The sequence below is a fragment of the Arachis hypogaea genome, chromosome 17 (assembly GCF_003086295.3).
Source record: "Arachis hypogaea cultivar Tifrunner chromosome 17, arahy.Tifrunner.gnm2.J5K5, whole genome shotgun sequence".
NCBI lineage: Eukaryota > Viridiplantae > Streptophyta > Magnoliopsida > Fabales > Fabaceae > Arachis > Arachis hypogaea.
In genome coordinates this window covers 118993782-119065870 of record NC_092052.1, presented here as the reverse complement: position 1 = coordinate 119065870, position 72089 = coordinate 118993782, and the positions used below count along the sequence as shown (strand labels likewise).

Sequence of the window (72089 nt, the reverse complement as noted above, 5' to 3'; positions counted from 1 at the left end):
ATCAGATTTACTATCGAATTTAATCAAATAAATTCGTTGTTAAATAGATTACCATCGAATTTACTATCGTTCTTGAGTTGACGGTATAAATATCGCCGAAAATTGTTTATCGACAAATTTATTTTATCCGATGTTAATTATCGGCAGATTTTCTATCGATCTTTTCAATGAATTTGGCGAGATTTGTTGATAGTATTCGGCGCTGTTTCACGTGTTTAGGCATCCATTTACCAATTTTAATTTTATTTTTTAAAGTTTTTTGCACCGTTAAGTCATAATTAGTAGATTCTTGTTAACAAAATTGTTAATAGAAAATTAACGTTGCCAAAAATCAAAAAATTATTTTCTTAAAAAATAAATGGTCTGAATGAAATAAAATTTCACAAATATAGAATACAATGAAGTAGACAAACAAAAATGTGTAAAACCCTATACAGATCCTAGAAATCTTCAATGTTGTTGGCGGCGGCGGCAGCGGCGTCGTAGTCCTCCTGCAGAGGTGGCGGGGGAGGTGCTGTCGTCGGTGCCCTACTAGCAGTGTCGCTGCTTCTGGCGTGTATCTGCTGGCTATACTCCTCCATCTGCTATCACAACCGATCGAGCTGCTTCAGTTTTTTCATTAGGTCTGAACTGACGGTAATGTGTGCAAGAATCTCTCAATATCTCTGCTCATACTGCTCCGCCTGCTGGTGAAGCTCCTGTGTTAGCTTCTGCACCTCCTCCCTCATGTCGACAACTTTCTGGGGATCAACAGGGTTGGTGCAGAGGCAGAGGAAGCCGCCAACGCAGAGGAGCGGAGGCCATTGGCGAAGAATGACCCTAATCCGAAGCGGCGATTCTTGTAGGATTCAGAGGCGATCTCGCGCCAAATCTTATCAGGATCACCACCGAGGTCTCGGAGCCGGCTTCGTCGGCCCCACTAAGTGGCTGATATTGCTGGGTCGCAGCCTCCAACCTCTACATGTACTCCTCTTGCGTCACACACATTAGTTGTGATTAGGTTAATAGTTAGATAATTGACTTTAAACCAAATAAAGTTGAAACTTAGGATTAATTTAAACTCACATAATGGGCCGCAGACCGATCGTAAGCAAATCTCTCCTTGTTTGCCTTCAAAGTATGGGTATACTTGAAGGTCTCCTCCAGTATCACCTTACAATCTAACGACTTAGACTACAAATTAATATATCAACAAAATAATAAAACAAACAAACAAATTAAACAATGACAGAAAAATATAAGTATGAACCAAAATACAGAAAATCTTAATTCTAATTTCGAAAACATAATTTTAATTTTTCGATTTTACTAAAAATCTTCTGAAAATTTCGATAAAGTCTCCCCTAAAATTCGGATTTAGCCACTCTTGAAGGGTTCCATCCAACATTTTTCAGTAATCTCAGAGCCTAATCTAACCTATTCTAACCTATCCTAACCATCTAAATCCACTAAAACAAAATTAAACTAACACTTGCTCTACTAACTAATTAATTAACTTAATAATCAAAAAGGAAAGTAAAAAACTAATTCAAGTAACTACTAAAATATTAAACAAAGCCAAAATTCTTACCAGTCTGGTCTTCGTCTTCATGAAGGTCGTCGATCCACCCGTATATAAGCGAAGCCCTGTTAGCGACGTTTATCAGACGGCGACGCTTGAACCCGTCGTTCTCTCTAAAATAGGCCTCCAATTCATGCTTGATGTTTGGACGGATCCACAATGTCAGGTGGTTTTTTCTCTGAAGAACGTCGCTCATCATCTGCTGAAGTCATTTGGCTTCCCGGTGGTCATAGATCTTCCTTATCATGACATTATGTTTTGCATCTCATATGAATTTCGACTACACATAGTGATTCACCAAGATTAGTTGGTCACAATAAAATAAGTTCATAACAGTTAAGTAATTCAAACAAAATTGGGTTTTTACACCCCACTTCTGAAATCAACGCTCTCTCACATCAGTCGAAATCTGCGTGTAGGTCGGCCACGGATGGTCGTATATGGACTTAATGACCTCGGATATCTCCTATGTGCAAGCATTAGGGTTTGGTGCAAACCTGTAAGAGAAAAATCTCACATTAACAAACACATAAGATAAACAAACTTAAGATAAACAAACTTAAATATAAACAAACTTAAGATTAACAAATTTAATATTAAAAAATTAAACTCACGACTGCATGTCATTGAGCCAAATCCTCTGCCGGATGACAGGTGGTGGTGGAGGGACATCTTGCTTAGGGGCATTAGAAGAATCACCCACCGCGGACTCTGTTGACATTGTCGTTGCATCTGCAGGGGGGCATAGCAGAAGGAGGCACCCAATTCGAGTTTGGGACCATGGTGAATTGCTGGTTCGATGGATCCGCCCGTGACGTCATAGGGGTCGACGGGATAGTTGGGGTATAGGGCGATGACTGGGCAGCCTTGGGGAATTCGTTGAAAATTTGTCCTCTACCACGATCACGTGACCCATTCGACCTACCTCTACTACCTGTCGTCATGTCTGTACAGCGAATATATTAGTAACATATTAATAACATAACAAATACCAATATATAATTACATAAGAAGAAACTCAAAAAATAACAAATAATTCTAAAAGTTTTTTAGTTTAGTAAATAAAAAAAAAAGAAATTACATAGTGTTTTAGTTTCAAAATAATTAAATTAGAATGAATAAGTATTTTGGTTAGTTTAGCAAACTAGCAAATGCCTATAGAGTATTAACACACTAATTTCAAAGGAGAAAATTTTCTTTCATAAAAACCAAAATGAATATATACATATATAGTTCTCTTGTAAATGCCATAAATATTTATCATAACACCAACTTTAACAAAATTAAAAACATATACTAAGATTACAATAATTATTCAAATTAACAATTCCATAAAAATACAGGAATCCAACAATTAATTATAACAATTTCGAAAACATAATTTTAACTTTTTTTATTTCACTAAAAATCTTATATAAATTTCGACAGAATCTCTTCTAACATTCGAATTTCTCCCCCCTTCAAAGGTTCCATTCAAACCAAATATCCATCAACTCTTCTTAACCTGTTAATTTTTTCAATCATTATTAAGGTAACATATAAATAGCTCAATCATTATTAATATAGTCAAGCATTTTTCTAACAATTTCAGTAGCAGGACTCAACAAACAACTCAATAATCCAACATTTTTCAACAATCTCAGAGTCTAATCTAACTTGTTCTAACCTATCCTAACCACCTAAATCCATTAAAATAAAAAAATAAACTAACTAATCTTTACTAGCTAATTAATTAACTTGGTATTACATAATTTGAAATAACCAGAGTTAAAAAAAAGAACCTTAAAGAGGGGTGGAGGTGTAGTGGTGGCAGAAGCAAAAAATGCAGGGGCATTGCAGCAGCGATGGCAAGGACGTTCAATAGCAGCGGCGACGATGGAGGCAGTTGCGGCGGCAAAAAAGGTTGACGGGAAGAGATGAGAAGGTTAGAGAGAGAGAGAGAGAAGTTAGAGAGAGAGAGAGACTGAATTCGAAGGGGGGGTTCGCAGTTCCAATTTAGGACACAGTTACCGTCGGATTTACTGGCGGATATTTCTGATAATAACACAGTGTGGATCACCAAAATGTACCATTCTATTAAATATCTCTTCCGTCGGAAGCGACTATCCGCCGGTAAACATTTGACATAACGAATTCCTCATCAAATCTGTCGTTAAATTCGACGCTAAATTCGATTGTAATTGTTGCCGCTAAATCAAACGGTTCTCAACGTTTTTCTTATAGTGTTAAGATGTATTATGTATGATATTAAGATAGAAGCATCATCAATATAATATGAAAAAAAAAAATCAATCAATCTATTAAGTTTCCCCTAAAACTAACACATCATGCTGCAACGTTGTCATCATTCCATTTTTATAAAGACATTGTAAGCACTGTTTCTTTGACTTTCTAAATTTATTATTAGACTTCTATCTTCACACGAGAGTCTGAACACCGCAGAGGAAACATAGGTGGCGACGATTGCTCTTGTTCTACTTATATTAAGGGATTCAATCAGGGTAAAAAACAGTATACTTTTAACGATAAGGTGCTACTTATCTATTCTATTATCTTGGCCAGAAAAATTTTTCAGTGTCTGTGAGACTGTAGGCACACACTCATGCCGACGACCGTAAAGCAAGACAAATTCTTTTGTAACAAAAAAGAAAGGCAATTTATTTATGTTCTTAATACTTTTTAAATTGACTTTGTATGCATTAATTATTACAGGTTTATAAAGAGTTACTAAAATATGGCATGGATTCTAATTTTGAATGATCAAAGGATAAGCTGAGAAATTACGAATCATCATATCATCCTTGCTAAAAAGAACTTCACATAATTTACAATTGTTGATCTTATAAATGAAGTTTATCCAAACTAAATTCAGTTTTAATTCCTATTAAGTTCGAGTAGCAGATTTTTTTTTTGTGAAATTTTAAATTTCACAGATTAATAATTAATTTATCGTAAATTGATTTATTTATTTAAAATTTATTGTTAATTAATAAATTGTTATATGTATAACAAAAAAAATTTAAAACTCCAACCTTTAGTTAAACAGAAAAATAAAATAACTGTTTGACCAAATATTATATAAAAAACTATTAGGTATACTAAAAATATCAGTATTTCAGTAATTTTAATCGTTGATTTTAATTAATATATATTATATATTTTTTTTATAATTCAGATCAACTAACAATTAAAACAACTGAAACACCGATATTTCTGAAACTCTTCCAACAATACTATATTGTGCGTCAAGTTAGGTGTTGAGTGAGGGCACTGAGTGGTGGAAGCTAAGCACCAAATATGTTGCAACACCTCAAAAAGGATAATAAGGAGAGTCCACAGGCACAACAGGTGTCGCAAGCACAAGGCAGACGCAGGCACTGTCAAAAGGCATCGAAACTTAGAAATTACAACAAACAGTGGTAGCACGTAGATGCTGGGGCAAACAATCTGGGAGGAACACACACGTGTCACGAGTGAGCATTGCACAGCGCATCCACCCCGCTGATTGATCCCCAAAAGTGCGCGCCACGTGCTCTCACCACAAGAACCCTATCCGTACCAACAAAATTTTGTTGGCCTTCGGCGTCATCGCATCACCATTTCAGTATAACGACCATTGTGCAGCTGCCACTTAAACTTTGGTAATTATGAATTTTGGGACAAAGGTTGTCTTTCAAAGATACTAACAACTTCTGTTTAGGGTCCAAGGGGGCAGCAGAACATAACATGAGTGAGCGTGCCATGCACATCAATTGTGAGATGATTGACACTTTTTCTATAAATTATTTAGTGCAACAACTGATGATTAAAAAAAAACATAATAAAGAAGACCAGAATTAAAATGGAATAAAAAATAAATTGTAATTAAAAAAAATTTAAAATTAAATACAAAAAAAATATTTTATTTTATATCTAATTTCTTGATGCAATAAAAAAAGTTTTTAATCTAACTTGTCAACATCATAATTTAAAAATTGAATCAAAAAAACTCTTCAATCTTCTACTAAATTTTTTATACAATAAAAGAAACTCACTCAATTTCGTTTGTCAACACCATAATTTCATCACGAAACAAAAAAAAAGTTATTTTAGCACCTCTGATCACTCAATACTACAACTACAATAATTTGAGGTATTTATAACCTCTTATTAGATTAAAATAAAAAAAATCTCAAATACAAAACCCAATCTAATAACTAAATAAATAAAATTAAAATACATCAAATTAATTAAGCATTCTAAAAATATAATCTAATAACTTTTAAATAATATTTGAATTCTTCATATCACGAACATTTGAAACACGAAACACGTGTCAATAGACCTACAATTTTTATAAATAAAAATTTAATTAATTTAATTTTAATATTATCTGATTTTACTATTTGAATTAAAAAGATATATAAAAATAATTTAAAATTTTTAATTATTATAAAACTAATATATTTATCATCATATCATCCTCCCTTAATCAATTATCGAATGTTCAATCTGATATGAAAAAAAAAAAAAACAAAACTAAATTTTCGGATTAATTATCTCACCCTTTGAAGTGTTTATAAACCAATGAGAAATTAATCATTGTAGTCAACAATAGATGCCCCGTTCATTAAACAAAAAACAAAAAAAAACAGATTGAATTAACAAACTCATTTCACCAAATTTCATAGATGCGGCCAACCACAGGTCTAGTTCTCCGCCAAGTGCACTGGTGGAGGGTCAGTGGCGAAACTTGAAACAAAATTTTGGAGGGTCAGATAGAAAATAATTGTCAAAATATTTTTGATATAGATCCCATTTAAGATAAGCTCGTCTAATCTCATTTTTCTGGTTTCGGTGATATTGCCAAATTTAAAGTCGTTTTTCAAGATTTCGTTCCAAAATGTTAAGGTTAAAGTCATCAGATGTAACTTTTTGAACTTTTGAAGGTTGTATCTCACTTTCTTTGTGATTTATTAAAGTAGAAGAACTATCTACATGTGTTGATATTGTAAAAGTTATATGTTCTCCTTCTGAAATATTAGCCTTTCTCTTAAAAAATGTATCAATTCTTTGATTTTTCATTATTATTTTATATAAAAAATTGAATATATATTCTGTAAAATATGTAAAGAAGAAGTTAGAAGGACAAATATTAAAATTTATAATATTTATTGAATTTTTTTTATCAATTTATACAAATACAATAATATTAATACTTATTGAATATTCTATTATCTTTTATTATCTAAAAAATTAAATTAAATAAATAATAAAATATAAAATAATATTAAATTAAATAAATAAAAAATATCTAATTTTTTATATTTGAACTTAAAGATAGAAAGAGTATTGTTTATTGAATTTATTAGATACTTTAAATCATAGTAAAGTATTTAAGTTAATTGAACTATTTTTTATCTTTTGAAAAAATACTACTAAGTTTTTTATAAAAAGTTTGGAGAAGCCATGACCCCCTTGTCTGAATTAAGCTCCGCCACTCTGAAGGGCTATTATGTTAGTTGTATATTTTACCTTTCCTTTTAGCGTTTGGTTGAACTCTGACATGTTCGAAGTACATACCAACTCTCAGCAACAAATTTTAATATCCCTCCCGGGCCTCTTTTCCTTTCTTTTCCTTTTCCTTTTTCCTTCCAATTGATCCTTTTCCTTTTTCCAGCCGGTTGATACCAGTTTTCTTTTATTTTTTGGTCATCAAAAGTAACCAATAGTTAATCCAGCTTTGGTATGTAGAAATTAAACTTCCTGATTATAAGTTAATAAAGCTGTTTAAGTAAACTAATTTGAATTGCCTAATGGTAAGTTCACTAATCCACTTAAGCAAATATCAAGAATTCAGATCTCATTTTGTGCATGCAAATATCAAGAATTCAGATCTCATTTTGTGCATGCAACAATTTATTGACCAACGGCAAACTTCAAATAGAATTCAAATAGACAGCAAATTAGTCAAGTCCTAGAATAGTGAGAAACCAAAACAAAACCAAAAAAAAACAAAAGCTATGTTTAAGTAGTTAAGGTTTGATGACAAGTTTGTTACATTTTTAATGTCAAACACCGGGGGTTTGAATTCCAACTCTAGCTGGTTTATGGTATAATAAACCCGCTAAGGTGTGTGCGTGGTGTAATGTACTAATGTAAGACCCAGAAAAACTCACCGAAATTTATTCATTTTGATTTTAATCGAAGATAGTGCCTCCCTCCCTCCCCTTGAACTGTTTGTTTACCAGATAAAAGAAGCATGATCTAGTTTGAAACCAATTACAACACTGCCAATAACAAAATATTCCAGAGATGAATTCTTCTCTCTGCTTTAGCAAGGTCTATATACATAATCTACAATGATACATTTGTGTTTGTAAATCACTACGACCATTGACACCAATAGAATGGTGTCATTGTTCCAGAAATTATGGGAATATCTTGTGGAGCTAATAAATGCTAATCGGTCTTCTGAACTCCAGAATTCTTGTACTTGTTTTCTTCCCAGCAGATCATTGAAATGGCATGCTACCAGCAATGAGGGAACAAGAAAAACCATAGGGACTTCAGGAGGAACAAGAAAGCAAGTTATGATATAAAATTGTACAACAAACAGAAGACAGTGCTAACTTCGCAACTGATGGCTGCTGCGCTTCCTGAAATGTCTGAGAATGAAACTGTCTGCATATAATGGATAATTTTTTCTGATCAAACCCTTTATGCACTTCCAATATGAAAAGTCAACCAGCTCTCCATCTTTCCGTGCTATGAACAAACACCTAGATCGCTCAAAATTGGGATGATATCCAATCTGTCACAGGAAAAGGAATGATAAAATTTTACCAATGCATAAAGATAAGAAACGAAGTGTTAAGACTGGATAGGATTTAAGAGACAGTGATCTCAGTAATTTCTTATATCATTAAAAAGCCTATCATTGGAATGTAATGTACGACGATTAGAGATCAGAAGCCAATATTTATACTCTTCTTTCTTTAACGGGAAAATGGGGGTCTGGTCAGGTCATATCTTTCAGCAGCTAATCAAGTAACACAAAAAAAGTAACATCATGGCCAAAATCTGTATTTGCTAGTCGCAAAAGATTTTGGTACCATATAAATGCATTTATTATGCAGATTAATGCTATAAAGATCTCTTAACAAATTAGTTTGATTTGGACCAACAAATTACTAGAATGAGCAAAATAAAGACTGCTTCGTCATGAAAATACTGAGAAGCTATTTTTACCAAAGGGCAGAGAATCAATGAGTTGCAAAACTGGGCAGCATGCCATACTGATTTAGTTATTAGAAATCATGCAGCGTAAGAAATACCTAATAAGGTAACTCTTAGCAGGGATTAGGGACCTCTAAAATGCAAGGTGCATTCTGCTAAGTGTGGGGATGGAGTGGATCACCATTGATGAACAAATCAGAGGCTTAGATATTCATATAATAAAAGCAGCCAGAAGACACTCCATGAACTAACAAAAACTAACTCTCTTGATTTCCCCATCATTAGCAACGAGTTGCACTTTAATCAGAGCACACCCTGCACTTCAAAGGAGACAATCCTATCATTAGCAGGTCAGATCATCCTCCAGAGCCAATTAACTCTTAAGACTGACAAAGGGAAAATCTTTGCAGTAGGCAACAACTGATGTCATGGTCATATAGATTTCTGAACATAAAATATTTTAACTGTTTGATTCGGCAATAGATAATTCTAGGAAACAGTCTTTTTGTCAACAAAAGTTATGCACAAGCAGTGTGTGTGTTTGTGAGGTGACGAGGGGGAGGGAGGAGCTACCGTGATATAATCAACTCCAACTCCAATCTTTTTCTCATATTCTGGATGAAAGGGAAGCAGCTTCTCAAGAATGGTTTTCTCATGCTCTGGACTCAGTCTATCTCCACTTTCATATCTACGGCATGAAAGGCATAATTAGATTTTCTAGATAAATGAAAGGGAATATGTAAATCAATGATTATAACTACCAATTGATTTTCATCACAAATATCAAATGCGTTTTGAGAAACTGATTATTAGCCATTATACAATTGTAGTATCTAGTAAGGAGACAGGTACAGATACGGCAAACCAAACAACTATAACAATAATTTGAGATTCACAGAACATTCATGACTTAGGCTGTTAGGCTTAAGTAAAGGAAGTCTTATGTAGCCCTAACCACATTTACAGCAAAGCAAATATCTACAAGAATTCGAAAATCGAGGTGAAGTTTATACTAGTGTCTCACTCAGAAATCTTTTACCTTGTTACAGCAAATTGCTAGTAACGGAGAACTAAAGATGCATTAGCTAGAAAGAATAGTCTCAGACTGCAAGCCAACACCGACACAAGTTACAGAGCTAGAACAGTTTGGGGCTATAATGAACATAACCAAAGAGAGGACATTTCAACCATGCATGCATGTCTCATCACTCCCATGAGACAAGTAACAACTCCGAACATGTCTCCTATATTAATTATTTGTCAATACATGGTTCTAAAATCATATTTCAGGGAGAAGATAAGAGATAATAACTATTAGGAACTAATTTAAAGGGCATAATTAGAAAATGTTAAAAGAAGAATGAAAAGAGGAACATACTGTCCAGAATGGAGAAGCATCCTGACAAAGCCAACCAAAGGAACGGTGTCCTCCAGAATCTGGTCTTCCCAGTCAACGCATTTATCCTCCTCCTCCTCCTCCTCTTCTTCATCATCATCATCATCGCCGCGGTCGTAACCATAGCTGGTGTTGGGTTGGGGAACGAGGGGCTTCCTGAGGAAGTGGTCGCCGTCGGAAGTTGCAGCTGCTCTGAGGGGGGAGAGGCGAGGGTAGAATGGGAAAGAGAGAAAGAGGGAAGGGGAATGGAAGTGGTAGAAGGAGGAGGAGATAGGGTTTGTGAGGTGGGGAACATGCGGTGCCGTTTTGGATAATGACAGTGATGAATAAGCCATTTATTTTTAGTAAAGGAATGGAGTGGATAACTCGTGTTCAAACTTCACACTGTGATTCAGTTGGTGAAGCTAAACATGGTGTTGGTGTTAGTTCTTAGTTGTATACTCGTAGTTCTCTCTGCCACCACACCCAGTGAGAGGAGCAACAACTACACGACCAATCTACCAGGATAAACTAACAACTCTCCCTCATCCTGCTCTCCATTTTTTTTATTGGTATGTACTGGATCACTTGTTTATACGAAAGACCGGGATATGACCCAGTAATACGTGGGCTCACAACTTTGGCAGCCCACTGTACATATAATTTCTTCCCGATTCTAAAGTTTGGAGTTAGAATTATTCTAGTGGGAGTTAGAAATTAAAATAAGATGAACTCAATTTGTGTAGATACACAGAGATCGGACCTGTGGATCGCAACTTATTGACACGTGCCCCTGGTATTTGGCATGAGAGAGCAGGAGCTGCTGTTGTACGATTTTCCTCAATTTAATCGAGCCGTGTCGTCCCAACGCCAACGGAGGGTGGAGGTGCCTTGGCCCATTGATGTGGTTGGGCTAGTATTGGGCTGGGCTATTTCTTTTTGTAATTCCGATAGTGTATTCTTTTAGAAAGCGGACATTTTTGAAGAAGACTGGGCCATGCGGATTTCTTAAAAAGAAAAAAAGAGAGGCTCCTAGCGTTGACCCAGCCCTTTCTCTCTCTCTCTCACTTTATTTCTTGAAAATTTGAACATCAAAATTTTTGTCCTGGAGAAAGCAAACCCTACCCACCATTCGATACCACTAAACCATAATTATATTTCAATTGCATAGTGATAACGTAAATTACGTTACCCAAGTATAGGATCTTTTCAGTACTAATTGATTATGCCACTATTTGCTATTATTATTATTATTATTATTGTAGCTAGTAATATCATTTAGGAGAGATTCTGTCTGCAAAACCTGTATAAAAAAGTTAGTAGAATAAATGTCTGATTTTATCAAATTATTTTTTTTTTTTGAAAAGAAATAAGTTCAACACACAAGTGGAGCTAGAAACGTAGAGACTACAAGAACAAAGATAACAATTATAAATACACCTAGTAAAAGACACACCAATAGTTATCCCTATGTCATCTTCGACATTGCCATCAACAACAAAAAGGATCGTCGCACCCCCACTTCTTGTAGTGAATCATGGACCTGTTGAAAATTTCTTCAGCACATTTTCCTATGTTCTGAAACAACCTCCTATTCCTTTCTAGCCAGATGTTCCAAACAACCGCAAAGTAACTTATAAACCACCTGTTACACTCCGCTTTCCTGCTTGTAAAACCTGTCCAGCTTTGGAAATGTTCCTTCAAATTACCTGGACATGACCATAAACTGCCAAACTCAGATAACCAAGCACACCACACCTGCCAAGTAAATTCACAGCCAAGAAACAGGTGGTGAACATATTCAACTTCCTTATTACATAATACACACAAATTATCACCCTAATTAACAATGCCTAGCCGGCATAGCCTTTCCTTGGTATTCACCCTGCCTATCAAGACAAATCAGGTAAACAGCTCTACTCTTGGAGGGACTAGCCCCTTCCAAAGAGTCTTCGTAAAGCTATAGCATACGTCCTCCGGGGTTGTTTCCGCTTGTAGCACCTACACAAAAGAGTTAGTAGAAAAAACACCTTTCCTGTCAAACTTTCAGACCACTCGATCCTCTCTATCAAAAACTAAATTAACCGGGCTCAATGTATTATGTAATTGAGTAACTAGTTCCAACTCCCATTGGAAGAGCTCACGCCTCCATTGGAAGTTCCATATCCACTCTAGCCTATCCTAAAACCCACAATCTCCTATTCTGAGTTGAAACCGAGAAGAGCCTTGGAAACCTATCCTTTAGAGGACCACAACTTAGCCAAACATCTTTCCAGAAATGAGTTCGTCTCCCATCACCAACCTCCATGGACAAGCCTGTGATGATTTTATCTCTTATATGCTGCTCCTTAATCTGTAATTGGCAATGTCCTTCCATGGACCTCCTCGATTAGGCAAGGTCTGTGTGGACAACAGCTCATGGGGGGACAGATTGTTACAACAGCATACTACCTTCTTCCAAAGCGGGCACTCCTCTTTTGAGAATCTCCACCACCACTTAAACAAGAGTGCGGTATTACGAATCTCCGACCCCTAGCCCCCCTAGCTTCTTCGGAGCTTGGACCACTTCCCATCTCACCAAGGCCATCCCCTCCCGACCATCCTCTTTACTCCACAAGAACCTTCTCTGTAACGAAATTAGCTTCTCTGCCACAGCCCTCAGCATCTTGTATAAGCTTAAATAGTAAACCGGCAGGCTATTTAAGACTGCTTTGATGAGCACCAACTTCCCCGCTTTGTTCAGAATCTTCGATTTTCACAAGCTGAGCTTCTCCTCCACTTTGTCTATAACTGGCTTCCAAGTCTTGACCAACCTCGGGTTAGCTCCTAGCTGAATTCCAAGGTATCTTACCGGCAAAGAGGCTTCCTTGCACCCCAATAAGCTACACATACTTTGCACCCACTGATGTTCACAGTTGATTGGGATCAAGCTACACTTATCAAAGTTGATGCTTAATCTCGACATCAACTCAAAACATCGTAGTAGCCGCTTGTAGTTCTTAATCGTTTCCTCCTCTGGTGGGCAGAACAAGACCGTGTCATCGACAAACTGAAAATGAGACAATTCTATATTATCTCTCCCAACAAATAAAGGGAAAATTCGACCATTCCGAACTGTCTCTCCAATCATTCTATGTAGTACATCCACCACAAGTACAAACAGGAATGGAGATAGTGGATCACCTTGTCTCAGACCTCTTTTCATCTTGAACGGTTTTGTTAGTGAACCATTTATCAATACTGACATAGAAGTCGTGCTTACGCACTCCATGACCCACTCTCTCCACTTTCGCCCGAAACCCATTTTCTGCAAAACAATGTCTACGAAGCTCCACTTGACCCTATCATATGCCTTTTGAAAGTCCAGTTTGATTATTGCTGCTCTCCTTTTCCTCGTTTTAAGCCAATGTACAGTTTCACAAGCAATAAGAGCCCTGTCGTGTATCTTCCGACCTTTGACAAAGGCGCTCTGAGTCTCTCCAACTAGACCTGACATAACGGATCTCATCCTTCTAACCAACACCTTAGAAATCACCTTGTACACACAGCCAACCATGCTAATTGGGCAAAGATCCTTGATTTCTTTGGCGCCAGCGAACTTTGGTGCTAGTGCAACCCATGTGATATTAGAGTCTATCAGTAACCTATATGTCTGGAAGAATCCCAGAACAGCAGCTGTGAACTCAACTCCAATCATATCCCAGCATCTCTTAATAAAATTCATATTGTATCCGTCACAACCAGGAGCTCTAGAGGATTCACAGTCCCACACTGCATCCCTGATCTCTTCAGCCGACGGCATCACCTCCAAACTAGCAGCATCCTCTGTAGGTATCGTCTCAACCAATCCATCCCTAAAGCCAATCAAAGGAGACTCCTCCTGATGATATAGATGCTTGTAAAACTCTCTGATAGCTACTTTTATTCTCGCTTGATTTCTTACTAATCTACCATTAATTACCAATGTATCAATCCTGTTATTCCTTCTTCTAGTTGAAGCTATGTTGTGGAAGTACCTGGTATTTTTGTCCATATCCTTAGCTAGTCGAGACCGCGACATCTGCTTCCAATGCACTTATTTTCTCGCATACCACTTCTGACAACAAGTCACTAGCGCCTTCCTCCTTGCCTCTATCGTTCCGTCATACACCCCATTGCTAACCATGTCATCTACCTTCTTGATCTCTTCTTCAAACTTCATAATTTTTTTATCCATGTCACCAAAGTTGTCCCTGTGCCACCTCCCCGGCGGAATAGTCAAGGCCTTTAATTTTTCTGTGAACTGTCTCTCCCCTAACCCTCTCCATTCCTCTTTAATCAATCTGAGAAAACCTTCATGTGTGAATCATGAGTCAAGGCTTCGAAACGGTCTCGGTCCGTATCTCAACCTAGTATCTTCCACTATCAGCGGGCAATGATCTGACAACCCCCTTGGTCCTCCTCTTAGGCGAATCTCTGGGAACTCCTCCACCCACTCCAGACTGAGCAGAACTCTGTCAATTCGACTATAAGAACGGCCTCTAAACCAGGTAAACTTACGGTCGTTAAGTAGCAAGTCCACTAATTGCATATCTTGAATCCAATTCTTGAAATCTTTCGCAGATGTTGTTAAAGTAGTAGTACATTTCCTTTCTTCTACTTGGACAATCTCATTAAAGTCTCCTATGAAGCAACATGGAACCTGGCATAAACCTGCGATATAGCTCAACTCCTCCCATACAACAAATTTTTCGTCTCTAGTATGAGCACCATAAATCAAGAAAAAAGCACAGTTGAAATTATTCTGCAAAATAGCCCCTTCCACACACAACCACCTTTCCCCTTTGTAACAATTACTCATTTTAAAAACAGTTTCATCCCACACTATTCACAATCTACCCGATGCACCGTCAGATTCAACATACTCCCACCATGCACTATCACACCCCCAAATTCTAGCTACATCAAATTTTGTCACTACAGGTTTTTTAGTCTCAATCAAACCCAGCATGTTCAGCTTTAATTTTTGCTTTAAGTCCTTAACCATTCTCAACTTACCATCCCCCCTCAACCCCCTAACATTCCATGAGCTAAAGATCATTTTAAAATATTGTTACACACCTTACTTTTATGTTTAGGTCTGTACCGTCTGGTCTTCGCCTTTTGTTTTGCTAGTCTTCTTTTCAAGGCAATCTCTTCATTCTGGGCTTGGAGGATAGTCATGATATCATCATCTTCATTATACAATACTGCACCGGACTCAGCTGCTACTAGTTCCCACATCTTCTTATTTTCCAACATTTGATCTTCCAAAGTTTCACTGTGGTTGTCGCCAATATCTTCATGATTTTCATCTCTGTCTTCACATCTTTTGGTTTCTCGAGCCCCCTCCCCTTCTTGCACCATCATCCTCTGACATTCCTCCAATCCCCCATTTCCTTTACCAACATTAGAGACCTTAGTTTCCTTATTTTCCCTGACCAGATCTTCAACTTCGCTGACAAAGTTATTCTCCAGGTTCGAGTCATTATCCCCGTCAACATCCCCAAAATTGCCTTCATCACTAATATTCCCACTGCCATAGTTTTTGCCACCGACAGCACCGTTATCTTCGTATCATCTTTCCTTCCCCAGATCCACGTTCACAGTCCCGTCATACCCAAAGAAGATTCATGTCTCTCCATCTGCCCGGTTCACCACCGCTTCCCCGTTCCGGTCCGTTTCTGCGTCCCCACCCGCTACACTCCTCATCGGTTCTGACGCAAGCTTGCCAACAGCCACTACTGCGCGGTCATGAAAGGCATGGCTCTCACAGTGTGTTCGTCCCCAATATTCTCCAGCTGGCCCTGTTCAAGCACCCTGGGAGCATTCGGCCCCTCCACCCCCTGCCTTGCTTCCTCTCATGGCTCCGCGTTGGACAGGACGGCTCAGCGTTAGGGAGCACTCTCCAAGACCCAATCCCACTTGACCTGAATCAGAGCCCAGACCGCCCGCCCCAGCTCGAGAATTACTTGGTCCTGATTGTTGAGGTGGGCTCTCTTGCCATGTGCGGCCCATATAACACTTAGTAGCATATGTTGGCCCAGTTCTCCCCATCATAATGCAAGTGAGTTTTTTTATTTTCCCTTATAACTTCCCTATGGAGCCCACAATTCAATTTTTCAAAAGTGCATGACACAGTTTCCTCAGAGTCTTCTCTATCTCTCATAACAGCATTCCCCACCAAATCAGCGCCCTGATCATTAGCACCATTATTTAATTTGTAGGTTACCGAATTAAGAGGATTCCGTTTTAAATTTTCATTAACCCATTCATTCAAAATATTTTCTGAAATTACCATTCTGTCCTCATCTTCTTCGCCACCCCGCCTCACTGTATCCATCAGTTCTGCCGCTTGGTCAACGCATTCTGATTGCTTTGTTCGCCCCCCCCCCCCCCCCCCCCGCGATCTGAAAGCCCCCTCTGAACCCATTTTTCTAGTACTAGTCTTTTGCTGCTCACAACTTGTGTCCCCGTCAGCATAATTATCCAACTTACATTCTCTTCCGTATGTTTCACGTCCCACTTCTTTCACCAAAACATCAAACCCACTAATACCTATTATGATATGAATTCATTCGTTGATCATATCCATGACACAGGTATCAATTTGCACCCGCCCAACACTGAAGTAATTGCACAATTCCGTCATGGTATCACACCCAACTACTTCTCCCCATTGGCTTCCTATGATTTTAAACGTGTCAGCGGACTAGGCATGCAACGGCACTCCAAAGCACTCTATCCACAATCTTCTAGTTTCACTTCGTTCTGACTCCTCCCATCTCCACACACTATGAAAGAGTTGTAGTAGACTATTCATTTTAAACATGTATGTCTCTTCAGCGCTCAACACACTGTCGAATGTCAGTAAGGCTTTGTATGCGCCCAGTTCACGAACTTGGGTAACTTGTGGCAGATTTTTCGCAATCTGATCTTTCAACGAGTTAAAGTTAATAGCAGTTGTTGTCCCTCCCACGAGACTTCTTTGCAACCATTCTAAGTTTTCCTTTGCCACAGCAACTTCTACCCTTTTTATCCATCCATTTCCATGTGAATCCCGGTCTTTCGTCTCATTACTTGGTTTAGTTGTATTCCTCCGAACTTCTCCCTCGACCTCCTTGTGTTGTGGTTGGCCAACATTAGTATTTTTATCGCCAGACTTTTTCTGGTTTGTCTTCAACTCATTCGTTCCAGACTTTCTCCTGTACTTCGCTTCCCCTACGAAAATCACACTACCTCTTAGCCTCAACCGATTCATATCTCTTATAGCCTTTAAGGCTCCTCCTCTCGTTGTGTATCGTACGAACGCAAAAATATATATTTTATCACTCTTTAGTTTTCGTGATAAATATATACAAGTCTGTCCTCTTTTTCATTAGTTAATTTGACTACTTGAAAAATTTCATAAAGTTGATTAACTAGTTCTAATTTTCATTAGAATAATTTTTTTCTCCATTGAAAAATTCATATCCATTATAATCGTTCCTAAAACTCACAGTTTTCTATAACAGATCTGATTAACTTGAAAAAGTATCTTTCAACACACTACCTCTGCTAACCAATTGTCCTCCCAAAATCGAATACGTCTACCATCTCCTACCTCCAAAAGTAATTCTCGGGTCATTTTATCTCTCCCCCTGTAACTGACATATATCTTTCCATGGCTCTCTTTTGTAGGTAAAGTCTACTGAGAAAGTAAAACACTAGGATTTAAGCTATTGAGAAAAGTATAGTTTTTGTCCTCAACGTTTGGGGTAAGTCTCAAAGTTGTCTCTAACGTTTCAATCGTCATATTTAAGTTCCTAACGTTTTAAAATTGGCTCAATGCTGTCCTGCCGTTAGGGATCCATTATCAGAATTGACGGTGGGACAAAATTGAGACGATTTTGAAACGTTAGGGACTTAAATAGAACGAAAACGTTGGGGACAAAAATGATACAGAGAAATAAATTTTAATTTTATCCTTTAATAATATCAATTTTTTACTGTATATAATATTTAATTATTTTTTAATCACATCTAAGTAAATTACACTTAATCACACAATTTTCATTCTAAATAAATTTTTTTACATTTTTATATTAACTTATAACTTTAATTATATAATTATAAAAAAATAAATTTATTTAGAATGAAAATAATGTGATTAAGTGTAATTTACTTAAATCTGATTAAAAAATAATTGAATACTATGTACAGTAAAAAATTGATATTATTAAATGATAAAACTAAAATTTATTTCTATGTATCGTTTTTGTCCCAACGTTTACGTCCTATTGAAGTCCCTAAAGTTTTAAAATCGTCTCAATTTTGTCCCGCCATCAATTCTGTTAACGGATCCCTAACTGCAAGATAATATTGAGTCAATTTTGAAATGTTAGGAACTTAAATAGGACGATTGAAACGTTAGAGCATCTCCAATGGTGAGTTCCTCTTTGACTTTTTTCTAACATATAGGAACTCTAACCATTGGAGGAGAAAAGGAGTGAGTTCCTGCACAAGGATCAAAGTAAGGGAGTCCCTCTAAGCAGGGACTCAAATTAACCAATAATAATTTGTCATTTGGCAAATTATTATAAAAAAATAATAATATAAAATATGAAATAATTAAATAATTAAATAATAATTAAATTAGTAATAATTATAATAAAAATTATATTAAATAATTATATTTTTATTAAATTAAATAATTAAGTTTTTATTTAATTAATAATTTATATTAATTATTTATATTATAATTAATATTGAATATTATTTATATTATTATATTAAATTATAATTAATTAAATTTACTTATATTAAAAAATAAATTTAATTTTTATATTTTATAAAATAATTTTTAGTTGAGTTGGTTATTTTTATTTTTAAAATTTAAAATGCTAATGATATTATTAAAATTAGCCGTTGTAAACACAAAACTATAAATTAGTATAATCTCGAATTATATATTGTGTATTATTATTATATATGAATTTATTTAATATTAATATCTTTTAATAATGAATTATTTTTAAATTTTTAAATTTAAATAATATTATTAAAAAAATTAATTATATTAATTTTAAGTATTTTAATTAATTAATTAAGTGGGACCACAACAGGGACTAAAGTTAGTTCCTCCTAATGGAGAAGAGAGAGATACTTTGAGTTCCTATTTATTGTTTATAATGCAAAAGCTGATGTGGAGTTACTTTTTATGACAGGTGGGCCATAAACAGGAACTGGGATGAGTTCCCTACTGGAGATGGTCTTAGGGACAACTTTGAGACTTACCCCAAACGTTAGGATAAAAACGATATTTTACTCTAAGCTATTACAAAAACACACAATTTTTTTTATAATAGACAATCTTTTTTTAAAAACCATCATCACCATTTGAATAAAAAAGCAGTATTTCGAAACACTCCTCCACTCCCAACTCTCTTAACTTTTTTGAAGCTTACCCTATATCCTATTTCACTAAAGGTAATCTATGTTGCCATCTTCGTTACTCTACGTGAATTATTTTTTTTTACAAAGAGATTAACTTTTCTGTCACTATTCTTGATATTTTGTACAAACTTAGATAATATACTAACAAGCTATTAAGTACTGACTTAATAAGAATAAATTTACCTATTTTATTGAGAGTTTTAACTTTTCATAAACTAAATTTTTCTTTTATTTTGTCTATTATTATTATTATTATTATTATTATTATTATTATTATTATTATTATTATTAGTAGTAGTAATAATAGTAGTAGTAATAGTCTGTCTCAAAATAGTTACATGCGTTTATTAAAGATTATATTATATACCATAATAAGATTATATTATATACCATAATTAGTTTGAAAAAATCAAAGAATAAAAAAAATTAAATTTGAATTTATTTTGAAAATATTAAATTACTCTTTTCATTGCTTTTTAAACACTAAAATAATATTTTAGGATTAATTCTAAGAAAAAAATAAAATATTAGTTTAGGATTAAGCTAGTTTAAATATATTAGACCTTAAATAATTTAATTTTTTCTTAAGAAATAACAACACCTTTTAAAGCTTTTAAAAGTGCGTAAATATTGATTTTTGTCTCCGAAATTTTTGAAAAATTTAAAATAAAATTAAACATTTAATTTGATTTATTTTTTTAATATTTGAAATCAACTATCAATTTTATCTCTATAATTATATCCCTTATCTCAAACTTAAATTATTAACACTTCTCTCTCTTCTATAATTTAGTGTCCCCATTTAAATAAATATTTAGACAGTGTAAAAATAATTATATATATTCCTGTGTGAGTAACTGCTTCTAAGGTATAGCTCGTTCTGTTGGTGTCTTAACTTGCTTATGATGATCTCTAAAGAGAATATGAAGCAATAGAGCATACCTCTGACTTAGTAAGTCACTCATATATATTGGGTTACTTTGAGACGGTTATTCGTATCTTTTTACTTGTTTTTTGGAGTCTTTCAGCTGATTTAGTGGTTTAGTTGGAGATATTTTCGAGGAGGTTATTTCGTCTAATGATTTTCGATTCCGAATTTGTTGCTTTAAACCGATTTTGAGGTCACGGATCAATACCAAAATTTAATTTCTAAAAAGAGAGGCGAATCTTTTTTTTTAATTCAAATAAATCAAAGTTATCTAGGATTCCTGAAAACAGTCTCTGAGCTCGGCTAGATTCTGGCTGGACTCTGACTGTAGCAAAAAAAAATAATAATAATAAACCACAAAAAATAGAATGATAATAAAAAAAAGAAATATAATAAACAAAAAAATATTATTCTAATATAAACATCAACAATAAATTTTTTTTAAAAAATTCATTTGACAAAATATTATTATTATTATTATTATTATTATTGTCTTCAATTTACCAGTCTTCAATTTTCATCATAAATTCATCTTTTTTTAATCTTTACCAAAACTATTACTATTACTATTATTAGGTCATTGTTCATGCCTTGACCCAATACTATGATCCAAGTCCAAGTAAGCTAAAAAGGCCCAATCCAAAGGTTGGCCTTTACCACCTACCCAACCTCCTCAAAGAGGTCGGTTCCGATATAAGCTCCTCCCCAAAGAGGTCGGATTCAACTGGCAGATAACGCTTATTCAAATAAGTAACTACCCCCTAAAATCTCTCTTCCACTTCTAGAAGAGATATCTCAACAACCCTAAGATAAAGGGACGGTTATCCACCTTCAGAAGTGGAACTACTCCAACAGTAGTTATTGGATCATCACCTATAAATACACTGACACACTCAGGTAAACCTAAGTTCCAATACTCTCAAAACCTGCTTACCCCCTTGCTAACTTAGGTATCGGAGTATCTTTACAGGTACTATCCCCCTCCCCCTCCCCCCATTCTTTCACATACACAACTCGGGCGGCGGCTCTCAGATGCAAACCAAGTCGGAGACCATCCTCTTTTAGCATTTGGGCCTCTCCTTCAAGCCCAACCGTCCTATTCCAGGTTACCCACGTAACATTGGCGTCATTGCCGGGGACCTGGGATATCAACTCATAATGGCGGATGACCAAAACGAGGACAGACATACTGCATCGGAGTCTGAGCAAGAGCATCAAGATGCAATCAACAACGACAGAGCCATAATATCTCTGCAAAGAGCGGATAGACAACATAGAGAAGGCCCCTCAGGCGGTCAAGATTCAAGAAGAATCCCCTTTGAAGTACACGAACCAGAGAAGGAGGGACAACCTCACACTGGCGATCTCATGGGACTGCTCCACAGCCACCAAAGACGACTGGAACAGCTGGAACAAGAACTGGAACGACAGTGAGAAGTGGAAAAAAACTTGAGGAGAGAAGTTGAGCGACGAAAAGAGCTTGAAGAAAAGCTCTTAAGACTAGAATACAACCTCCGAAATAGGAATTCTCACGCTGACCAAGAAGACACCCCATTGGGGGGAGAAGACCCATTCAGTGAAGACATCATGAGGGCAAAAGTTTCCAGGAACTTCAAAAGCCCTGAGATAGATCTGTACGACGGGACTACCGACCCAAAATATCACTTGAGCAACTTCAAAAGTTGGATGTATCTAGCTAACGCCTCTGATGCTACCCGCTGCAAAGTCTTTCCAACGACTTTGACAAAGGCGGCGATGAAGTGGTTCGATAGCCTTCTCCCAAGGTCGGTCACCAGCTTCGATGACCTCTCGCATAAGTTCCTTATGCGATTTTCAATCCAAAAGGACAAAGTGAAGCACGCGCCTAGTCTCTTAGGAACAAAACAGGAGATCGGAGAACCCCTAAGAGACTACATGGAAAGGTTCAACAAGGCGTGCCTAGAAATTCAAGACCTGCCTACAGAAGCAGTGATCATGGGCCTAGTAAATGGACTCCGGGAAGACCCCTTCTCTCAATCCATCTCGAAAAGGCATCCGACTTCTTTGAGCGATGTACAAGAGAGAGCAGAAAAGTACATCAATATGGAAGAAAATACCAGACTACGGGAACTAAGCTGGCGATCCGGGCACCCTGACTTGTCAAAGGAAAAGGAAAGGGAGCCCAAGAAGAAAGAAGAGGTAAGATCTGAAAGGCCCAGAAGATATCATTCTTACACTCCCCTACGAATTTTCCTAGTTGATATTTATAGGAAAATTTGCCACACTAAAAAGCTACCTCCCCATCGGCCTATCAAGAACAAGAAGGGGGGAGTCGTAGCGAATACTGTGAATATCACAAGTTATATGGGTACTCTACCAATGATTATTACGACTTAAAAAATGTGATCGAAAAGCTGGCCAGGGAAGATCGGCTCGTCAGATATCTCATGGAAAGGTCGGACAATCATGGAAAAAGAAAACGATATGAGGAAGATCGGAGAGATCCGCCACCACGAACCCCAGAACGACATATACATATGATCTCGGGAGGGTTTGCTGGAGGAGGACTCACAAAGTCATCTCGTAAAAGATATCTGAAGGAAGTTTACCAGGTCGGGAGTGAACTATCCGACCTCTCAACCATCTGTTTCACCAAAGAAGACGGGCAGGGTATTGTTCCCGGACATGCCGATCCGGTGGTAATTACCATGATTCTCGCCAACACTCATCTACACAGAACCCTGGTGGATCACAGGAGCTCGGCAGACATCCTGTTCAAACCAGCATTTGACAAGTTGGGATTGGACGAAAAGGAGTTAAGGACATACTCTGACACCATCTTCGGATTGGGGGATACACCAATAAAACCACTGGGATTCATGCCCCTACACACCATTGTTGGAAAGGGAATGAAATCCAAAACTCTAAGCATCGACTTCATTGTCGTCGATGTGGGCTCGGTCTATAATTTCTTGATAGGTAGAACGACCCTAAATCGGCTTGGAGCAACGGTATCTACCCCCCATCTTTGCATGAAATTACCAACACTAGAGGGAATAGCAACCATCAGGGGAGATCAGAAGCTGGCAAGAAAGTGCTACAATGAAAGCCTAAACTTGAGGGGTAAAGGCAAGAAGGTGAACACTATTGAGCTCGGAGGCATCCGAGTTAAAGAAGAGTTGCGACCACATCTCGAAGGGAAGACTGAAGAAGTTTAGATCGGGCAAGAGGACGGAAAAAATACTAACATATGAGCCAATTTAAAAGGAGATTTGAAGCAGAAGCTGATAAGGCTCCTACAAGAAAATTCCGACCTCTTCGCTTGGAAAGCCTTCGACATGCCCGAGATAGATCCCGAGCTCATGGTGTATAAGTTGTCAGTATACCCAGGATCTTGACATGTTCAACAGAGAAGACGGAAGCTCAGTCCCGAACGAGCTCAAGTGGTCGAAGAACAAATACAAGCCCTTCTAGAGGCCGGATTTCTCAGAGAAGTTAAGTACCTGGCCTAGCTGGCGAATGTGGTGCTAGTCAAGAAGCAAAATGGCAAGTGGAGTATGTACTTTGATTACACCGACTTGAATAAGGCATGTCCAAAGGACCCCATATCCTCTTCCAAATATTGATACCCTAGTAGATTCCAGCTCAATATATCAATACTTATTGTTCATGAATGCATACTCGGGATATAATCAAATCCCGATGTATAGACCAGATCAGGAGAAGACATCCTTCATCATGCCTAGAGCAAATTACTATTATGTGGTCATGCCCTTCGAGTTAAAAAATGGAGGAGCCACATACCAGAGGCTGATGAACAAGGTGTTTGCACCTCACCTTGGGAATTTAATGGAGGTATACGTGGACGACATGTTAATAAAAACCAAGGATGAGGCCAACGACCTGACTGACCTCTCCCAAGTCTTCAGCATCATAAGGGCGCACGGGATGAGATTAAATCCCACAAAATGTACCTTTGCAATAGAGGATGGAAAATTTCTAGGGTTTATGCTAACACAAAGTGGGATTGAAGCTAACCCCAATAAGTGTAGAATAGTCCTGGAAATGAAGATTCCGACATGTTTAAGGGAGGTCCAACAGCTGAATGGCCGACTTGCAGCTCTCTCCAGATTTTTAGCAGGATTAGCATTGAGATCCCTACAACTTTTTTCCCTACTAAGAAAAGGATGTCAATTCGAATGGACTCCGGAATGCGAAGAAGCTTTCCAGGAGTTCAAAAGGTTTTTAAGCCAACCTCCCGTTCTGACTCGACCTAAAATCGGGGATGAACTCATCATGTATTTGTCTGTAGCCAAAAAGGCTGTGGCGTCAGCACTGATACGGGAGGATGAGGTCGGGAAGCATCCTGTATACTTCACCAGCAAAGTTCTGCAAGGCCCCGAGTTAAGATACCAAAAACTCAAGAAGTTTGTGTATGCCTTAATAGTGGCGTCTCGAAGGCTACGGCCTTATTTTCAAGCTCATACAATAAAAGTTCGAACGAACCAGCCCATAAGCAAATTCTTCTAAAACCAGATATTGAGGGCAGAATGGTTCAATGGGCTATATAACTATCCGAGTTCGACCTAAAGTATGAAACTCGGGCAGCGATTAAAGCCCAGTGACTGACCGACTTCATGGCGGAATACGCGGGAGATCAAGAGGAGGCCTCCACAACTTGGGAGTTGTACGTGAACGGCTCTTCCAATAAAATCGAAAGCAATGCAGGCATAATACTAGTCAACCAAGAGGGGACCCAAATAGAATTCTCCCTGAAATTTAAATTCCCAGCCTCCAACAATCAGGCAGAATATGAAGCCTTGATTGCCAGGTTGAAGTTAGCAGAAGAAGTCGGTGCAACCAAAATAGTGGTCTTCAGTGACTTTCAAGTGGTGACTTCTCAAATCAATGGAGAGTATCAGGCTAAAGACCCAAATATGAAAAGGTATTTGGACAAAACTTTGGAGTACCTTAGGCGATTCTCAGAGACCAAAGTCAAACACATAACTCGGGATCTTAACAGCAGAGCAGACGCCCTCTCCAAGTTAGCAAGTACCAAGCCAGGAGGAAATAACAGAAGCTTGATCCAGGAAACTCTCCAAGAGCCCTCTGTCACAAAGACAGAAGCTAAACAAGATGTCCTAGAGGTATCCGGCTTAGACCTCGGGTGGATGACCCCATTAACCGAATACATAAAATTTGACATCCTACCCAAGGAGGAAAAAGAAGCCAAGAAAATCCGAAGGGAGGCACAAAATTACACCTTGGTGAAAAATATCCTCTATAGAAAAGGAGTATCCACACCATTGCTGAAGCGCATCCCTACCTCGAAGACAACAGAAGTTTTGGAAGAGGTGCACAATGGCATCTGCGGAAATCATCTCGGAGCAAGGTCTCTAGCCAGAAAAATTATCCGAGCCTTGTTTTACTGGCCGACCTTGTAGAAGGATGCTACCAACTTTGTGAAGAAATGCCAGCCATGCCAAATGCATGCTAACTTTCATGTCGCTCCCCCCGAAGAGCTTATCAGCATAACTTCTCCATGGCCTTTCGTAAAATGGGTGCTGGACCTACTCGGACCTTTTTCCCAAGCGCCTGGACAAGTAAAATACTTCATAGTGGGAGTAGATTACTTCACGAAGTGGATCGAAGCAGAGCCCTTGGCCACCATCACGGCTCAGAGAAGTCGGAAGTTCCTCTTCAAGAATATCATTACCAGGTATGAAATTTCCCATTCCATCACCACGGATAATGGTACCCAGTTCACCGACTCTACATTCAGAAACTTGGTAGCTAGTATGAGGATCAAGCACCAGTTCACCTCGATTGAACACTCACAAGAAAATGGACAAGCAGAAGCAACCAATAAAGTCATACTGGCCAGATTAAAGAAAAGGCTTCAAGACGCAAAGGGGGCATGGGCCGAAGAGCTCCCTCAAGTGTTATGGGCCTATCGAACTACACCTCAATCAGCTATTGGAGAAACACCCTTCCGACTTGCTTATGGCATAGAAGCCATGATACCGGTTGAAGTCAACGAGCAAAGTCCAAGGGTAAGGTTCTATGATGAAGTCGGCAATATTCAGGCACATAAAGAAGAGCTCGAACTACTCCCTGAAGTCCGAGAACAGGCACAGATAAAGGAAGCAGCACTAAAGCAAAAGATGACGAACAGGTATAATAAGAAAGTCATTCGTAGAAGCTTCACCTCAGACGACTTGGTCTTGATTAGGAATGACATCGGCGTAAACAAGTCAGGTGAAGGAAAGCTCGCTGCCAATTGGAAAGAGCCATATAAGGTAAGTGAAGTCCTTGGAAAGGGATATTACAAAGTATCCGACTTGAGCGGTGCCGATCTCCCCAGATTGTGGCATGCCTCCAACATGAGGAGGTATTATAGCTAGAAGCGAACTCCGCTCCCTGATGTACTCTTTTTTCTGACTTCATGGTTTTTTCCCAAAAAAGGGTTTTCCTGAAGGGGGTTTTAACAAGGCATCAAAGTGGGGACTAAGGGTAAAAGTTTTAAATCCCTTAGTAGCTAACAACAACTTTTATAAAAGTTATCTCCATCAATCAATAAGCATTTATTTTTTCTCTTCATAATTCCATTAGTAATATTATTCTATGAAATGCACCGATTTAATCTCAAAAAAGCGTGAAAATCCTTTGACCGACCTGAGTGGTCGGCGAGATAAAACGACGAGGTACAAATCGGTGTAAAGAGGTTATAAAAGACAATCATAATAACTCAGAAATAATATTGCCAACGACTCACAAAGTCGGAAAGCCAGAGAAAAAATAAAATGCATCGCAAAAATGACCTAAGTTATAAAACAATTCGATAAGCAAAATTGAATATGTAAAGTCAAAATAATGGAACACAAAAAAAATATGAAAACCCCTCAAAGATAGAAGCGAAGGTTCTCTCGAAATAACTTGGTAAAAAGTTTTGACGATAGTGAAATTGTCTAACAATCCATATGATGAAAAGATTTCTTTACAAACTTGGAAAATTAGAAAAGGTTTTTCACAAAAAGCTTTAAGAAAAGCATCAAAGACACCAGCAAAGCATATATAATAAAAAAATATTTTGTTAAGGCCCTTATCCAAAAAAGGACCAGCAAAATGAATAGTTGTTGTTAATGACCCTATTAAGGGTCAAAAGTCAGGAACCACCACATGAAACAAACATATAAAAATAAATTGTTCAAAAAGGACCCACAAGTCGGGCCCTAGTAGCTGAAAATCATTGGAAACCAAGAAGAGAATTGGAATCATCGGCAGGAGTGGAAATCGGGTCTGCTGCAGGAGTCGGAAGGGTCTGAGGGGTCTCTTCAGCGGCAGAAGTCGGAGCTTCAGAAGAGCTCGGCAGGAATCCTTCCTGTTGCTCCTCACGAGGAGGAGACTCAACAATATGCTGCCCACGAGTCTTCAGCTCGGAATCGGTTTCAGGACGAGGAGGAGAGACAATCGCCCCATCGATGACCACTTTGTCAGGATGGAGGGGTAAAAGGTCCAAGTCGGGAGCGATAACTCCGACTTGTTCCTTGAACACCCTGAAAGCCTCTTCTGAGCTCTCGACGATAGAATCCTCTAGGTCCTGATAAGCCTCCCGGTTCGACTCCAGCTGCTTCTGTAGATCAATATTCTCAGAAAAAAGCCTAACAAAATTTTGCTCCACCTTCTCCTTCAACCCCTCGGCCGTGGCACATTGGTCCATCAATTTTTTCTCCCTTTCCTGGAGTTGGGCAAGCTCCTCCTTCAACCAGGCATTCTCCCCCTGTAGCCTTTTCTCCTCCTCCTGATACAAGACAATCCTTCCTTGAAGGTCCTCTAGGGATTTTTTAAAAGAACTCAAGGGAGTTTTGTCAAGTATATCAAGAAGGTCAGTACAGACCCTAGCTGTCCGAATTCCCCCCTCCCCCGTGCAAGAATTTGAAGATGGTTTCGTAAGGAAGCATCATCCATGGAGATTTGGCTAAAAGGAAGGATATGATTCCTTCCGAACTTCGGACCATCGAAGTTGGCCTCCCCAGCAGTGGAAGAACCAGACTCCGAGGTCTTTCGCTTCTTCTTTTCAGGCTCAGCGGAGGGCTAAACGGGTGGGGCTGGAGCAGGAGGAGGTAGGGAAGAAGTATGAATAGGGTTTACCAGAATAGGACGAGAGGAGGAGGTCCTCAAACCTGAATCTCGGAGAGGAGGAGTGCCAGAAGCTTCGACCTTTGCAGCATCAGCTCGAGCATGGGCCTTTCTCTTGGCCTCCTGGACTTTTTGATAAGTAGCGCTTGACCCACTCTTCATCATTTCTGAAAGAAAGAATAAAAATTGATCAGCCCACAAAGGAACACATTGCAAGTCGGAATTCATCAAAAGCAGCCACAAAGAAAACGAAAATCACCTAACTCAGTTTGGACGAAACTCGGAGCGCCAATGAGGAATTTTTTAGTATCCAGATTTGGAGCTCTCTCCCAGACCTCTCGAAAAAACTCAACAACGGCCTCCTCTACCTCATCCAAGTCATCTGGGCCATATTTATCTACGGGGGAAGCCTCCGACCAGTACAAAGGAAATCGGGATTCGTTATTCTCATTCAGAAAAAGGAATGATGTCCGTCTACAGCTTGGACCTTGAAGAAAAAGTGAAAGGGTTCGTCAAAAATAGAAAATACCTTCCGACCTTGGATAGCTCGAAAAGATACTCATTGCTGTGTGTTCTGCTTACTAAAAGGTCGGATAAGATGAAAGATATAGAAAAAGATTTTTAAAGAAGTAGGAAAGTCAAGCTCTTGGCTGACAAGCTGGTAAATCTTCAGAAAACCCCAGGAATTGGGGTAGAGTTGGGTAGGAGCAACTCGGCAGTGGGACAAAACTTCTATTTTGAAATCAGAAAAAGGAAGGGAAACCCCCAAACGGGTGAAAAGACAGTCGTACATGAAAAAAATGAGAATCAGAATCAGCAATCCTCCTACAGCAAACCTGGTCCTCAGGATCCGGGGCCACTAATTCATACTTGGGCTCGTCAGCCTCAAGACTACAAATCCTGTAATGTGTACAAAGCTCGGTTATGAAGTCAGTATCCACTAAAGGTTTCTCAATAAGTACGGAATCATCTACCCATCTCAAGAGGGTCTCAGGGATACGGGAAGACATTTTTTCAGCAATGAGGGAGTATATATAAAAGCAATAAAACCTACAAAGAAAAATAAATCATCAAAAAATAGGGACCCAAAAATAAGACAGTTTCTTCCAAGGCAAACAAGGAAACAATCACTAAGCGGCAAAAGAAGCGATTTTTGTAAAATAAACATGCAAAAATTCTAAAACTTTGTAGAGGAACGACAAAGGCATAAAACTTCCCTCAAACATGCAAGTGCACCAAGTAGAAATAAAGAAAGCACTACACAAATGACAAGGGAAGATAAAGAAGAACCAACTTTTTTTGTAGAAATCGAAGAGAAGCAGTCACGACGAAAGAAAGCGATGAAACACCCGAGAACAAGAAGACCAAAGGGAGTTTTTGAGTGAAAAAGCAAAAGAGCAGGAAAAGAAACTTCAAAGAGAAGACGAAAGAAAACAAAGAAAGAAGAGAGAAAAGTATTTATAACAGACCAGGGACACAATAGTAAAACAATGCAATCATTAAAGAAACGCGCCGTTACCAATGTAACTGCCCCTACGTGTAAATGCAAAATCCCAAACGGACGCGACGTTTGATTAGACGCGACGCTTGAGAAATTCAAAATCACGTCGGTTTTAAATTAAAATCACGTCGTTTTCTGACTTGAATGGACCCGAGTTTAATTAATACTCAAATCCAACTCATAGCCAAGAGATCGGACTCAAGTAGAGGCACTGTTCATGTCGTGCCCCAATACTATGGTCCATGCCCAAGTAAGACAAAAAAGCCCAATCCAAAGGTTGGCCTTTACCACCTACCCAACCTCCTCAAAGAGCTCGGTTCTGATATAAGCTCCTCCCCAAAGAAGTCGAATTCAGCTGGCAGATAAAGCTTATTTAAATAAGTAACTGCCCCCTAAAATCTCTCCTCCACTTCTAGAAGAGATATCTCAATAACCATAAGATAAAGGGACGGTTATCTACCTTCAGAAGTGGAACTACTCCAATGGTGGTTATTGGATCATCACCTATAAATACACTGACACACTCAGATAAACCTAAGTACATAATATTAATTTAAACAATATATTTATACATAAGTACATAATAATTAATTTGACGATTGATATTTTATATATACATAATATTTTTTACAAATATTTAAAATGATAAGATTTTTTTTTTTTTGTCTTTAGAATGATGAGATTTAGGCTTGGTTTAGTAAAGTTTTTATTTTTCAAGTAGCTTATAAAAGCTAACTTTTAAAAGATAATTTTTTAAAAGTTATAGCATCTATGTTTAGTAAATTAAATTAAAAATAATTTTTAATAAACATAAACAACAAGTATGCTTGATAAAATAGGTTTTAAAATTTAGAAATACTATAATAGACATTAATTTAAGAATTAAATTTGAGTATTAATTAATGTACGATGTTATATTAGACTTTTTAATTTTGGTAAGTACAAGCCAACTTTAAAAAGCTCATTCTTAGATACTTTCAAAAGTATTCTTATCTTTTAAAAATTGCAAGTAACACATTAGCTTTTTAATTTACCAAATATAAAACGAGGTGCTTATGCTTTTCAAGTGTTTGTGCTAAAGCACAAGCACATCTTCAGAAAGTTTTGCCAAACTAAGTCTTAAAGCCCAGTTTAGGTAAACAACTTAATTAAGTTTCTTTTGACAAAATAGTTTAAACAATAAATACTTATATTAAAAGTAACTTATAAATAAGTTTTTTTGTTTTAAAAATGTTTATTTTAAAAAAAATATGATAAAAAGTTTTTTATTTTGAGAGAAGTCATTTTTTTTAATTTATCCATAAGCACTTAAATAGCTTATTAGAAAGTTACAATTTAATTTTAAAAATTGCACTAGATATTAATTTTTCTACTTTCATAAGTCAAAAGTTCAAAAAAATAGTTTTTGAAACTTCCCAAATAAACCCACGAATAGTTATTTTTTTTATGAGAGAAAGAGGATCAGGGACCCCAAAACACAAAAAACAAAATACGGCTACGCAGAGTCTCTAAACTTGTAAGTCCCAGCACAATCAAATAACAATGACAAATAAAGCTCAAGAATATGATGATCAAACAAATATAATCTAATGTCAAGCTGCTGACCCTTCTTGGCCATGACGTCTGCACAAACATTTGCTTCCCAGAGGATGTGGACCAACCTCACATGGTGAATTCTACGAACAAGAACAATAATATTCTGTATAAAGGAGTAACACAGGTGCGACATAGGGCATCCTTCCCAGACAAGTTTCATTTGCGAATCCAATTGCACAATCACATGAGTCAATTCATTTGTTACTGCAATTTAGAACCCCTTAATAATAGCTTACAAATCGACATGCATGATCGAGGCTGTCCTCAAATTACAAGCGAAGCTCGTGATGCAAGACCCTATCAAATTCCTGAAGATATCCTCACATGCGGCATTATTTGTATGAGAAAAAATTGAACCATCTACATTTAATTTAATAGAACTCTCATGGAAAGAAACCATTTGATACAAGTCTCGGAGTTGGTATTTATAGAAGCAGCGACATTTTTTGGTATAATTTTTTAAGTTGTTTAAACATTATGTTTTGCGTTAGATATTTAAAAACGATATATCTATGTAATAAATTTTGTGATTAATCCTAAAAGTAAATTTGCCAATGAGTAATAGCTCAAATGGCATAGTCTTCCCATACTCAATTAAGAGGTTGCGGGTTCGAGTCTCCTATCTTTGGTAAAAAAAATAAAAATCCTAAAAGTAAATTTAGACATAATAAAAAATTAATCATCCAACAATCAAGACAGAGTTTAAGACAATGGGATTATGTCCTCCCAAAAATTTTATAAAAAAATAGTTTTCACTTGTTTCATATATATAAAGTTGTTGGATTAATGTTCATTCTTCTCATAAGTTCTTCACAATGTTAGTCATAGATTGAATTCTTACTTCAACCACATTCTCTTCTTTTATTGTCCATGAGAGAGATATTTTTTTTCTCTTTCTTTTAATGAAATTAAATCTTTTTTATTTTTATTTATTTATATCTTAATTTTATATTATAATTACAAGTAATATTTTGTAAGTTTATAATTAGAAGGATAAGGTAATTATTTTAAATTATAATAATTTTATTAATAAAATTTAACTATGAAATAATAGATAAATTAATTTCACATGATTTATTAAATAAGTAATATATATATATAATTTAAATAGGTCTAATCTTTTAATTATCTATGTTATTATCAAAATATGTTACACAATAGAATATTATTTTTATGTTCGATTTTAAATTATTATTTTATATTTCTTATTGATCTTTAATAATAAAAAAAGAATTAATTTGGATAAACAAAATATAATTCTAAACGCTATTATGGTAATTATAGTTTTTTAATTCTTTTAAAATTTATTTCAATTTTATAATTAAAATTTATAATGATTGAAAAATTAAAAAAATGACATATTTAACTTGACTATAAATACTTTTACATAATTTATATATTTAAATATATATTTGGCCTTCCTAAATCTTTTTTTTCAAGATCCCTCACCACCAACTAATGTTCTGAAAATCGGATCGGACTGGTCGGTTTAACCGAATTAACTAGAAATCGATTACTTAACCGATCCGGTCTACCTACAAAATTATTCTACAAAAAATCGATGAAAAAATTGGTCGAACCGATGGTTAACCAGCAAATCGGACAAACCGACCCGATTTTTGAAAGCATCGGTTCTCTTCCCAGGTTATGAAAACGGCATCGTTTGGATTTAAAAAAAAAATTTAAAAAACGTTGAAGAGCTCCAGCCATACAGCCACTTGCCCACTCCACCAAAATCCCTAATCCCCCAAAAGGCCAAAACCGTCGAAGACACTCACATTCCCAGTTTTCCACCCTAAGCTCGAGGCTGGAGCTACTGCAGACGGCGGACAACGGATGCCGTGTATCGAAACAGACGCCGGAGCAAGCACCACCGTCGCGGGTCGTCGCTCACCGTCACGGGTCGTCTTGTTCTCTGCTTCGAGGCTCGAGTTTCGTCACCTTCTGTTCGCTGCTTCTCTTGAAGTAAGTTCTGGGTTTCTGGCTTTTGTTCGTGGCTTTTTGCTGTTTTTAATTCTTGTTCTGGGCTTCTGTTCTGCTATTTTTTTATTTTTTTATTTTGTTTTTTATATGATTAATCAAATGTTGAATAAATTTGTTGTATGTTGAATTTGAGAATAAATTTGATGTATGTTGAATCTGAGATTCTAGGTTCTTGGTTAATTTTTGCTTTGTTCAATTTTTTATTAATTTCAATTCTGCTCTGTTCAATCACTTGAATGGCATATGAATTGTATGAACTATGAACTATGAAGTGATACATTGGTCTGGATTCTGGGTTGAATTCTGCTCTGTTCAATTTTTTGTTAATTTCAATTCTGCTCTGTTGAATCACTTGAATGCCATATGAATGGTATGAACTATGAACTATGAATTGATATATTGGTCTGGATTCTGGCTTGCTGGCATTCTGAATTTAGTTGAAGTATTGTTTGTTGAATATTGTTTCTTTTGGTTGCAAAACATTGTGTTTGTCATTTATGTGCATTTTAATTTCTTTAGTTATAAACTTTGATATTTGAAGTTGTTTATGATCTATTAATAATAAATTATGTATTGTTTATTTTGTGAAATTGTTAAATTTTGAATTTTATTAGTTTAAAATTTATTGCATTTAACTTTTTAAAATTATGTATTAAATTTTTTATAATTTTACTCTTTATTTAATTAAACCGATTTAACTACAATTCAACTCCAATTAAACCATTAAATTATTGAATCAATCACTTGACCGATTCGATGACCGGTCCGGTTCTCGCAACCTTGCCGCCAACCATATGAGGATAACCTAAACAAAATTAAGATAAACATCCCGCAAAAGCGTCTGTCTGCGCCGTTTGGTTTGGTCTGATATTAGGCCAATCGACCAACAGATTCAAGTTTTCATTAATGGAATTTGAATGCATTATTAACTTCCCAATCCTCCAGCTACCAAGTACCAACTCAGTGGAATAAAAAGATAATAAAATAAAACACGACTACTGACATAGATTAAAAGATATACATTTATATAAAAAAAATTAAAATATTAGTACATATTATATTAAATAATTTAATAAAAAATTTAATTTTAATATACAGACGATAATATAAAATATTTTATGTAATTATGTTGTCATATTTATTTTTTAAATAACTATTTATACTATTAATATAAAAACTAAAAAGTAATATTATAAGAGTGACAATGTGTAGAGTAGAATAGTATTTGGATCTAACTCTTGCTTGTATGTTGAGATTTTTATATAAACTCAACCCTATTCTATCTGTTAATTGAGAATATCTCAACGCTAATCTTATCTGTTTTTAATCCACGGGTATCCGATCCTATATGTGGGTTACTAAAAAGATACAATATTATTATATAAGTTAATAATAATTTAAAGAGAAAATTCCACTCATTTCTCTTGAGAAATGCTAAAATGATACTTTTCTTCTCTCTATTTGTAAAATGTACATTTTTCTCTCTTATAACTTTTAAAAACCTCCTCTTTAATCTATTTTAAATTTTTTGTGTTAACTAATGTTAACTTTATCTATTTTTCAAGAAAATATAAATATTTTTTACAAAAATACCCTTTAACAAAAATTTTACCTTTTGTCATTAAATTTTGTTTATCAAAATACCTTTTAATAAATTATTTTTTATTGACTAAATTGTATTTTACCAAAATATTTTTTTTTAAAAAAATTTAATAATTAAATTATTTTTTTAAAATATCTTTCAATAATTTTTTATTATTAAATTGTGATTTTACCAAAATTTTTGTTAATAATTATTTTTATATTTTACTATTAATTTTTTGATATTAATATATATTATTTTAACATTAAATTAAAAAATTTTGGTAAAATTATTTTTCGATATCAATATATATTAATTGTTATACATATTAAAAGTGGTAAGATTTTTTTATTTAATGTTAAAATAATATATATTGATATCGAAAAATTAATAGTAAAATATAAAAATAATTGTTAACAATAATTTTGGTAAAATCACAATTTAATAATTAAAAAATTATTGAAGGTATCTTAAAAAAAAATAATTTAATTATTAAATTTAAAAAAAAAATATTTTGGTAAAAATATTAATTAATAGAAAATGATTTATTAAAGAGTATTTTGATAAACAAAATTTAATGACAAAATAGTAAAATTTTTGTTAAAGGGTATTTTTGAAAAAAATAATTTATTTTTTCTTGAAAAATGGATAAAATTAATATTCATTAACACAAAAATTTTAAAATAGCTTAAAGATGAGGTCTTTTAAAGGTTATAAGGGAAAAGAATGTACATTTTACAAATAGAGAAGAGAGGAGTATCATTTTAGCATCTCTCACGAGAGGGGAGTGGAATTTTCTCTAATTTAAAATAGAATTAACTTTTTTATAAAAAATAAAAATATATCAAATTATCAATTAATGATCTTCTCTTAGTGGGTAAAGATCTTTTGTATTTAGTATTAGGTCTTTTATTTATATAAAAAATTAAAATATTAGTATATATTATATTAAATAATTTAATAAATGATTTAATTTTAATATGTAGATGATAATATAAAATATTTTATACAATTATATTATCATATTCGTTTCTTAAATGACCACTTATACTATTAATGTAAAACTAAAAAGTAATACGGTAGGGGTGGCAATGGGTAGGGTAAGGTAGAGTTTGAATCTAATTCTAACTCTACTCGCGGGTTAAGAATATTCCAACCTTAATTCTACTCGTTCTTAATATGTGTATATCTGATCCTTCCTGCGAGTTACTAAAAAGACACAATATTATTATATAACTTAATAATAATTTAAAATAGAATTGATTTTTATGTAAAAAAACGTATTAAATTATTAATTAATGATCTTTTTTTGCTAACTAAAGATTTTTTGCATTTAATAAAAAGTCTTTAATTCAACATCTATTTAAAATATATTTTTATATAAATATATAACTCTACCCTATTTGTCACCCTTATAATACTGACATCATTACATGAAAGTTAAATTATGGTTTAATTATTTTGTTGGTCCTATAGTTTCGCGAAATTTTCAATTAGATCCCTATACTTTTTTTTTTCCTTTTAATTGGGTCCCTGCACCAAAATTTTTTTTCAATTGAGTTTCTACACTTTTTTTCCTTTTATTTGAGTCCCTGCACCAATATTTTTTTTAGTTGGATCCCTATATAATTAAATCAATTACTACTAAGAGGGACCTAATTAAAAAAAAATTACTGTAGAGACTCAATTAAAAGAAAAAGAAGTATAAGGACCTAATTGAAAATTTTGCGAAACTATAGAGACTAACAGAGTAATTAAACCTTAAATTATTTAATAAATTATTATTTACATCTTGTGTAGTTACTATTTTATATCACATTCAATTTAAGAGTGCTGTCACGATTTTGGATATACTCCAACGCTCAATCTCTTGAATTAAAACTAAATTAGTCTAACTCTTAGGATTTAACAAGAAAGATAAGAATACAAGAGAAAAAAAATTTTGGTACAAAGAACACTTTATTACTCAAATATTTATTATAAATGACTCACACTTTCAAACTCTAACTCTCACTTCCTATTTATAACAGCCTATTTTTTTAATAAATAGTTAGTATTAAATCTAATTAACAGTCTAAATTAATCATTCAAAACTTTTATTATAAATATTTATTCTACTACAACTTTTTAAATATTTTTAAATTATTTTATACTACTCTTTATATTTCTATATATATTTAGATTTTTCTAAAATAATCTATAATTTTTTAAAGTGTTCTAAATTTTTTTTAAAAATTTTTAAAATTTCTAAAAATATTTTAAAAAATTTTTAAATTATCTAAAATATTCTCAAACACTCCAAAAAATTATACAAATATTATGAAAAGTATACAAATACAGTGGAATCTAACTTTTTAAAATTTTCTGTGACAGTGCGCTATCATCGCCCATTCGCCCACGTAAAATCAAAGGCATATCATAAATGGAATATACAAAACAATGGACCAATAAAGACGGAAATAAAATGTACTAAATTTATAATGTGCCCAAAAAAGAAAGAAAAATAAGAAAAGAGAGTAGTAAATGATAAGTGATAATAGAGATATTTTGGGATGAGAATGAAAATATCTACTGCACTGTGATGACCCGTTGGGTTGAGCTGATTCTAAATGAAACCCCCACCGGTTGACGTGGCGGTGCTTTGGACCCACTACGGTACTACACATGTAAAAGTGCTCATATCTCCGATCTTCACCGCTTTCTCTATCTCCTTCAATTCCTCCTTCACTTTTCTTATTCTTAATAATTCATCTTTCTCTGTTTCATCACGCCCACTCCCCCCAAATCCCGCAAATGAAGAAGAACAATTTCAAGATAAAAGAAAAAACTGCCATGTGTTCACCCACCACTGATCTCCTTTTGCCACCACAACAGATACAGGTAGCTAGTTTCCTTTAACTACTTCTCCATGTTCATTCCTCCTAACAATTATTAGTACAAGACTCTGCCATTAGTTTATATATTCACAGTGACGAAGCAACCCATAAAATTCATCTTCAATAAATAGAGGTATGCCTAAGTAAATTGTGATCATAATCATATACGCTTTACAACTTCAACCAGGTCTAAGATTTACTACTGTACATAGTTTAATTTATCTCCATTTTTGTTTAATTTATTGCCTACCTCTAATTTTCATTGGTACAAAGACATAGACAAAGATCCTTTTCTTTCTAAAAACTCTTTATCTTTTTGGGACAAGGCATTGCAATACTGATTATGTTGTTAGTAGGCTATAATTTTTTTGGTTCTTTAAAAAAAGTGCTGAACTTTTTAATTACTTAGGTTTTCAATCGCCATTTTTCATTTGTTATTAGTTTAGATTTAGATTAAGAAAGTAAAAGTTATGACCGAAATTTTCTATCAGTGATAATGCATTATATTTCTTCTGTCTAATTAGCTATATTATCGGGATTTAGAATTCGATTTATCTGAGATCTAAAGGACGAGGTGACCAAAATTAGTCCAAATAGCATCAAATTGTTCCGAAGATTTTTCTTTTTCTTTTTCTTTTTTTATTTTTTTAAAGGTCAGATTCTTAACAGATATTTCATTACCTGAGGAGATAATTCTCTCTTTTCCTTTTTTGGAAAAGGAGAATATTCTAATAGGAAAGGATGTGTCATTGCTAATTTGCTGTATAGAAGCTAAGGTGCAATATAATGGATTTTGTTGTTTTGACAAATGCAATATAATATCTTTGTTGGGCCCTATAAAGCTTCCAACATTGGACCTAATCAAATTAGATTACCCGGCATGTTCTATGGCTTATTAGCTGGTTGAAGCAACAACCAACAACTTTGGTTTTGTGTTTGATATCATTATTATTATCAGGGATCAGTGTCTACAGCAGAGTGGACAGACGAGAAACACAGCATGTTTCTTAACTCTATGGAAGCATCATTTGTCCACCAATTATATGACTTCAAGCAAACATTCGCCTCAATCACTAGACTCAACGAGTCTCATGATTTAAAAACAAATCCGTGGATTCAGCACTATGGATCTTCACACAAACTAGGTGCTCCACATGCTCCAATTGTTCATGCAGGTGCGTGGATATCTGAAACAAATATTTGGGACTTGGGAGGGTGGTTGTGGTTCCATTATTATTTTATCATTACTAACTCAATAAAGCTAAGCTCTTATAAATTACAGAGATGTCGGATCAGAACTTTGCCGATGAAGAAGCTGAAGAGCAACAAAAGGAAAACAACAAAAGAGATGTAAAAAGACTTAAAAGGCCTTTGATAAATGATGATGCTGCTGCAACAATGAGATACTGTAAAACATAGTTTTAGTCGCTATGGATATTGGAGATGAGTGGGTTGATATCCATTCAAAATGTTGCTTCAGATATCCTTAACAAGTGGTGTAGAATGTAGAGATTAGAATCGAGAGAAGCTAAGCTAAGCTTTTAATGTGCATGCTAGTATTAGAATCATGAGAAATTTAACTATGAATATATATGCACACGCACTTATGGTTATGGCCAGTTTCAGATTTATGATAGCAGCTAATTTGAGTAATTTCTTCGAAAGTCCAGGAACCAAGGAAACACAAATATAAACAACAATTGTTAATATAAGTTTTTTAATTAAAAAATGCTAACCAATAACCATCATATATATCAAACCCGGAGACCCGGCCGGTTTATAAAACCCGGACCGGGTCATGTACTATTCTTTTTTTTTTTTTTTTTGAATTTGGAATGATCTCGCATGAAGCATTGAAGCTCGCCCCACCCCCATCTCTCTCTCTCTCACAAACGGCACACCACCCCAGCTCTGAAGCTACTCACCCCAACCCCATTTCTCTCTTTCTCTCACTCTCAGCTTACCTCGGTTCACCGTCACCACCGCACGCTCGCCGCCGTCGCCGCGCCTCTCGCCGGATCCTTCGATTCGTGTTCTCGCGTCTCGCCTCTCTCCTCCGTCTGTGCTCGGCTGCTTCGCCTCCCTCCGCCAGTAAGTGCTCGAGCTGTGCGTGTTTGTTGCTGCTCGTCGTCCGTGGTTGTCTCTGCTCGTCTCAGTCGCACTGACGGCGTCTCGTCGTTCGTCTTTCTCGTCTTCGGCGTGTCTCGCCCTTTCCTGGGCGCCTCGTCGCCGGCAGCAGAAGCAACTCGTGGGGCTGTCGCTTCTTTCGTCGCCTTCCGTGGGGTCGTCGCCGTGGACCGGGACCGTTGGTGAGTTTCTGCATCATCGCTTCTCCTGTTCTGTCTTCTCCAGATTTTCCTTCTGTATTTTGAGATGTTGAATTGCTAATCAATTAATTTGACTGATTGATATCTAAATGTTGCAGTAAATCATGACTGAATTAGGATTTGTTAAATTTGTTGCTGATTTTGTTGCCGTAAATATCGCTGAAAATATCATTGAGCTCATTTTTTGGTTAACAAAAATTATCATTCAGTTGAATTTGTTGTTGACAATCATCATTAAATCTTAAAATTTTTTTTCTCTTACTAAAATAATTAGTTAGATAAATTTTTTGCATTATTAATTAGTTATGTTTAAGAATTAATATTGATATAATTAATGTATTTGTGAAGATTTATTTTTGAATTTTGAATTTAAATTTATTTTTTGTAATTTTATATTTATATTTAATTATTATGATGGCAGTATGGCACTATCAATTGAATTAGTAATTCACTGATTCAGTTATATGTCCGAATCGATTACAGATTCGGTCCTCATAACTACAGTTTCTTAAGTTAAAAAAAAGGGGGAAGTTCAGGCGTTAACGACAAGGAAGGGGGTGAAGTAGTCCACGTGTATGGTCAACTAGTATGATAACATAAAGGGGGTGGCGTGTTAACCACGTGCGGTGTTTAGATCTTTGAAGTTTGGACTTTGAATCCCACCGTCATCACCGTCTTCGCCTCCTTTAACCAACGCCCACCAAATCTTCACCCCTTCTCTATTTCTATCCCAGCGTTTCTTTCTCGATTCCGCGTCTTCTCTCATTCCAAGATTTTCTCCATTCCCCCGCTTTTCCATATTTTAGGTTTCACTTTGGATTTCCAATCCCAATCTGCCATCCTCCCATTCTTATTCTTTCATTTTAAAAAACTTGCCAATTTCTCAATTTAAGTTTCCTTTCTCCAATTATTTACCAGTTGAAGAGAAAAATGCCGGCATTCTTATCCACCGCGAAGGCACTCCGCTCCTTAGCGTCATGCAGAAGCGGCGTCGCTCAATTGATTAGGAGGAGCAGCAGCCACAAATTCGAAGGCTGCCGGTGTCTTACCTCCATCGCTGGCGGCGCCACCAATCAGATTCAGTCCCTTGGATGCCACATTGGCGGTTCCCCGTTTACGGGAGCGTTGAGTAACAGCAATGCTGCTCTCCAAACGAGACACTTCCTTGGATGTGGAGATGGTGAAGAAGGTGTTCTCTCCAAAATTTACGAGGAGAAGCGCGTTTTGGGGTAACACCCTTCTCTTCCTTCCCAAGCTTTAATCCCTATGCATGTTTTAGTAGCTTTGAATTTAAACAATTTGATCATTTTGGTGCGTAATAGTTGGAATTTGACACTTTCTGATTATCAGGTATTCGGCAGAGCAATTATTTGATGTTGTTGCAGCTGTTGAATTCTACCATGGGTTCGTTCCCTGGTGTCAAAGGTCGGAGATACTTAGGCACTATCCAGATGGATCATTTGATGCTGAGTTGGAGATTGGATTTAAATTTCTTGTTGAAAGTTATGTTTCTCACGTTGAATTGGATAGACCAAAACGTATAAAGGTAGTTCATTTTCTCTACTTTGGAATATTATGGTTACCTTCTCTTTTTCCTACCATTAAAATCTGTTGGATTCTACTTTTATAAAAAGTTGGCAGTACGTTGTTCATGCTAATGCAATGGGGTCGCTTTGCCAATATGTCGTTGCTACACAACTTTACATAATGTATTACATCATCGGCCATTGGTATCACTTTGATGTGAAAACTGCTAAAAGAGAGTTAAGAGGGTATCATGTTACATCTCAAAACTAGAGGCGGTGAAAATGCATGTGGTATTTGGGTTTTTGGCAATTGTTCCCACTTTTATGGGAGTGGGTCAAGCCAAGTGACCACTATCAGGATTGGGGTTGGCTGCTTTGTTGAAAGGGGCAGCCCGAAATCAACTTGTTTACGGCAATAGAATTTGGTTCTTCGTTTCTATTGATTGCTATTTTGTTGTGCTTATAGCCTTATACTATATGTTTTGTATTTTCAGACAACCGTTTCTCAGAGTACCCTGTTTGATCATTTGATAAATATATGGGAATTCAATCCAGGCCCAGTTCCAGGGACGTGCAATCTTTATTTTTTGGTGGATTTCAAGTTTCAGTCACCACTTTACAGACAGGTATGGTTTTGTCATTTTGTATCTGTCTTGATCAACTTGTTTTTATTGTCATTATGCTTTCTTGGAATCAATGTTCTTTCCTCACTTTTATGTTTTCCTTTCCCTGATTTTTGAGGACTTAATCTGTTAGTTCATGTATATATGCCAAGGGTTTATTTGCTGATAAAATACTGCTGAGTATTATTACCAGTAACTTGACTAACCCTCTTATATACCTGCATCCGTGTTCATACAATCTGCTATGTAGCCCATTCCATCACAAGAAACTCCGTTAATGTTAACATTATAAAATCAATGTTAACATTATTATGTATTTCGGATGATGACTAATCAATGTTCCTTTTCTGTTGGTTAGATTGCATCTATGTTCTTCAAGGAGGTAGCCTCTAGGATGGTTGGTTCATTTACGGAGCGTTGCCGTTTGATATATGGACCAGAGGTGCGGGTCCATGAAAGGTCATATGGAGAAAGGGCATAATTTAATTGGTTTAGACATCAGTTTCTTGTCTCGAACAGGGCTAAGGTCAATTTACAGGTTCAACATTAATTGGGAAGGTTTTTGATTGTGTGCCGCCCAATGCCGAATGAGTACGATTGATCATTTCTCTTTCTAATCCCTGGTGATATTTGTAATTTGTGTAGATGAATTCTACAATACACTCTGTACAGTCTTAAAAGTGACCTGAATTTAACATGAATTTTTTTTCCTTGAAAAAAATGTGACCTGGAATGGAAAAAAACTATCGCAGATCCCTTCTTGGTTTATGTAAAATGGACATTTATTTCTTCCCAATACAATACACACAAGTTATCGTATTACTAGCAATTGAATAACATTCACAGGCACTGTAGACCTGTAGCCCTGTTAGCCTGTACTATTATTTAAATCTATATGCAGTGAAAGGTTTTCATCAAATATAAACAAACGAGACGCATAGGGATAACAAGAAAAAAAAATTTATTTATTGTAGTCTTTGTAGATTGTTAAATTGAAACCCTCTGAAGGGGTCTATGAGAAATTGAGGATTTCTGTACTAAGTAAAAGGCGAGGGTATGTTCTACTTCTATCCATGTCTTCGAACTCTACAGTCTACACTCGAGATTTTGCAAACAAGTGTTCCAATTAAGTGAAATACAATTGCATGGCTAAAATATTTAATGTATGGTCTACAAATTATGTTTAAGGAACTTGTGTCATGTAGAATTAATTTTGCATGAGAGTGATCCTTCCCATGAAGTTAACACAAAATATCTTGGGGTTCTAGAGATGAATACTTGAGGATGGCTATGACAATCTTTTCTTTATTTTTGGTTGGTTCTAGAGATGAATACTTGAGGATGGCTATGACAATCTTTTCTTTATTTTTGGTTGGAAATGCTTCTAACAGGACTCCATCTTTGTAGAATTGAAAGAGAGGCGAGGCACAACCTGCATCAGTTGAATTACTATTTTAGAATTCTTAGGATCATAAAACATGAAGACTTAAAATGTTGTTTTCAGCACAAATGAATGAATAATACATTATCAGATTCGTACTCCCATATATAGAGAAGATCGAATCATCCAAAAAGGAGAAGGGAGAAATACTGATATTTCGAGAGAAAAAAAAACACTCAAGTTAGTACTCAAAATCTCTAATAAATTTTTATTTTCTATAAGTCCTTAAAGAGTTATTCATGTTGGACATATTGGTGCTTTTATCATTTTAAAGAGAAACTAATTTATCTTATAGTAATATTCTTTTATGTAATTGAAAATGGTGGAGGGACCAATTTATCTTTATGAGAATAGTTTTTGAAGACTCCTAGTGAACAAAAATTTATTGGGACCAAACTCTCGGATTTAAAATTCTTTGAGAATTCACTGTGAAAAAAATTACACAAACATGTTATAACAAACTGTTACGGCCTGGCCCAAATCTTTCGCTGGTTTGGGCCGACCCGAGCTCCACCCGACCCGACCGGTCAGGGGCAGGGCGCTCCGTCACCAACCTGGACACACGTCCGTAACAGCTCACCCTTAGCTGTGAAGGAAACGTCTCGGGAATAGTGGGCCTGCCTTCACAGGGCCCACCTCTGACAATATATAAGGGGAAGATTTACTCTTCCCCAGAGGTACGTAATACACTCTATCACCCTTTCCGCCTGCACACCTTACTGACAAGAGCGTCGGAGTGTCTTTGCAGGTGGCACCCCCCTCTCACGTGAAGTACCCGAGACCTCACGCACCGCTGACCGGCAGTCCACGACCTGACGAGCCCCTACCATCATCCCGGATCACAACCCGAACCGTTCAGCAACCGACCTACCGAATATTGGCGCCGTCTGTGGGGACTCGTCCATGGATTTCGTGCTAGTCAAAACGGAGGCGAGCCGCGAGGCCGTACCCGGAGGCGACGCCGCCGGGACGGGAACCCGACAACATCCGAGGTCCCCCCCAGGGACGCAACCCAGGAGCACGAGAGACGCCCCTTCGGGGGGACTGGCGACAACCACGCCAGAATAATGCAAGAGCTACGCCATAAAATGCAAGACTTAGAACGCCGGTTAGCAGACAGGGAACGCGACCAGCGTACCCCGGAACAGAGTCACTCCCGCTCTCGCTCTAGGAGCCGCTCCCGGCGCACGCCTAGCCCCCAGGTCGAGTCAGAAAGCACTGGGGAGAGAGGGCGCGCGAGAAGGCGTCATGACCCCGTCATTTACGCCAGGCGCGAAGGGCGGCGTACCACAAACCGAGGGGACGAAGACGCTCGTCGGGAGAACGACGATGGGAGAACGAACACCCGGGGACACGTGATAATAGGGGCCACCCCATTCCACCGCTCCATACTCGAGGTCCGGCTGCCAAAACATTTTGACAAGCCGACGGACATGAAGTACGATGGAACGCAGGACCCCCTGGAGCATCTAACGGCCTTCGAGGCCAGGATGAACTTAGAAGGAGTAGGAGATGAGGTAAGATGTCGCGCTTTCCCGGTCACTCTGGCGGGACCTGCAATACGGTGGTTCAATAATCTCCCGCAGGGCTCGGTGACCCAATTCTCCGACATCAGCCATGCCTTCCTGGCTCAATTCACGACCAGGATCGCCAAAGCCAAGCACCCGATCAATTTGCTAGGGGTGACCCAAAGAGCCGGGGAGCCGACCAGGAAATACTTGGACCGTTTCAACGATGAGTGCTTGGAAATTGATGGTTTGACGGACTCAGTGGCGAGTTTATGCTTGACGAATGGGCTCCTGAATGAGGACTTCAGGAAGCACCTTACTACAAAGCCAGTCTGGACAATGCAGGAGATCCAGTGCGTGGCTAAGGAGTATATCAATGACGAGGAAGTAAGTCGGGTCGTGGCTGCCAATAAACGGCAGCCCGCCTACAACCAAGCCCGGCACTACGAAGGCAGAGAAAAACCAAGGGAACACGCCAGGGACGGCGGCCCAAGCAAAGCCTCGAAGCCGTTCCCCCGAGTCGGGAAATTCACCAATTACACCTCCCTCACGGCACCGATCACGGAAGTCTACCAACAGATAGCAGAGAAGGGGATACTGACGAAACCCCGACCTCTGAAGGGCAGGACGGGGGGAGACAAGAGCCTCTACTGCGAATATCATAAGGGATACGGACACAAAACCCAAGACTGCTTCGACCTAAAAGACGCCCTGGAGCAGGCAATCAGGGACGGAAAACTTGCCGATTTCTCCCATCTTATAAGGGAGCCGAGGAGACGCAATCGGGATCACGAAGGTGAGGACAGCTCGCGGGCGGCAAGACAACGCCGAGAACCAGAGGGGCACGACCACGGTCTCACGGTGGTGAACGTAGTAACAGCGAGAAACTCCGCCCCAAGGTCGAAATCAGCACAGAAAAAAGATGCCAAGGTCCTCGCGGTCTCCTCCTCGTCTGCCAGAAGTTCCCGGGGACTCCCATCCATCTCCTTCGGCCCCGAAGACCAATGGTTTGACGAGATGCCAGAAAGTCCCCCCATGGTCATCACGGCCAGGGTCGGAACCGGCCTTGTCAAGCGGATCCTAGTGGATACGGGGGCAGACTCGAACATCATGTTTTGAAACGTTTTTGATGCCCTGGGACTACGAGACGCCGATCTGGCGACCCACCAGCACGGTGTGGTAGGATTGGGAGACCACTTCATCAAGCCGGATGGAATCATCTCGCTCCCGACCTCCGTGGGGCAAGGGCAAAGGCGAAGGACTGTGATGGCCGATTTTGTAATCTTACGAGATTCCACAGCTTACAACATTATCTTGGGGAGGAAAACCATCAACGACCTGGGGGCTGCCATTAGTACTAAGCTGCTCGTGATGAAGTTTGTTGCTGATGACGGATCCATAGGATCCATCAGAGGAGACTTGGAAACGGCGGTCGCCTGCGACCACGCCAGCCTCTCTCTCAGGAAAAAGTCCAAAGAAGCTTCAGGAGTCTTCCTCGCCGACCTGGACGCCAGGATAGAAGATAAGCCCAGACCTGAGCCAGAAGGGGATTTGGAAAAATTTAGGGTTGGTGATGGGGACGAGAAATTCACGTTCATAAACAGAAACCTTCCCCATGAATTAAAGGAGCCTCTGATGGAGATGATCAGAGCCAATGGCGACCTCTTCGCTTGGACGCCAGCCGACATGCCAGGGATAGATCCCCAGCTCATGTCACACCATCTGGCCGTCAAACCAGAAGCCAAGCCAGTGGTCCAGAGGAAGAGAAAGATGTCATAGGAAAGGGCAGAGGAGGTGGCCAGGCAGGCGGCCAGCCTCCTTGAAGCAGGGTTCATCCGGGAATTGGACTACTCGATCTGGCTGTCGAACGTAATTTTGGTGAAGAAACACAATGGGAGGTGGAGAATGTGTGTAGACTACTCTGACCTCAATAAGGCATGTCCTAAGGACTACTACCCGCTGCCCAACATTGACGCACTCTTCGACGCAGTGGCGGGGTACCGGTATCTGAGCTTCATGGACGCCTATTCTGGGTACAACCAGATACCGATGTACCGACCCGACGAGGAAAAAACGGCGTTCATAACGCCAGGAGGGACCTATTGCTACAAAGTAATGCCATTTGGTCTGAAAAATGCTGGCGCCACATACCAGAGATTGATGAACAAGATATTCAGTGAGCTTATAGGCAAGACAGTGGAAGTCTACGTGGACGACATCCTCGCAAAGACCACATGACCAGACGATCTCCTGAGCGACCTGGGGGGCGTATTTGCATCCCTCCAGCAACACGGCATGAGGCTTAACCCACTCAAATGCGCCTTTGCCATGGAGGCCGGAAAGTTCCTGGGATTCATGATCACCCAAAGAGGAGTAGAAGCCAACCCCGAGAAGTGCCAAGCGATTCTCCAGATGAAGAGCCCGGGTTGTATCAAAGATGTCCAACGATTGGCGGGGAGACTGACGGCATTATCCCGTTTCCTCGGTGCATCGGCAGCAAAAGCCCTGCCCTTCTTCAATCTGATGAAAAAGGGAATAGCATTCGAATGGACCCCAGCGTGCGAGGAGGTATTCAACCACTTCAAGGAGATCCTAGCAGCGCCTCCGGTGCTCGGGAAGCCCAAGGCCGGAGAATCACTCTACCTCTACCTGGCAGTAACAGAAGAAGTGCTTGCAGCGGTGCTTGTAAGAGAAGAAGGGAAAGCTCAGCAGCCGATCTACTTCGTGAGTAGGGCTCTACAAGGAGCCGAGCTGAGGTACAGCAAACTGGAAAAACTGGCGTTGACACTCCTAACTTCATCCCGAAGGTTAAGGCAATACTTCCAGGGTCACCGTATAGTCGTGAGGACGGACCAGGCAATTCGCCAAGTACTCCAAAAGCTTGATTTGGCTGGTAAGATGATGACCTGGGTCATCGAGCTCTCCCAATATGAATTGCAGTATGAGCCCCGGCACGCAATCAAGGTCCAGGCAATGGCAGACTTTTTGGTTGAGGTCACGGGTGATCCCCCCGAGGAAACAGGCACACGGTGGAGGCTCCACGTGGACGGGGCCTCCAACCAAACGTCCGGGGGAGCCGGGGTCATCTTAGAAAGCCCGGCAGAAGTCATCTACGAGCAATCGACCAAGTTCGAGTTTCCTGTGTCGAACAATCAGGTGGAATATGAAGCTCTCCTAAGCGGACTAATACTAGCTCGGGAAGTCGGAGCAACAAAGATCGAAGTATGCAGTGACTCACAGGTGGTCACCTCGCAAGTAAACGGAAGCTACCAAGCCCGGGACCCCCTCCTGCAAAAATACTTGGAAAAGGTTAAAGAAATGACAAGTCAGTTCCAAGAGGTCACGATCCAACACATCCCAAGAGAAAGGAACACATGGGCGGACCTCCTGTCCAAACTAGCGAGCACGAAGCCAGGAGCAGGTAACCGGTCTCTCATCCAGGGCATGGTGAAGGAGCCAACGGTTGCCCTCCATCTGACGGAGTCAAGCCCCTCATGGCTGGACCCCATCATAAACTTCCTGGAATTCGGCAAGTTGCCTGACGATGAGATGGCAGCTAAAACATTGAGAAGGGAGGCGCCCAGATATGCAATCATACAAGGGCAACTGTTCAGAAAGGGGCTCAGCCAGCCCCTATTGAAGTGCTTGCACCCCGACCAGACGGACTACGTACTTAGAGAAGTCCACGAGGGATGTTGCGGCCACCATATCGGGGGCAAAGCCCTAGCGAGGAAGCTCATCCGAGCTGGATACTACTGGCCATCAATGATGAAGGACTCCAGAGAATTCGTTAGAAAGTGCGTAAAGTGTCAACAAAACGCCAATTTCCACAAGGCGCCGGCCTCCGAGCTGAGCCTTCTGACGACTACACGACCTTTCTCTCAATGGGGAGTCGACCTTCTAGGACCCTTCCCGGTTGGCCCAGGACAGGTCAAATATCTCATAGTGGCCATCGATTACTACACCAAATGGATAGAGGCTGAGCCGCTCGCCAGCATATCTTCCTCTAATTGCAGGAAGTTCATGTGGAGACAGGTGATAACCCGGTTCGGCATCCCGGAGGTCGTCATCTCGGATAATGGAACACAATTCACTGACAAGAAATTCACGGAGTTCCTCACCGGCCTAGGGGTAAAGCAAAAATTTTCCTCAGTTGAACACCCCCAGACGAACGGACAGGTAGAGTCCGCAAACAAGGTCATCTTACTTGGCCTCAAGAAACGCCTAGACAACAAGAAAGGCGCATGGGCCGATGAGCTCGCTTCGGTCCTGTGGTCCTACCGAACAACCGAGCAAAGCGCTACGGGGGAAACTCCTTTTCGCCTAACGTACGGGGTCGACGCCGTGATACCCGTCGAAATCGGCGAACCGAGCCCGCGGCTACTGCTCGCAGGTGTGGACGAAGCGGTAGAAAAGGACCTGGTTGAGGAGACGAGGGAGATGGCCCATTTGTCAGAAACAGCATTGAAACAAAGAATAGCCCTGCGCTACAACGCTAAAGTCCTCAGGAGGGACTTTGGGGAAAGAGACCTCGTTCTGCGACGCAACGACGTCGGTCTGCCGACCCCTGGGGAAGGAAAGCTGGCGGCAAATTGGGAAGGTCCCTACAGAATTAGAGAGGTGCTTGGCAAGGGTGCCTACAAGCTCGAGAGACTTGATGGCAAAGAAATTCCTAGAACATGGAATGCAGGTAACCTGAGAAGGTTCTACTCCTGACTTGGGTAAGCCGACCAGGAGGCCTAACGGACTTATGCATGCTTGTTCTGTTCACATGTTAATTTTTAATCACTTTCTAGCTATTTACTCTTATTGAATACTTACCATATTAACAAGCTTTCCTAGCTGACGATTAATTCTCACTTGTCAAAATATTCTCCTACTTATCTATTGCTTCCCAATACGCGTTTCACACGATTGCGTCCTAAAACGGCAGCTCGGGATTGATCACCCCGAGAGCCAGATGGACCACTGCCATAATTAACACGGCGACAACACGACCAAATCGGTCCGAATCGTTACCAACGTAAAAACGACAAACGGGCACAAGCAATAAGCCCACCACGAAAAAGGCGGTAACAAAAATAATACGACGAGCAAGGCGAAAGATAGTAACGGCCACTCGGCCAAACGACTAACCGAACATAAATGTTACGGAGTATCAAATTACAAAACACGCAACAAACGTTCAACAAATCTACATCAAAATGTTCAAGTTATAAGAAATCACTTCCTAGGTATGTCGACAATCTTGCCATCTTGGATCATTTTGAAGACCCCAATAGCCGAGGTGTCGAAGTCTGGTGCCACGATCTTCACCTGAGCCTTCAGGGCGTCCTCAGTCATAGAAATCGCATTCTTCCCTTGCTCTTTGGTCGCTTTCAGCTTCTTCCTGAGCTCCTCGACCTCGACCCTAGCGGCTTTAGCCGACAACACGGCTTGGTCCCGCTCCTTTTCCAAGGCTGCCACACGCCCTTGGGCGGCGTTCAGCTGGCTCTCCAAGGTCATCTCTTGCTCAGCTAAACGGGCCACCGTCTCGTCGGAAGCCTTCAATTTCTCCTCGGCAGATGTCGTCTTTTCCTCGGATGCCTTGAGCTTCTCCCCCATCTCAGACAACTGACTCTGGAGCAGCTCAAGCTGCGCCTTGAAGTCATTGTTTGCTTTGACGGAAGACTCGAGCTTCCTCCGGAGGGCCTGCATTCCCGACAACTCGAACTCAACCTTTTGAGCTATCATGGCCCCCCGGACCAAAGTCCGATACATCCATCTCGCCTGCCCGGCTAGGTTGGTCCCGTGGAAATGCTCCTCTATCCCAGGGATCAGCTGCGAGTCAATAAAAGTTGTGGCATCGAAATTCCTCTCCATGATGGTAAGAGCTCCCTCCGGGCTCGAAGACGCCCTCCGCCTCTTAGGGGTGTGGATGAGTTCCACATCGTCATCTACCTGAGGAGCAGAGGGCGAATGCCCGCTAACGATGACCTCGGGAGGGGGAGAAGCTTGCACCCCCTCTGGGTTCAGACCGGACATATCGGTATCCTGGGGAGGGGGCTCAGTCTGGTCCTCCTTCTCCCCAGAAGGTCCAACCGATTTCCCGGCATCCTTCCCTTCAGCTTTCTCGTCATCGCTTTCTTCGAAGAAGGTCTTCATCAGGTTCTCGAGACCCGTCACTGTAGCAGACATTTCCACTGCAACAAACAAACACATCAGCCGTTAGATCGTGTAAAGCAAACAATAATAAACAACACAAAAATAGAAAACAAGACGACTCACGGATATAGCTCCTGGCGGCCTCCCGTTCACCCATAAGGAGATGAGGATTTACAGGGTTCTTTTCAAAAATAGCAAATAGCACATCGGCTATTTGCTTATCTACCGAGGACATCCTCTTATATGTTACCTTAATAAAAGAATTTGATCCCGCCCCAAAGCTCCAGTAAGTGGGGATGAGGCGCTCCCCCTCCAAGGATAACTAAAAGGGATGGCGACCTCTAACGGGACGGACTTTGAAAAACTTATCTTTAAACCCATGGTAGGAGTCCTCAAACAAACCAAATATTCTCCTACCCTGGGCAGACCGGAAAGAAAGGAACCGTTTCCTCGCCTTCCCTTGTTTGGAAGGGTTGGTAAGGTTGAAGAAGAAAAGGAAGACATCCACCGACACCGGCAGCTCGAGATACTCGCAAACCATCTCAAAACAGCGGATGGAAGCCCAACTGTTCGGATGGAGCTTTGACGGAGACACGGATATCCGATTCAAGAGCGACATCTGGAATTCGGAAAACGGAATGCGAACCCCAACCTGGGTGAACATGGATTTGTAAAACCAAATCCAGTCGGCAATTCAGGGAGAATGAAGATTGACCTCGTACAGCCGCTCATGAGGGGCAGGCACGAAGGTCTCATAATTGGCCTCTTCGTCTGTTCCCCCGCACAAGTACCCAGCCTGCCGGAACTCCGTCAACTCCGCCAGATCCATCTGGTTTGGCGAATCCTTTACATCCGAGGTTATCCAAGCGTACGGATCATAGCTCGCCTTGGAAGGGGAAGCCCGGGAGACGACACGAGGCATACCTACAGTGGGGTACCATTCCGTTAGTCTACGAGATCGGGAGCCCGGAAAATACCCAGAAGCTATGATTCGTCCTACTGAACAGTTAAAATCAAGTATGAACCAAGCAAGCCGCCTAAAAATCTACCCTGGAATGGTACCCCTCCCCTAATACTCTACCTATCATCAGAAAGCCATGTAGCAACAAAACCCAAATAAGGCAGCAAAAACAAACACACGCAAACAGCAAGCATACAATGCCAGAACGAAGAAGAGGAAGGTCCGAGGATTACCTGGATTTTGTTAAAAACTGGAAGGACAAGAGGAAGATGTTCGTAGAAATTGCAGCGACACTCTGGAACTTCTGAGAGAAGAAGAAGGAGATAGCAAGGAAATGGGAGAGGCAAGAGCGTAAAAAGAAGAAAAGTGGGAGATAAACTATTTAAAACTGCCTCCCAGGAAGCGCGAAAGACTGGGGGCAAAATGGTCTTTGCATGCGGGGTTTCCCAACCCATTATGAGCATTCAATGCTCAGCACGGAGAACGAAGCAATGAGCGGTTACCTTAGTAACCAAAAGACACGCGCGCAGGGGGCACGTTCCCCCCACGGACGGCCGGTCTGACGACGTGTGGAGAAAGAAGACAAACGCGCCACCAATAGTCCTCACGGCTACCACTGGCGCGTGGGGGCACTGTTACGGCCTGGCCCAAACCTTCCGCTGGTTTGCGCCGACCCGAGCTCCACCCAACTCGACCGGTCAGGGGGCAGGGCGCTCCGTCACCAACCCAGACACGCGTTCGTAACAGCTCACCCTTAGCTGTGAAGGAAACGTCTCGGGAATAGTGGGCCTGCCTTCACAGGGCCCACCTCTGACAATATATAAGGGGAAGATTTACTCTTCCCCAGAGGTACGTAATACACTCTATCACCCTTTCCGCCTGCACACCTTACTGACAAGAGCGTCGGAGTGTCTTTGCAGGTGGCACCCCCCTCTCACGTGAAGTACCCGAGACCTCGCGCACCGCTGACCGGCAGTTCACGACCTGACGAGCCCCTACCATCATCCCGGATCACAACCCGAACCGTTCAGCAACCGACCTACCGAACACAAACTAAAGAGAAATACCTTGATTCTTAGCCGCTCTGCAATCTCGGATTGCTCATCATACTCGTTCATTACCTGCAAGGAGTAGCATTATAAAAGACTTTTAAGAGAGCATGAGTGCTCAGTCCAGTAATTAACGAAAAACAAGAATCACTGATGTTTATATATACTTACATTATACTTTAGGAAAATAATCAGAGTTTCATCATCACTAGCCTTCTTGCACAACTTGGCAAAACATGCTCTATATATTTGCAGCTTCCACAAGAGGTACGGTAGAAATATACTATCACAAAAGATCCTGTTCCTTTAGCCTTGTCCAGAATTCTGCAGAACTCTTCATCCGTGGTGAATTCCCTTACACAATCAACGGGACACAGGTCCTCATCTACATTAGGAAAGTCTTCTTGATGTTCATCTGCAAAAACTCATGTACTACTACACGGGCAAAATGTGCCCCTCATCCTTTTTAAAGGCTTAATTTTTGTGTCACCAAGACAAAGTTTGCTATGATTGTGCCTTGAAAGCAAGCTGAAACCCACATGGAAAATTCTAGAATCAACTGGTTTCTTCAAGTCCTGTCTAAAACGGGCAAAGGAATAGGTATGCAAAATGTCCTACCTCGGATTTACAACTTGTGGCATCTTTTATATGTATGACTTGTGATAAAAATTTTGTAATCTTTGCTGCTAACTTTTGGTATCTCTTAGAAAGGACTAATGGAGTTGAGCATAAGCGCGTACATGACTTTCACTTTCCCAAGCTAGATTGATTACTATTTCCAAACGAAATGTCGCAAGTAAATACATGACCTATTTGGAAAACAAAAATAAATAACATTATAAATGGTAGTGATGAATAAATTACTAAGATTAGAACAAAACTATTGAAGGGTTAAGCATTTAAAGTGAATCAGCAAGAATTGTAGTTACCAATCAGTAGTATTTTGATTTAGGAAAAGTATAGGTAAACAATAATTCTAGTGAATAATATGAACAATGAGGTTACAAAGATAAATTACTCATAAATTTAATTAACGATGTAATTAATTTAATTATAATAATAACCATTTTTCAAAATTTTAAAAATAAGATTTTTGAGTAGGGAACAGTTACACGTTTCCCATCCTCTCACACCATATCTCTTCCCTCTTTTGGTGGACCTTCCCAACAACGAAGCCAGCCTTCTCCGCCCACCCACGATCAACGCTGCCTCTCCTTGTGCCAACGTCCGGCCAGCCCCCAATTGGAGAATTTTTTTTTCATCACACCCCACAACCCTCTTCGCCTACCCCCTCTCTCTTCCCTCTCTTCTCTTTTTCTTTCCTCTTTCTCCATTTCTCCTCAATCCCCTGTACGCTACCTGACGTTCGAGATTTTTGCTGGTAAAGAATTTTATAAAAATAGTTGCGTTGTAGCTATAGTTTCTAAACCAACAGAAATTCCTTCGTACAAACATTTTGGTTGTCATAAGTAACAAACCCCTAAATAAATTGATAACCGAAGTATTTAAATCTCGGGTCGTCTTTTCAAGGAACTGCAGGGAAGTATGTTCTTATTATTGGTTATGGAGGTTGTAAATTGGGGTTTTGAGAATGAGGAGCGAATGGTTTAATTAGCAATTAAAGTAAATGAAGAACAAGTAATTTAAATGGCAAGTAAAATAAATAAATGACTGTAAATAAATAAATAATTGTAAAATAAACTTTTGGCAAGGTATGAGAAATTAGAGGTCCTATCCTAGCTATTCTTATCAATGATGATGAAAATTGAATCTTAATTCCACTTTGTTAACCTTTACTAAGATAAAGGAAGGTCAAGGGATTAATTGGTTTGATCTTCGGATCCTATTTATTTCCTAAGAAAAGATTGGGATTATTGAAGTTCAATTTAATTAACAAAGATAACAATTATCAATCATGTTTGAGTTTGATAACTCCTGAGTTACTGATTTCTTAACCAAGACCAAAAGGAGAAAAGTAAATCTACTGGAATAAAAATGTCTTCAGATGGGAATAACAATAATGTAAATAAAATAAAGCAAGATTAAACTGAAATACCTCAAATAACATTAATTCAAAAGAGTAATCTGTAACATGGAAGAATTCATAAATTAAATTACAAAAGTAAATAAAAGGGAATATTGAACCTGATAAAGAGATAATCCTGAAAGCGAATAAAATCCTAATTCTAAATCCTAATCCTAAAGAGAGGAGAGAGAGGAGAGAACCTCTCTCTAAACTAAATCTAAATCATGAAAACTAACTAAAGTGGAGACTCCCTTTGAATGGATGCATTCCCCCACTTCATAACCTCTGGTCTATGCCTTCTGGACTTGGATTTGGGACAAAAAGGGCTTCAGAATTCGCTATTAGCATTTTCTGCAATTTTTGGTGCGTGGCCTCTATTACGCGTCCGCGTGGGTCACGCGGTCGCGTCATTCGGAGTTTTCCTTGTCACGCGGTCGCGTCAGTCATGCGGCCGCGTCGATGCCTTTTCGCGCTAGCATGCGGCCGCGTCGCCCATGCGATCGCGTGGCTGCCAGTTTCTTCAAAAACTCTGTTTTGTGCTTTCCTTCCATTTTTGTATGTTTTCTTTCCATCCTTTAAGTCATTCCTGCCTTAGAAGATCTGAAACTACTCAACACACTAATCACGGCATCGAATGGAAATAAAGGTGATTAAAATAATTAATTTTAAAGCATAAGAAACGTGTTTTTCACATACATCACATAATAAGGAAGGAAAAGTAAAACCATGCAATTAATATGAATAAGTGGGTGAAGGATTGAATAAATCACTCAGATTAAGCACAAAATATATCATAAAATATGAGTTTATCAACCTCCTCACACTGAAACAATAGCATGTCCTCATGCTAAGTCCAAGAGTAATGTTAGGTTAAAGTGGTGGAATGCCATGCAATGCAATTTAATCTAAATGCAACTACCTAGATGCATCATGCAATTCTAATTTTTATTCACTTGTATATAAAGCTTGCATGTAGTTGAATTAATTCACATTCTCAAAGAGTCATATATATATATACATAGCCAAACCTTAGATAGTTGATAAAGTGCCTTTACAATTGAAATGGGAGAGAAAAATATTTTATAAACTTGCAAGACAATTAATAATTTCAGCAGAGATATATGTTAATGAGCTATTGAACCCTCACTGGATTTTGTGTTTACTCTCTAGTCACTCAGTGTTTATTGGGTTAATCACTCTATTCTTCTTTTTATTCTTACTTTCTATAACTTTGTTCTTCATCTAACCAATCAACAATTATAGAATATAGACATACCAAAAATCATGAGGTCTTTAGTTAAGGTTGTAATGGGGCCAAGGTAAAGGTAAGGGTATATGTATAAGACTAAGTGAGCTAATAAGTGAATCCTTAATTAGTCTAAGATCTCACCTAACATACATACTTTGTAAAGCAAAGCTTCTTTACCTATGTTCCCACTTTTTTCCCACTTTTGATGTAACATGCTCATGTTTCAATATTTATTATTTTTTTATCCCATGTGCATTGCTTTATTTCACATTTGAGGAATTCTTTTGTGTCCCCTTTATTCAACTACTGAAAAATAACATTTTTTTTATTTTTTTTTAATGCACATATATTATTCAATTATTTGATTTTACATGAGCATGCTTCCCAAAATTTTTATTTGAATAATTTTATTCTTCTCAACTTTTTTACCTTTTGTTTTTATCATCCATGTTTCCAATAGGTTTCCCACACTTAAACAATTACACACTTTCTATCTTAAACTAACCAAGGATTCAACTTGGGATTTTTATTTTATTTTTCTGCTTAAGGCTAGTAATGTAGCTGATAGAATAAAAGGGGATTTAAAGTTTCAAGGGGCTAACAAGGGTGATGTAAAGGGTAGGTTAATTTGGGATAAGTGAGCTAAAATTAAACAATGGCCTCAATCACTCTCTTGGTATGTATTTCTATTCTATAATCGGACATATAGATTAAAACAAAATAAAGAACATCAGAAAAAAAAGAAGGGCAGAACACACAAGAATAAAAATTATGGTTTGAATGTAACCATACAATTAAGCTCAAAACTCACAGGCTGTGTATTCTCTAGCTCAAAAATCATTTATCAGTTATGTATGTCATGCAAGTAAAATTAAAAGTTTCCATTATTCTCAATGTAAAACTTAAGGTGGCTTTAAAGTTCTAGTGTTTCTCCTTGATGAAATGTTGTTAACTAACTAACATGTAATGCTATATATACAAGTCGTGTGGATTGTTTCTATTATGTTCAAGTTCCTAGTTTACTTCCTTTTTATATTTTCAATATAAACTAAGCTATCTTATGCTAAAAAGGATAAACTATACTAATTAATCCACAATTTCTATAACTAATAAGTTAGAATTGCTACTAAACTAAATGGCTAAAATATGAACTAAAAATACAAAATGCAGAAATAGAGTAAAAATACATAAAAATAGCAATATATAAGTACTGAGAAAAAATAATAAAAATAAAAAGAAAAATACAGAAAAGTAGCAAAATAAAATAAAAAGAATCTGTAGTGGTTCACCAAAAAAATACGCCAGAGATGGCGGCTTCCCCACACTTAAAATGAAGCATCATCCCTGATGCTCACTCAAGCAAGGTGTGAAGGGGTGTCATCACTAGAAGGACGGGTAGCTGGAGTCTCTGTGGTGGTGGTCGGAAGATCTGCCTGCTGCAGAGGAGGTGCTGACTGGATAGGGATCTCGGGGTCTACAGCCTGAATCTGAGGCGGAGCCTCCTGATGTGATGCGGCCTGCTCTGTGCCTGCCTGTGCAACCTTGCTCTGTGGATGGGTCTCTGCCTCGTGATCATCCGCCTCCTCCTTAGATGCCTCGGATGGTGTGTCAGGCTCGGAGGGATGTCGCCAGATCGTATCATTAGCTTCAGGTGCTCATAGCGTCGCTTGTTGCGACGCTCCATCTGGTCAAGCCGTCAAAATAGGCGGTGCACTAGATGATAGACGGGCTCTGGGGCAGGTGGAGGTGGCATGGTGGTGGCAGGGGTAGCTGTGGAAGAAGAGGGGCCGGCAGATGGTGTGGCTGTCTCAGCAGTAGCAGTGAGGAATGGAGGTCTGTAGCCCAAAGCCAGAAAGTTCCTATTGTGAGGGATAATCTTCTTGCATTCTGCAGCAGGTGGCTTTTCATCAGCATCCTCCCAAGGCACGTCAGCTCGATGACCTAGCTGTGTAATCAGATAAGGAAAGGGAAGAGTACCTCGGACGTGGACCCTGGCCATATAGTACCGGATAAAGCGTGGCAGGTACATGTCCTTACCCTCCATCACACACCATAGGAGGGTGATCATAGCGGCTGGTATCTCAGTCTCGTGAGTACTCAGCATAATGAAGTTGCTAAGTATCTGATGCCATAGCCGAGCCTCATCATTCAAATAAATCCGCTTGATTCCCTTTGGCATGGTGGTGTTCTGACCCATAATCCAAGGAACGGTCGGGTCAAGGGCTATCCTGGCCTTGACTGCATCCCAATCAAACTTCATGAAGCGCATATCTTCCTCAGCTTTTTGATAACCATCCAGCTGATCAGATTTAGGCAGAAGTTTCAGAACATCTTCAATGGCCTCTTCAGTGACCAGAATCTGCTTCCCTCTAAGGTTCACTGCATCTAGGGAAGTTTTGAAGTAATTGCAGTAGAATTTCCTTACCCAAGATGCATTGACCTTAGTTAGGTTTCTTTCCAGGAAGAACCAGCCTCTTTGTTTGATCTGATCAGAGGTGTATTGCTGGAGTTCTTCTGGGATCTTCAGAGTCCTCTCCAGGTATAGGTTCCTGGAGGCTGCAAACACTGGATACTTCAGCTCACAGTATCGGTTTGTAAACTTTACAGGATCAGTAGCAGGTAGCAGCTGGTCGGCCTTCTCCTGCGGGGTAAAGTTTTTCTCCCGCTAGGAGTCATCGTGCATGATATCCATGATGGACATAGCGGATTCTCCTCTTTTACGTTTTTCAGTAGTAGCCTTTGCTTTTTCTTTTCTTTGGCTGGCAGACATCCTGAAAGACAGAAAACCAGGATATAAAAAAAAGGGAAAACAAATAGGTAAATAATCAAAAGAAACACAAAGTGGCAAAGGAGCAATAGCATAATGAAAATGAGTTAAGTAAATGTGCATTAAGGATTGTATAGGAGTTAAAAGTCCGAAAAGAAGAATTCACAATCCAAAATGTAATAGAGGGCATGTTAATTAGAAAAAATTATCAGTATGCCATGGTTAGAAGGTTAAAGAGAAAGTGAAAAACCAAGAAGAGAGAGTATGAAAGGTTAGGTTGGTTAGAATTGAAAAAGAGTTGAAGAAGTTAAAATTAGTGAGTTAGTAAAAAGTGGGTTAATGTAAGTGGCATACTGATAAGTTTCTAAGTAACAAGCATTCACAATTAAAGGCTACAGGTAACTCATAACCAAATAAGGCATCAAAAATGCAATTTATGAACTAAGAAATCAAAAAGGATAAGAAAGCTTGCCCTAGCATTCATGAATTGGTTTGGTAAAAGCAGAGTAAAGCAGAGTTTAAACAGCCAAAACCAAAACATGAATGAAAGTCAAAAACATTTTATAAAAATTTGGGCAGCATTCCGGCTGAAATTGGATTGTCCCGGAAAATAAACAGCAACAGAATAGTTCATATGAATCAAAATTAAAGCTGCAATTAAATAGTATGAATAAAAAAGAGCATAGCAGCATGAACTTGAAAAGCAGCATATGAACATTACTAAACTACACAGCAACAGCAGAATTGCAAATTGATAAAACAAGAAACACGAACAGTGCAATTAAACAGGCCTAAATCCACTAACCACATCCTAGGCTACCTAACAACCTAAAATCCACTACAACATGCATATCTAACTAGCCTAAATATGAACATAAACAGAAAAATATGAATTAACTACGAATGGATAGAAGGGTGGCGTTCGTCAGAACCTGGTAGGTGAATTAAGGAGAGTGGGGCAGAGAGGTGGCTAGGGATGGTGGCGGTGGTGTCTGGCGCGGCAGCGGTGGTTGCTGTTCGGAGGCAGGGAGGGAAAGGTAGGGGTAATGGGGGTAGGGGGTTAGGGGAAGGAAGGGGGCGTGGGTGGCGCTGGGCGGTGACGGCGGCGCGATGGTGGTGATCGCGGAGGAGGGCAGGGGCGGTGGAGGGAGGAAGAAGAAGGAAGAAGAAAAAAGAGGGGGGGGGAAGGAAAGGGGTGGGTGGCGGCGGCGTCTGGGTGGTCGGCGGGGTGGTGGATGGTTTGTGATGGTGGCTGGGTGGTGGTTGGGTGGTTGGAGAAGAAGAGAGGAAGGAGAAGGGTTTGGGGGGGCGCAAATGGTAGGGTTCGCGTGACTGGGGGGTTATAAATTTGAATCCACACGATCGCATGGGGCACGCGGTCGCGTGGCTGGAGTGAAATGGGGGTCGACGCGATTGCGTGAGTGGCGCGATCGCGTGGGATAACTAAAAGAGTGAATGACGCGATCGCCTGGGGCATGCGATCGCGTCGCTGGAAATTGTATGAGCTTCCTGTTATGGTGGCTTGTGCTTAAATTCATCCAGAAATCTCCACCAACGCTTGGAATGCCAATAGCCTCCGGGGTCCCAAACTAGGCATGTAAAGCTTCTGAGCAGCTTCAAATAGATTCTCAGGCTCCCGGGGTGACGAATGTCAGAATAGATTCCAGGATCCCAAACTTGGCTTTTAAATCCGCCTTCGTCTTGATCTATATTTTTCCATCCGGGCGGTTTAGAAATTAGATTCTCACCAGGATGACCAAACATTTTCCAAGATCCATCCGATTGATCATGATGCCAATCCGTGCACTTCGAGTTGAAGCATGGAACCTTATTAAACCTTGTGCACCAGCTCTGAGTACGAGCTATTTTCCGCTTACTCTTAAAGCCGTAGAGAGCTCTAAGCTGGCCATCTGTTTTAAGTAAACCGTATTCAAGTGGAAAAACACAGTTAAAGGTTAAGGATTGTACCCACTTGAAACTTGTATTGGGTGGTAATGGCCTTGGGATAGGTGGTTCCAGTGGTTCTGTGAGTTCTACTCCCTTGTGCTCTTCTGTGAAATTCTTCACTTCTTTGCAAGATTCTTCAGATGTATCCATGTCCTGATTAAAGCCTTCTATGTCTTCCTCGTCACTTAAGTCATAAACGGGAGGTTGAGAGAAATCTACCTCCGCATCGTCTTCGTATTCACTTGGGGAAGATTCTTCGATCTCAGAGAATTCACTTGCTGGTGCAAGTTCACTACTGGGAGAACTTGACTTGAGATCATCATCATCAAGGAAACTTGCTTCTTGGATTATTCCGTCCAGTTCTTCATAAAAGACTTGCCTTGGGGGCTGTGTACTATCCTCCTTAGAATTAATTGTAACGTCCTTGACAGAATTCTCCACAACTCTGGATTCCCATGGAGGCTCAGCGTCTCCTAGGTCTTTAACCAACTCTTCTTCTTGTGTAATGACAGCTTCCTCTACTTGTTCCAGTACGAAGTCATGCTCTGTTTTGTCCACTGGAATTTCTAGTATCTCCTTCATGCTACGCTCTTTGTTAGATTGTCCACATGGGGCTGTGGGAGGTCCTTGAATGTTCGAACGTCTAGAAGATAATAGACTTACTGCTTGCTCCAGTTGATGAAGGGTTGTTTGAAGTTGATCTACTGTTTCCTTGAGGCGAACCTCTGATTCTCAGGGAGATAGATTTGGATATGGTACATAGGGAAGTGGTGATGTTTGGGAGTAATTGGACTGGAATCGGGGTAGATGAGGATCATACGGTGGTGAATGTTGAAAAGGAGCTTGTGAGTGTGGTGGTTCGAAGTTATGTTGAGAGGATGGTCTATAAGCACATGGTGGGGCTTGTGGGTAATTACAAGGTTGTCCACCATGTCTATTGGCTTGGGCATTGTGGAATGGTCTTTGTCCATGATATCTTGGAGGGTGTTGTTGCCTAAAGGGTTGATCAGATCCTCTTGGCTCCATCCATCTTTGATTGTTCTGACCTTGATGCATGTTCCTGTTATAACTTTCATTCCTTTCAATAACATTAGAACCAAACTCAAAGCGAAAGGGGTGAGAATTCATAGTAGCTAATAGAAATAAAAGGGGAAAATAAAGACAAATAAACAAGTAAAAGAAAAATATTTACAATAACCAATAATAAGGCACACGATTGCAGTTCCTCGGCAACGGCACCATTTTGACGTTCGAGATTTTTGCCGGTAAAGAATTTTATAAAAATATTTGCGTTGTAGCTATAGTTTCTAAACCAACAAAAATTCCTTCGTACAAATGTTTTGGTTGTCACAAGTAACAAACCCCTAAATAAATTGATAACCGAAGTATTTAAACATCGGGTCGTCTTCTCAAGGAACTGCAGGGAAGTATGTTCTTATTATTGGTTATGGAGGTTGTAAATTGGGGTTTTGAGAATGAGGAGCGAATGGTTTAATTAGCAATTAAAGTAAATGAAGAACAAGTAATTTAAATGGCAAGTAAAATAAATAAATGACTGTAAATAAATAAATAACTGTAAAATAAACTTTTGGCAAGGTATGAGAAATTAGAGGTCCTATCCTAGCTATCCTTATCAATGATGATGAAAATTGAATCTTAATTCCACTTTATTAACCTTTACTAAGATAAAGGAAGGTCAAGGGATTAATTGGTTTGATCTTCGGATCCTATTTATTTCCTAAGAAAAGATTGGGATTATTGAAGTTCAATTTAATTAACAAAGATAACAATTATCAATCATGTTTGAGTTTGATAACTCCTGAGTTACTGATTTCTTAACCAAGACCAAAAGGAGAAAAGTAAATCTACTGGAATAAAAATGTCTTCAGATGGGAATAACAATAATGTAAATAAAATAAAGCAAGATTAAACTGAAATACCTCAAATAACATTAATTCAAAAGAGTAATCTGTAACATGGAAGAATTCATAAATTAAATTACAAAAGTAAATAAAAGGGAATATTGAACCTGATAAAGAGATAATCCTGAAAGCGAATAAAATCCTAATTCTAAATCCTAATCCTAAAGAGAGGAGAGAGAGGAGAGAACCTCTCTCTAAACTAAATCTAAATCATGAAAACTAACTAAAGTTGAAACTCCCTTTGAATGGATGCATTCCCCCACTTAATAACCTCTAGTCTATGCCTTCTGGACTTGGATTTGGGCCAAAAAGGGCTTCAGAATTCGCTATGAGCGTTTTCTGCAATTTCTAGTGCGTGGCCTCTGTCACGCGTCTGCGTGGGTCACGCGGTCGCGTCATTCAGAGTTTTCCTTGTCACGCGGTCGTGTCAGTCATGCGACCACGTCATATGTGTTTCGCTCGAGGCGCGCAGTCGCGTCAGTCATGCGGCCGCATCGATGCCTTTTCGCGCTGGCATGCGGCCGTGTCGCCCATGCGATCGCGTGGCTGCCAGTTTCTTCAAAAACTCTGTTTTGTGCTTTCCTTCAATTTTTGTATGTTTCCTTTCCATCCTTTAAGTCATTCTTGCCTTAGAAGATCTGAAACTACTCAACACATTAATCACGACATCGAATGGAAATAAAGGTGATTAAAATAATTGATTTTAAAGCATAGAAAACATGTTTTTCACATACATCACATAATAAGGAAGGGAAAGTAAAACCATGCAATTAATATGAATAAGTGGGTGAAGGATTGAATAAATCACTCAGATTAAGCACAAAATATATCATAAAATATGGGTTTATCACTACCCCTGTTCTCTGTGCAAAGCCCAACCCCGGCAAAAATCCCAGTGCAACCAGCAGTGGCTGAGCTCCGTGCCGCTGCAACACCGCGTCTGCTACCCCTCTCTTTCTATTCTTCCCCTTTCACCAATGCAGGTTCCATGCTTCCTCCTGTCCGTGTTCTTTCGTTTATTTATTTTAACTAATTTTTAATTCTGCTTTTAGTGTTTATATTAGGCTTAGATTAATGCATTGATACTTTTTGGATTCCAAAATGTTTGATGGCTGATTTTTCTGGATTGATTGCTGCTTAAATTGAGTTTAAAATTCCTGTTTACATATTGTGCACACCATATGCTCGACGAAATGCCTGAGTGAAACTTTTTGTTTAATTCTTATGTTTGGCCAATATTTGTCTTAAATTTTGTTATCTTTAGGCATTATAATTTAGAATTGTGTAATGTTATGCTATTTTTAATGATGTTTAGATTGATTTTTGATAAGGCACTTGATTATTAGTTTTATTTAAACACCAAATTGGTTTAAAATTTTAAATTTGGTAATTTGATTATTATAATTTAAGAAGTGCATATCATGTTTAGTTAAGTGAATTGAATGAAACTACCTATTCATGTATGTTTTAAACATTCCACATGGTTGCCATTAGATTATTTTAAATTCTCATCCTTATGCTTTCATGCCATGCATGCACAAACAAATTTAGTCACAACTCACTTCATAGATAGAAATATATGCTCTAAGTGGAGATGCTGTTCATTTTGGATGCTCACTAAATGTGTTTTTTGTTTTTGCATTCTTTTTTATTTTTTCACGCTATATAATATTGCTAGAAAATATATGTACAGTTGTACATAACATACAATATAGTACTCAAAAGCCCCAAAATTCTAATTAGCAAGTCCACAATACATACAACACTGATTACTACTATAAGAAAAATAAATTAATTAATAAACAAATAAGAAGAAGAAGAAATAAGAGAGGATTGGCAAGGAAGGAATTGAAGAAACAAAAATGGAGAATGGATGTGTATCATTCACATCGAAGAAGAAATAATAAGCTTTTTGACTTTTCAAAGCATAGAAATGGACTTGGTTTAAGGTTGTGTAGGTACGATTCAGTTGTGGCAGATCCATGCATGCTCTATATAAATACTTAATATAAGCCTAACTAATTAGGTGAGATTTTATATGAAGACACTTTTCATTGTTATTATTTCTTGTAAGTTATGTATAGAAATAAATTTTTAATCATACTTTTGGAAAAAGTATTAATAAAATCTTTTTAGTTGAAACTTGTTTAATAGTACGGTATCTAATTAGTTTGTTTGTTTGTGTATATTTGATTGTAGGTCATAGAATGTATGGACATTATTGGAAGTGACGACACGGATCTTGTTGATGAGGTTTGGTCTCTAGTATATTGCTGGTTTTTTTGTGAACCGCATATTTGAATCGACCATTAATCCTCATGTTCATCGAATGATGTCTGTTTTGAATTGATTCGCAGTTATTGGATCATAGTTGCCTTGTCGAAGACGAAATACCAAGAGTTGGGATGCGGTTTGAGCATTTGAAGCTGGTTTAGGATTTTTATGCAACATATGCAAAGAAAGTCGGTTTTGATTCAATAGCGTAGCGAATGGTTATTTCTATTGGTACTCAGATGGTTATTTTGTAATGGCCTTGGTGTGGTGTGTATAATTAGCTACAATTATGTTAAACTGGATATTCGATTTAATAGGATAGCAGATGTTTATTTCTATTGTTACCCAGATAGTTATTTTGAATAGTTTGGGTGTAGTGTGTGTGATTCGTTAAAAGTATTATAAACTGGATGTTCGATTTAATAGGAAAGCGAATGGTTATTTCTTTTGTTACCCAGATGGTTATTTCGAATAATCTGGGTGTAGTGGGTGTGATTCGTTAAAAGTAATTTAAATTGGATGTTCGATTCAATAAGGTAGCAGATGGTTATTTCTAATGGTGACCAGATGGTTATTTTGAATAGTCATAGTGTATTGTGTGTGATCAGTTACAAGTATTTTAATTTGGATGTTCGATCAAATAGGCTAGCGGATGATTATTTCTATTGATACCCAGATGGTTATTCGGAATAGTATGCCCGTATGGGTGTAGTGTGTGTGATCAGTTGCAAGTATTTTAATATGGATGTTCGATCAATAGAATAGCGGATGGTTATTTTTACTGGTATCTAGATGGTTATTCGTAATAGTCTTGGTGTAAAGTATGAGGTTAGTTACAAGTAGTAAAGGCTGGATGTTCGATTCTATAGGCTAACATATGGTTATCTCTATTGTCACCCAAATAGTTATTTAGAAGAGTCTTGGTATAGTGTGTAAATAGTAACAAATAGTAGAGGCTGGATGTTCAATTCCATATGATAGCGAATGGTTATTTTTATTCCTTTCTGTTGTAACAAAACTCCACCACAAAAACACGTAAACAATGTGAAAAAGGTATTTGTGGTCTTAAGTCTAAGGTCCAATTTGGGTTAACAACTTAAATAAGCTTTTTGAAAAAAGAGCTTAAAATAGAAGGACTTTTATTAATAGCAACTTATAACTAAGTTATTTTATGTTAATTTTTAGTTATAAAAGTACTTATTTTAAAGTTGTAGTGTTTGGATAAATAACTCAAAAAATACAATTTTTTTACACAAGAGAATGGATATTAAAATTCTAATTCACAATAATCTTGATGGCAATGCAAAAGAAATTATTGTATAGTTAGTATTTGTTGTTTTATTGTGCATGATATGGTAGGTGAAAATAAAAAATAAATATGAAATGTGTATCAATGTATATTTTGTTGCTGTTTTTTAGTTTTTTTATTGTGACTTTTCATAATTTAAAAGTAAAAAAAAAAAAAGTAGCTTCTGCTACTTCCCAAACGGGCTCTAGGTACATCTATTGCTTTCTCTGATTCCGGTTCTTCCTCACAGGTTCATCAATGTCCTAGTACTTGGTGCTGTGAAAGGTGATTTAACCTCCTTCATTTTGCTGTCAATCTCCGCTAGCTTCGCATCGGCATTAATTTCTTGCAAGTGGGTAATCATCCCGTTGATGTAGCATGGAGAAAATCGTGTCTCCATTAATTTCTATTAAGAAACATAATACAAGTTATTAGAAATAATAGGAATTAATACTTCGTAATAACAAAACACTGCTTACCTTTTTCCCATTTAAATGCTATTCAGCAACTAAAACTCAGAGCAGGTTCTTGCTTGTTAGGAAACATTCAACCATAAGTCTTGATACCAATGACACATTATCATTTGACTATAATTGCAAACCCAACCAACAATCCGAAGCTCTGGACACACACATCATCATGTTTCTAGAAGGATTAACAAATAAATATGTTGCCATCAACAATTAAGTTGCCATAATAATGACTCCCATATTAATACATATGTAGGTTAGCCACCAAAAAAGACTTCTCCATTTAGGTATGATGTTTTTTTACAAAATTGAACATTCTATAGTGTATAGAGTTCAAAGTTAATCACATGAACCACACATAGATAAACAAAATAAATCAAAAAAATCAATCACCAAACTGCAACAAATTTCATACGATTCGCTTTAATCCAAGCATCCGTGCACCATATGATATTACTAACTATGTTGTAATGTTAAAAAAAAAAAACTGTCAATAGCAGAACAACAGAATGTCGTGCACAAAATTGAATTTTTAACTACGTAAGTCACCAAAACAAGTCCTAATATAACCAGGTTACTAGGCTCAAGAGATTTGCAACATCAGAAATTGCTATCTAAATGATGTAGATGATGTCACATTTTTTGCATCCATCTTTTCTTACAAAATTGAACATCCGTAATTTATAGAAATTAAAGGTCAATCAAATGAACCAGAAACAGATAAAGAATTAAATACTAAAATATCAAGTCTAGGCTCCATAAAATTTCAAACATGTTTGCTTTAATCCAACAACCCATGAACTATGTGATATTACTATCCATGCTTTAATTTAAAAAAATGTGAAAATCAACAGCATAACACCCACAGTCGTGTGCAGTAAGAGTACATAGGCAGTTAAAAAAAAATCAAGTTAAACAAGGTCCTTGGAAGCATACTTGTAAAAAATTGAACTTCTAACTACGTAAGTCACCAAAACAAGTCTTAATATAACCAGCTTGCTAGGCTCCAAAGATTTGCAACATAAAAAATTGCTACCTAAATGATGTAGATCATGTCACATTTTTTGCATCCATCTTTTCTTGCAAAATTGAACATCCGTCATTTATATAAATTAAAGGTCAATCAAATGAACCAGAAACAGATAAAGAATTAAATACTAAAATATCAAGTCCAGGCTCCATCAAATTTCAAACATGTTTGCTTTAATCCAAGGATCCATACACCATGTGATATTCCTATCCATGCTTTAATTTAGAAAAAAAAAACATAAGAAAATCAACAGCATAACACCCACAGTCGTGTGGAGTAAGAGTACTAAGGCAGTTAAAAAAAAATCATGTTAAACAAGGTACTTAGAAGCATAGCCATTACAAATTGAACTTCTAATTACGTAAGTCACGAAAACAATTCCTAATATAACCAGCTTGCTATTCTCCATAGATTTGCAACATCAGAAAATGCTACCTAAATGATGTAGAGAATGTAACATTTTTTCATCCATCTTTCGTTACAAAATTGAGCATCCGTCATTTATAGAAATTAAAGGTCAACCGAATGAACCAAAAATAAATAAATAAAAGAATACTAAAATATCAAGCCCAGGCTCCATCAAATTTCAAACATGTTTGCTTTAATCCAAGGATCCATGAACCATGTGATATTACTATCCATGTTGTAATTTAAAAAAATATGAAAATCAACAGCATAAAACCCACAGTTATGTGTAGTAAGAGTACATAGGCAGTTTAAAAAAATTCAGTTAAGCAAGGACCTTGGAAGCATAGCTGTTAAAAATTGAACTTCTTATTACATAAGTTACCAAAATAAGTCCTAATATAACCAGCTTGCTAGGCTCCATCGATTTTCAACATCAGAAATTGCTACCTAAATCATGTAGATCATGTCACAACGCTCAACTTTAGCCATTCATCCAGTGTAATTTTCCCACCGCAAGTATTAAAAAAATCAAACAGACAAATTAACTTGGAAAAATTCAAGGCAACGCATTTTTTATTTCGATCTGGTGTGTCAAAGGGACTAATCATACAAACTTACTCACTGCTTTAAAAGTCTAAAGCTAGTTTATTTATCACACCTATCTCTTCAATATCAAACATACATAATCAGATAATTTAACAGTTTTTCAATTGTGACAGCCTCTTAGGTTAGGTTTTGTAATGAACAAAAAAATTTAACATCCTCAACCTAATTTCAAACACCTGTAAAAAATATTCAACCATCCGTTCATGTATAAAATGACCATCCGATTTAGATTCGTAAAACAACTCACAAAGCAACATATTTATAGCACGTGCTTCACACGAATTGCTGACTTACTAATACCCGGAGGTAAAACAAACCTAAATACAGTAAATCATTAAAAAACAATACGCGAAAACCCAGATGCTCAAAAACATGTACGTGTCATTATTCCTTTCAACTTCCATATGTTCACAAACACTTGGAGAAGAGGCCCAGAAATTTTCGCAAGCAGCAAAACCATTCTATGCAACCAGAACATAAAAGTTACTATGAACATCTAAACCTTCAATTAACGATTATCGGGTTACTAACCTTCAATATGGGAAGGGAAACAGAGCCCACGGCTTTTCTTGTTGTATCCGAGGATGACTCCAAGCGACGCAAACATGCAAGGGCTATAACCTACGTAGATTGCGGGTAAAGGACAACGCCGATGGTTTCTGGGTGACTTCCATGCGACGGGGCCATGGATGCTCACCTGCTGCTTCACGTCTTCACATTGGAGGCACCGGGGGATGGTTGGTTTCGCGGGTGGCAGGATGGACGACGAGTTGCAGCGAAAAAGAAGCGGCTAATGTGGGAAGGTCCCCCTTCGTCAATACCATTTCAAATGGCGGTGAGGAAAGGATGTTTCCTTTCCTGAATGGTGTTCGAAAGGTAGGGAAGGGGAAAGGTTTTTACTGTTAGGTCAAAGATGGGGGGTGTGGATGGGATGATTACGATGATAGTAATTAAGATAATTAAAATTAGGATTTAGGGAAGGGGGTGTTTACGAGTATACCTATGTTAGTAATCTAATTGGGCTAGTTTCTAGGGCCCGTTGTTCATATTGTTCAAGTAAGTCATTGTCTCCCTAGCATTCCCCTTTGATTTAAAGTATGCGATTGTAATTGAATCTAATTTCCGCTTGTGAGAGAGGGCCACAGAATCACTACCTAACTAATGCTTTTTAATAAGGTACTTAACTTTATCTATTAATAAATCTTAATTTGAGCAAAAACAAGATAGTAATGATGTCTTATCTGAAAAACACATCGATGCTTTAATTTGCATATAAAAACAAGACGCTCTTAGGAAAAAAAGGGGGCTAAACTTTTACACTTTGTTTGGTTCAAAAGAATTTGTTTGGTTCTGTTTGGATCACCAAGAAAATTGTATGGAAAACAAAAAAAAGTGTATGTGGAGTCCATTTTAATTTTTTCTCTCCAAAGATGAGAAGAAAACTGGGACTGAAATGTAAAGATGGGTAAAAGTACATATTTACCCTTTTTTAGTAACAGATCAAAATCCCTAATTCACTCTTTGAAAAAATGAAAATACGTGTCTTCTTCTTCTTCGTTTTGCCGTCTTCAACAGCGAAACCGGAGCTTTCTAACGTCGTTGGCATCGCTACAGTAGCTTCGTCATCGTGGTGACAGCTCCACTGCATCTTCATCCCTGCATCTTCAAGACAAAGGTGCGTTCTTTTTTCGTTGTAGTCATAATTTTTCCAAAAAACGAAATGGAAAAATAATCACAGTACATATTTTGTATTCTTTTGTTTTTCGACTGAGATATTGTTTTGATTTTATGTTCTATGTATGATTCTTATCTTTGTAGAGAAAAATTAATCCATGCTTTCTTCTCTGTTTTCAAATGGGTCTTTCATCCTAATTGAAAAATTCAACCATATTCAACATTATATTTCACTGCCAGTTTATGTTTGGTCCAAAAAGAAAGGATTTTTAACGCATTAGAATTTGATAAAAAATATTAATCGTGTAATATTTTGCATCTTTTATTCAGTATTATAATTAGGTTTCATAATAATCCTCCATGCAACTGTCTCGTACATGAAATGTGCTAGTAATAACAGAGTAATAGAAATATGGTAAGCATATCACAAGATGTAGAACATAAGGTCTTTTTTATTTATGATTTATGATAATATTATACAATTAAAGTAACTAAGTCCGAGGTTAGGGGGGGCTCTTATCCAATTCGGTTTTATGCTCTGATTGTTTGACTTTGAACATAAGGTTTTCTATAAATTCCACAAAAAGATTGTATATGGTTGAATATAAGAACCAAAAGGATTCCACAAACTCCACTTTAGGTCATGCATCATTTGCTT

The 72089-nt window shown here is 38.2% G+C and overlaps 3 protein-coding genes and 1 pseudogene across 6 annotated transcripts; 2 read left to right on the top strand and 2 right to left on the bottom strand.

Moving 5' to 3' along the window:
* Positions 1-7808: 7808 nt before the first annotated feature.
* LOC112765758 (protein DCL, chloroplastic) lies at positions 7809-10981 on the bottom strand. The gene is made up of 3 exons (XM_025811615.3): positions 10158-10981; positions 9353-9467; positions 7809-8354 (listed from the first exon to the last, which is right to left on the bottom strand). The coding sequence occupies exons 1-3, from the start codon at positions 10508-10510 to the stop codon at positions 8169-8171; spliced, it is 654 nt and encodes a 217-aa protein (XP_025667400.1). The 5' UTR covers positions 10511-10981; the 3' UTR covers positions 7809-8168.
* Positions 10982-22122: 11141 nt separating this feature from the next.
* Positions 22123-23732, top strand: LOC140180707 (uncharacterized). Its single transcript, XM_072221987.1, has 2 exons — positions 22123-22713; positions 22929-23732. Exons 1-2 carry the CDS (start codon positions 22123-22125, stop codon positions 23730-23732), a joined length of 1395 nt encoding a protein of 464 aa, XP_072078088.1.
* Positions 23733-33450: 9718 nt separating this feature from the next.
* Positions 33451-43486, top strand: LOC112764976 (uncharacterized). Of its 4 annotated transcripts, XM_029294556.2 has the most exons (8): positions 37826-38195; positions 39150-39366; positions 39474-40500; positions 41002-41324; positions 41437-41747; positions 41869-42064; positions 42539-42670; positions 43026-43486. In XM_029294556.2, exons 5-8 carry the CDS (start codon positions 41449-41451, stop codon positions 43146-43148), a joined length of 750 nt encoding a protein of 249 aa, XP_029150389.1. In that variant the 5' UTR covers positions 37826-38195; positions 39150-39366; positions 39474-40500; positions 41002-41324; positions 41437-41448; the 3' UTR covers positions 43149-43486. The 4 variants fall into 4 exon arrangements, with proteins under 4 accessions (XP_072079553.1, XP_029150389.1, XP_025666617.1 ...); XM_072223452.1 differs by lacking the exon at positions 37826-38195 and adding an exon at positions 33451-33715 and having other exon boundaries at positions 41002-41747; XM_025810832.3 differs by lacking the exon at positions 41002-41324.
* Positions 43487-43621: 135 nt separating this feature from the next.
* Positions 43622-54576, bottom strand: LOC112763744 (thioredoxin-like 4, chloroplastic; annotated as a pseudogene).
* Positions 54577-72089: the final 17513 nt, after the last annotated feature.

What these genes read in the sequence shown, in the direction of transcription:
- LOC112765758 (XM_025811615.3), bottom strand. Translation starts at nt 10,510, where the DNA reads ATGGCTTATTCATCACTGTCATTATCCAAAACGGCACCGCATGTTCCC. An exon ending in ATGCTTCTCCATTCTGGACA is followed by an intron (nt 9,468 to 10,157) that starts GTATGTTCCTCT and finishes TTCATGCCGTAG; the next exon opens with ATATGAAAGTGGAGATAGAC. An exon ending in TTGGAGTTGATTATATCACG is followed by an intron (nt 8,355 to 9,352) that starts GTAGCTCCTCCC and finishes TTCCTGTGACAG; the next exon opens with ATTGGATATCATCCCAATTT.
- LOC140180707 (XM_072221987.1), top strand. Translation starts at nt 22,123, where the DNA reads ATGAGGGCAAAAGTTTCCAGGAACTTCAAAAGCCCTGAGATAGATCTG. An exon ending in AGCCCAAGAAGAAAGAAGAG is followed by an intron (nt 22,714 to 22,928) that starts GTAAGATCTGAA and finishes GTGATCGAAAAG; the next exon opens with CTGGCCAGGGAAGATCGGCT.
- LOC112764976 (XM_072223452.1), top strand. Translation starts at nt 41,449, where the DNA reads ATGCCGGCATTCTTATCCACCGCGAAGGCACTCCGCTCCTTAGCGTCA. An exon ending in GAGGAGAAGCGCGTTTTGGG is followed by an intron (nt 41,748 to 41,868) that starts GTAACACCCTTC and finishes TCTGATTATCAG; the next exon opens with GTATTCGGCAGAGCAATTAT. An exon ending in ATAGACCAAAACGTATAAAG is followed by an intron (nt 42,065 to 42,538) that starts GTAGTTCATTTT and finishes TTGTATTTTCAG; the next exon opens with ACAACCGTTTCTCAGAGTAC.